At 34.6% G+C, this 72,089-nt stretch overlaps 9 protein-coding genes and 1 pseudogene across 9 annotated transcripts; 7 read left to right on the top strand and 3 right to left on the bottom strand.

The window, feature by feature from the left end:
• Nucleotides 1–1,479: 1,479 nt before the first annotated feature.
• On the bottom strand, nt 1,480–2,448 carry LOC150052703 (olfactory receptor 5T3-like). Its single transcript, XM_090348788.1, has one exon. The coding sequence runs from the start codon at nt 2,446–2,448 to the stop codon at nt 1,480–1,482; it is 969 nt and encodes a 322-aa protein (XP_090204914.1).
• Nucleotides 2,449–13,458: 11,010 nt separating this feature from the next.
• LOC150052702 (olfactory receptor 5T3-like) lies at nt 13,459–14,430 on the bottom strand. The gene has a single exon (XM_090348787.1). It carries the CDS (start codon nt 14,425–14,427, stop codon nt 13,459–13,461), a length of 969 nt encoding a protein of 322 aa, XP_090204913.1. The 5' UTR covers nt 14,428–14,430.
• An 8,606-nt stretch (nt 14,431–23,036) lies between these two features.
• LOC150052701 (olfactory receptor 5T1-like) lies at nt 23,037–24,037 on the bottom strand (annotated as a pseudogene).
• Nucleotides 24,038–34,267: 10,230 nt separating this feature from the next.
• On the top strand, nt 34,268–35,203 carry LOC150052700 (olfactory receptor 5T7-like). The gene has a single exon (XM_090348786.1). It carries the CDS (start codon nt 34,268–34,270, stop codon nt 35,201–35,203), a length of 936 nt encoding a protein of 311 aa, XP_090204912.1.
• Nucleotides 35,204–38,776: 3,573 nt separating this feature from the next.
• On the top strand, nt 38,777–39,730 carry LOC150052699 (olfactory receptor 8K3-like). Its single transcript, XM_090349198.1, has one exon. It carries the CDS (start codon nt 38,777–38,779, stop codon nt 39,728–39,730), a length of 954 nt encoding a protein of 317 aa, XP_090205324.1.
• Nucleotides 39,731–44,202: 4,472 nt separating this feature from the next.
• On the top strand, nt 44,203–45,144 carry LOC150052698 (olfactory receptor 8K3-like). The gene has a single exon (XM_090348785.1). The coding sequence runs from the start codon at nt 44,203–44,205 to the stop codon at nt 45,142–45,144; it is 942 nt and encodes a 313-aa protein (XP_090204911.1).
• A 3,062-nt stretch (nt 45,145–48,206) lies between these two features.
• LOC150052697 (olfactory receptor 8K3-like) lies at nt 48,207–49,148 on the top strand. The gene has a single exon (XM_090348784.1). The coding sequence runs from the start codon at nt 48,207–48,209 to the stop codon at nt 49,146–49,148; it is 942 nt and encodes a 313-aa protein (XP_090204910.1).
• A 5,972-nt stretch (nt 49,149–55,120) lies between these two features.
• LOC150052696 (olfactory receptor 8K3-like) lies at nt 55,121–56,062 on the top strand. The gene has a single exon (XM_090348783.1). The coding sequence runs from the start codon at nt 55,121–55,123 to the stop codon at nt 56,060–56,062; it is 942 nt and encodes a 313-aa protein (XP_090204909.1).
• A 5,988-nt stretch (nt 56,063–62,050) lies between these two features.
• On the top strand, nt 62,051–62,992 carry LOC150052695 (olfactory receptor 8K3-like). Its single transcript, XM_090348782.1, has one exon. It carries the CDS (start codon nt 62,051–62,053, stop codon nt 62,990–62,992), a length of 942 nt encoding a protein of 313 aa, XP_090204908.1.
• Nucleotides 62,993–69,706: 6,714 nt separating this feature from the next.
• Nucleotides 69,707–70,669, top strand: LOC150052694 (olfactory receptor 8K3-like). Its single transcript, XM_090349197.1, has one exon. The coding sequence runs from the start codon at nt 69,707–69,709 to the stop codon at nt 70,667–70,669; it is 963 nt and encodes a 320-aa protein (XP_090205323.1).
• Nucleotides 70,670–72,089: the final 1,420 nt, after the last annotated feature.

The following is a 72,089-nucleotide window of genomic DNA, read 5'->3' as shown; positions in this document are numbered from 1 at the left end:
AATGATTAGACATACCAAAGAAATAATTTCATAATTGGAGAATGAATTTTATAATGTCATGTCCAGTTCTAGGGTGGTCTCAGTACGTGAGGAAATGTTGAGGGGAAAATATTCATATATGGAAGTTCTTCCAAGAAGATTTCAAAACAGGAAATTGACTTCATGCTGAGGAATTGCTGTGAGCAATGTGCTCATAGCAAAGGATCCAAAAAGTGTGTTTAGGCTGGGCAGTGGATCACGACTGTAATCCTAGCTACTCAGGAGGCTGAGATCTGAGGATCAAGGTTCAAAGCCAAAGTTCAAAAGGATCCGATGGCGGAACTGTAAGCAAGTTCAACCACACTGAAAAGCAGTGTGGAGGTTTCTTAAAGAACTGAAAATTGACCTTCCCTATGATTCCGCCATACCACTTCTTGGCATCTACCCTGAACATCATAAGCCAAGATATTGTAATGACACCTGCTCAGCTATGTTTATCTCTGCACTATTCACAATAGCCAGGCAATAGAAACAATCCAGATGCCCTACTGCAGATGGATACAGAAAATGTGAAATATATATAGATAGATATATAGATGGATGGATAGATAGATAGATAGATAGATAGATAGATAGATAGATAGATAGATAGAATGGAATTCTACATAGCCAACAGACAAAATAAAATAATGGCATTTGCAGGGAAGTGGATGAATCTAGAGCGAATCATGTTGAGTAAGACAATCCTGACCAAAGGAACAAAAGTTGCATGGTATCCTTAATATGTGGCTATTAGATCCAAACAGTACAAGAGAGAGGACTCAATATTTGCATGCCCAATGCAATGGACAGGGTATTGGAAATACAAACATAACTACATAGTCATAAAAACCTATGACTCTATAGACATAATGTTTTATTTCATAAATTAATATGGATCTATGACATACAAATCCTTAGCCTAATTTTGATTATGTTCTAAAAACTACTTGCCAGTGATTGTATATAGAGATTCCCATCCTGAACACTTGTTTGTTAAACATGTCATTTGAAATATGATATAAAAATCAATGTTAATAAATTCTTTAATAAAAAATGAAAAAAGTAAAAAAAAAAGGACATCAGACTCTTATCTTCAATTAACCTCTAGAAATCGGAAAGTGGGGCTTGGCTTAAGGGTAGGGCAGTATCCTTGAACTGAAGAGCTCAGGGACAGCTCTCAGGCCAAGTTCAATCCCCATGACCCACCTGAAAAAAGTGTGTTTAGGTTAAGTGAAAAGAAATCCTATAAAAACTAACAACAATAACACTGATGCCCAGCGATGTTTACTATGTATTTTTGTACCATGTACTTGACATACAAGAGATACAGTTTTCTTAAACTGGAACAATGTTACACTCAAACAAGACTCCTGATAATTTGCTAGTTTCAGACCATAGAGAATTAGAAGAGCATCGGTTTTATTCTCGTCTAGTTTTCCTGTATTCTTAAAACAGGCTTCAATTACAAGCTTCTTTTAATAATTTTTTCATTGCCTCCTTCACATCCTTGTTTCTCAGACTGTAGATGATAGGATTCAGCATGGGGATCACGATGGTGTAAAATATTGACACGATCATGTCATGGTTCGAGTCAAAGCTGGAATTCGGTCTCATGTAACTGAAGAGGATGGTCCCATGATAAATGGTCACCCCAGTTAGGTGAGAGCCACACGTGGAGAACACCTTTCTCCTCCCTTCAGCTGAACGCATCTTCAGAATGGCCAACAGAATGAAACCATAAGAGACCAGGACAATCAAAATAGTAACCATCTCAATGGATCCCACTAAGTAGAAGAGGAGAAGCTGATTTATTTCAGTGTCAGAACAAGAAATGGCTAGAAGTGGGGGAATATCACAGAAGACATGCCTGATTTCATTGGATCCACAGAAGGACAGGCCAAAAGTTGCCACTGTGTGTATTGTGGCATGGATAAATCCAGCGATATAGGAGGCAACGATGAGAGGGACATAGACCCCGGGTGACATGCTCACTGAATACAGAAGAGGGTTGTAGATGGCGACATAGCGATCATAAGCCATGACAGCCAACAGGAAGCATTCTGTGGTCCCTAAAGTCACAAAGAGAAGCATCTGGGTTGCACATCCAATAAGTGAAATGGATTTATCTTCTGCTAAGAAATTGATCAACATTTTGGGGGTCACCACGGTAGAATAACAGGCATCTAAAAATGACAAGACACTGAGGAAATAGTACATGGGGTTGTGGAGGCGGGCATCGGCAGTGACCAGCACAACCAGACCCAGATTTCCTATCAGCGTGAAGAGATAGATTGCAAGAAAGAGTAAAAATAAGACAACCTGCAGGTCAAAATCATCTGTGAAGCCCATCAGTATAAACATGGTGACCTCGGTTATGTTTCTCCAATGACTCTTATGTGTATCTACGCCTGATGGCAGTCTGTACATGGCACCTTTGAGTTCTTGATCCCAAACAATGCATCCCAGGGGAACAGAGTCTGTCTCTATCCTTGTTGAATGTATCTTTGCTAAAACACCATATCTGTAGCAATGAAATAGTCTGTAATGAAGAATTTGACAAAAGCACATCAATTTTACCTCATGAGGTGAAGAAGATAGAATTTTCATTCACAGTTGTTCGCTAATGTTATTCTTTAGGACAATTAATAATAATTGCAAATTAATATGATTTTATATATTTCAGTGAATATGCTAATTTTTTATATCTCTTCATAACTATTACATAATCAAAATTCACTAGGATTCATACCTTTAAGCATACTTGAATAAAAATATATATTAGTAATAATTACATGCCCAGATAGCAATCCCAGTTTATTTTATCTTCTTTATTATACTGCTCATTATATCTTCAATATTTCAGGCCTCTTAAAATAAGAGAAACAACATTTACCTCACAGATAAACAGAATTGGGAAATATAATTGTGCTTACTCTAAAATATTAACATACAACTTGAAAGCAGGTTGCATCAGATTTAAGTTTTAGCTTGATGAGTGAATGGCCTTTCCAAGCAAAACTCACTTTATAAATACTCTTTTAGCAACTGGCTTATTTTATTTAGAAGAATAAGTTTTATTTTGGAGATAGATATGTTTTATGTATTCCTTATTCTGATACACAGTGAACTTACCCCAAGTATTTTCTTTGACATGAACATTCCTTCCAAATGCACTTTAGATAGGATTTCTGAGATCAGGATGTTCAAAGATGTTTACAGAATTATTCTATTATCAAGGAAGAAAGAATGCTTGAATTCACCATTCAGCTTCACAATCAGATCAAAGATTAGGCTCTTGCAGTATCTCAGCTGATCCTGGACACTATTTTATTTCCCAGAATCCATTCCAGCTCATCGTGACCCCACTTTGATGTCTCTTCCCCTCTTAAATCAAGTCCATCCTGTGATACTCAGCCCTAGGAGGTTTACTGAATTGTAGGAGATAAATTCAGCTGAAAAACTCAAACCAGTATGTCAGTATGCTCATTGAGTCATTCAAACAATAAAACCAGTGCAGAGAGAAACAAAGCCTCAAGATGGAGAGACTTGGATCCTGGTGACAACAATTTCTGTGCTGACCCGAGCCTTGTCTGAAGGTGGTATACACAGAGTGCAACTTTTGGAAGATCATAATGAATTAGATCAAGTTTCTTGGTTACCACATTTGTGATTTTGTTTTTTTGTTTGCCTGTGTGCTGGTTTCCTATCTCTATTCAAACTTTTAAAAACAATGTATTTGTTTATATGATATAGCTTTAATTATTATTATAAAGGGTGTGAGAACAAATACATTTGAATACTTACCTTTATTAAAAATATCAACTTATGAGTTGAATCATATTTCACTCTAAATTATGTTTCATCAGAGTGTTTGTCTATTTTTTATGGGAAATATAGATTGATATGGCAGAGAAAAGCTATTTAGTCAATTAATCAAGATGCACATCAAACAGCTATTTATATTAACATATTTAAGGATATCAGAAACATTTGTGTCTATGATTAGCTAGTTTTACTTAGCTATTAAGTTAAAGGAAAAGATATGCATTCTAAAATTTTAATGAAATATGATAAAATAGAAAAATTAAATGGAAATCCAGTTTATCAGGTCTTATGGTCAAATTCTGACAATATTTAAAAAAACTAAAGTTGAGGTGATAAATTATGTCACTAAATGCTATGCCATTAAAATAGGGTAGCAATTTGACTTTGGTTAAATTATATATCTAGCTGGGACATAGTTATATATATAAAGATGACATGCAGCTGGGAGTTTGGCCCAGTGGTAGAGTGCTTGTCTAGCATACACAAGGACCTGTGTTCAATTCCTAGGTACCACATTCATAGAAAAAAGTCAGAAATGGTGCTGTTGCTCAAGTGGTAGAGCTCTAGCTTTGAGAAAGCACAAAGACAATGCCCAGGCCTTGAGTTCAAGGCCCAGGACTGGCAAAAGAAGAAAAAGATGACATGTTGTTTAATTGTTCTAGATCTTATGTACATTAACTAGCTAAGATATGGGACAATCCAAGATGCCCCTTATTGGATTAATGGATCAAGAAAATATGATATAGAATTCTACTCTTCCATGAGAAAGAATGGCATTGTACCATTCATAAGGTAATGGAAAGACTTGGAAAAATACATTAAATGAATTAAGCCAGACCTTAAGAAAGATACATTGAATGGGTTCCCTCATTAGTCGGAACTAGAATGTGCTTATATATCTACACTGGGTGTTCAAAAAATACACTGGGACATGATAAATTATACAATAAGGTCCCTAGGCATTCACACAGTGTGAGACCAAGGCAGAATATTGTTAGGAGAGGATTACAATGGTGTAATAGCTCTGTGCATCTGACCACATGAAATATCATTAATCAAAATGAACTCCAGGAAATTGGAAAAAGAGTTTGTTTTGTTAACATTTTTATTTTCTTTTTCTTTGTTGTGTTGTTTTTCATCTGTCCTTGATAGGGCAAGAGAGACACAGAAATGGTGAAACAAAGGAAAGACAAAGGCAGAACAGACACTCACTAGACACTATGTTGAAAATGAACTATAGTTCATTCACTTGTGAATGGGGGTAAAAGAAAAAAAAACAGGAGAGAAAAAGAAGGGGTGATATTCTTTAAATAGTGAATGCACTTTTTATCTGACTTATGAAACTGCTACAACTCCGTACAACACCTTTACAGAAACAATAAAATGAAAAACATGGGAAAATATTTCTATTTAATAGGAACAGAAATCTCTCATGGCTTACAAAAATTTCTAGCAATTTCTGCTTGTCTGTATCATAACCCCATCATGATATGCTAGAACTGTGGCTATATTATTTCTGAGATGATAGTAGATAGCATCTCTCTTAATGTATTGAAAGATACAAAGAATGTATCAAGTGCAAAATGTAAAATAATTTTTGTTGCTATTAACTTATTTAATCTTTAAAATAAAATTTCAATATTTGAAAAGTACAAAATTTAAAATAATTTTGTTGCTATTAACTTATTCAATTTTTTAAAAATTCAATATTTGAATTGCTATTTCAGAAAAGCAAAAGTGAGTAAAAATTGAATCTATATTAAAATATCTCCCTGAGCTTATTGAAATCTATCATTATTTCCCTTACCACTGATGATTAACTTTATTTTTCAAAGAAAAAAAATAGATCCAATTGCTAAGTTATAGCTCTAGCTATTAAGTGAAGTATGTACCAAAATCTTTATCTTTTCTATTGTCGTGGAATACACTTCATTCAACTTGCAGTGTAAAACTTCAAGCAAAAATTCATTGTAAGATTTAAATATTCACATTTACAGTCCAGTTTTAAAATCAATATGATTATCAAAATAATTTAAATGGAGAAAGTATCTTCTTACCCATTAAATAGAGTTGCTCACTCAGCTTCAATATACTATGGGCCCTGTGCATTTAGACTCTTATACCAGCATCTCAACTACTTGAGGTCCATAGGGAGCTTGCAATGAGATCATTTTATTTGTTGCAGGAAATACAGCCATTTATATGATTTTTTTTTTAGTCTCTGGGCTCAGATTCTAGGTCCGGGTGCTTTCCCTGAGTTCCTCAGCTCAAGCTATCACTCTACTCCTTAAGCCAGAGTGCCACTTCCAGTTTTCTAATGGCTAATTGGAGATAAGAGTCTCATGGTCTTTAGGATCTTTAGTGCTCAGGCTGGATTTGAACTGCAATCCTCAGGTCTCAGCCTCCTGAGTAGCTAGTATTACAGGCATGAGACACTGTGACCAGCCATTTACATGATTTTTTTAGGAAGCAAAAAATAATGTAAGGCTATGGTTCCAGAATAACCAACAATGGAGATATGGTTACGCAAAGGAACTTGAAAATTTACTTTAGAAAGGATTCCTTTCTGGGAAAATGTAGTTTTATAAAACAGCCTGCACTGTGACATTAATTAGTAATGTCACACTGAGTTGGTAATTCAGTGTTTGACATTCAAGGTCTTTGATATAATGTGTGGAAATTTATATAACCTGTAGCCATGTACATTATAATAGAACACACAACATATAATAAAGCAGAGTTAGTTAACCTAAATGTTATATGAAGTATGTAAAATAGACTTGCATTCCTTGAGAATTTAATAATTAACACAAGGTATATGATATAGATGTCTTGACAGAACAGATGTAAAAGTGTATACATGACAGTATACTGTTGACATAAGAGTAGACATAAGAGTTTGAGGGCTCTTTCAAACATAAAGTTGAAATGTTTTGAGATTTTTCATATTTAATTGCTCCTCTGAATTATATTTTGGATACATCTGGGGGATCCCATAGTAGTCTAGAACAATTTAGCATACTCAAAAATATTTAAATACTTAAATAATAAAGACAGAAAAGTATTGGAATAAAATGCATTCATCAGTGAGGAGAACAAAAGAAATAACTTCACAAAGTTTATTTTGACCAAATAGCTTCTGCCAATTTTTTTGACCAAGATAGCACATAAAATCCATCAAGGGAAGATATTCTTTTCTAAAAAGATTAGATAAGAACTTCATATCTAAAATATACTTAGAGCTCAAGAATAACGCCCCCAAAAGAACCCGAACCCTCAAAGTCACAACAACCCAATTAATAAATTGGTTAATGACTTAAAGAGTTCAAAACAATATTGAGATTCTACTTTACCCCAATTAGAATGGCTATTATCAAGAACATTAACAAAAACATATGCTAGTGAGGATGTGGCCAAAAGTGAACACTACTACACTGTTGGTGGAATTGTAAACTTGTTCACTCCAGAAAGCAATATGGAGGTTCCTCAAAAGATTAAATTTAGAGCTTTCTTATGACTCAGCAATTCCACTTTTGGTCATTTATCCAAAACACCACAAACCAGGACATACTAAAGCTACCAGCACAACCATATTCATTGCAATTTTGTGTACCATAGCCAAGATAAGGAATCAACTCAGATACCTCTCCTTGGATGAATGGATTAATAAAACATGATATAGACACACATGAAAACTCTATGCTTCCATCAGAAAGAATACTATTGCACATTTCATAAGGAAATGGAAAGATTTGGAAATATTTTATTAAGTGAAGTAAGCCAGACCCAAAGAAACGAGAAGCATTATTTCCCTCCTATTTTAATGTTAACATCTTTCCCAATGAACAAACCTCACCCGTCTCCTTCCCTTCTAACTTCTTTCTCACCAGCGTACCAGCAATCATTCAGTAATCACTTATGCACCTTTAAAATGTAATGCAATTTCATGATTATACAAAATATAATCACAGGATATTTCTAGTGTTATTGCTTTTTTCCGCCTTTTGTCCTCCTTTCTCCTCCTTTCTCCTCCTCCTCCTCCTCCTCCTCCTCCTCCTGCTCCTCCTCCTCTTTTTCCTCCTTCTCCTCCTCCTTTTCCATATTCCTCTTCATAGCATTCTCTTAGTAATCACTCAGACTCACAAATATGGAAATTTTCCCATTTCCTACTTAATGAATTTTCATGTACAGCTCAAATAACTTCTCCAATAATACTTAAACTTATTCCTTTCTCTATATATTTTCTTTCAGTCATTGACTGAATGGTGCCTTCACTGTTTTATAAAATCTTGTGGAGAAGCAGAAGTTGACAATGTCATATTTACTCCATATATTATAGGGCTTAAAAGCCAGATCCTATAGCTAAGATAATTCAATTATAACCTGTTATTGTGCTTAAGAATATGTATCCTTGAATAAATTACTTACATACCTGCATGTTTTCTCATTTGTGATAATACTGGGACATCCTATAATTAAAACATGTACATATTTTCAACACTTAATTAGCAGTGTTTAGTACTATTAATCATACATCACTTCTTGGCTTGTTAGTTGGTCAACAGATATTTTCTTAGTAAAACATATGCTTCAGATAATACTTTCCACCCCAGGGATACAATTACAATGACTGTTCTAATGCATTTACCAAAGGAATGTGGCAAGGAGTCATCCGGTAATCCAATGATAAGAGGATAATATGAATATCACATCATAAATGCCAAGTGTGTTAATCAATAAGAAAGACCTTGTAAGGGTAGGGACACATTTGTTTGAAAGAGAAAAGGTAATTAAGCTGAAGCAGGAAGACCAAAGGTTATTACTTCCTTGGTAATTACAGCAATTTTTCATTAACTGAACAATAATCTTATTTCGAGCATTTGGTTTCTACTTCACTGTAATGAAGTTGGAGATAGTGACATTGCCGTACAGGTCAGCTTGACAACAGTTCTTCATAAATCTGTGGAAAATATTGCCAAAGGGGATCCTTACACACCCATCACTGCATCTTCATTCCCGTGCCCACTTCCACTCTCCAATCCTGACTGAAGATTGTTTATCTTAAAGAAAGAACAAATGACATCAACAATCTTGACTAAAACTGTGTTAAGTTTTGGTACTCTGAATCTGGTAGTATGAAGAGAGAACAGATGTTAGATTGCTGAAAACATTTCATAAGAGAAAAACGACTGTTTAGAAACATATTGGGAATAGATTGTTCGTTCATTAAATAAAATTTTATTTTATTAGGGATGGAAAGAGGAAATACAGAAATGGGGCGAAAGGTGAAAGAATTTGTCAGTGTTGTTTCAAACCTTCACAGTATTTTTTCAAAGTTCTTCTACTAGCAGAGTTAGAGAGAGAAACAAAATATTTAGAGATAAGTTATATTTTGCCATGTTAACTATTTTCTATTTTTTAGTCAGTTTTTTTTATGTTTTGTTTTTTTTTTGCCAGTCGTAGGCTTGAGCTCAGGGCCTGAGCACTGTCCTTGGACTTTCTCAAGGCTAGAGCTCTACCACTTGAGCCTTAGCACCATTTCTGGCTTTTTTCTATGTATCTGGTACCAAGGAATTGAACCCAGGTCTTCGTGCATGCTAGACAAGCACTCTACCACTAGGCCAAACTCCCGGACCCAGTCAGGGTTTTTTTTTACGAACTGGTTTTTGGATTTGGTATTTTATGCTTCCTAGAAAGCTGTTCTATTGCTTGAACTATTCCAGAAGCCCAAAAAGACAAATTTTAAGATGTTGCTGTTCTGAATAGTCTATTTTTCTTTTTATTAAATAATTTATTAACATTGATTTTTAGATATTTCAAATATCAAGTTTAACAAATAAGTATTCAAGAAGGGAATCTCTATATACACTCATTGACATATAGATTTTAGAACATAATTAAAATTAAGCTATGATTGACAATACATGTGTTATACATGTGTTATAACATACTATTGCCCTATTGTATGGTAAGAATCCACATGCATCAATTACCTTATAAACATTAAAACTTATTCTTGTCTATGATATATAAAGAATGTACTTGCCTTTATCTGATTCCTTTAATTTTTAATACTCTCTATGAAGAAAATCTTCAATTAAATTCTGAATACACATTTTAATATACTTCATTGTATAAACTGCTCAGATAGCATGTTAAAATTTCTTTAATTCATACGTTTTTATTTACACATTCTTGTGTTGGAGGTGTCATTTTTCTCCATGGTTTAACAATTGTTGTATACATTCTCTGTATATTTTCTTTCTTCCTTATTTTTCCTTTCCCTTTTTTATTATCATTACTGTCCTTTATTTGTTGGTACTGTTTTTATTTACCAGACCTAGGTCTTTAAATCAGAGACCTTGCTCCAGCGAAGAAAACAACAAAGGCATTTAAACCACATCTCTAGCTTTTTCTTACACTAGTTTTTTTTATTTGTGATCTCCTATTTTTTCTATTCACTGCCATAGAGACAGAGTATTTCTATGTATGTTTACTGTGCAGCTGAGATTATAGGCATATATCATAATGCCTAACTTATTTTTTACATGTTTTTTCAGTAATGTCTTGCCTAAGATGTCTCAAACTTTTACTTCCCTAATACCTTGCATCCTGAGTAGAGTTACAGGTAGAGCCACCACATTTGGCCTTATGGTTTTAATTTCTATCTATTTGAAACTTTATTGCTGAAACTCATTTATCTTTATGATGCATTGTATTCATAAAATGAGAAGTGGAAGTTCTGTATTACAGCTATTAAATGATAATATAAATAACTAATTAATTACTGCATATCTTTGTGATATGATTTTACAATATATGTCTTTGATAAGTTAACCATTTAAGTAAAATTATATTTGAATATATTCCCCCAATACTTTGTCAGTGCTTGAAATAGAATAAAATTTTAGGAGTCCATAATTTAATGTTTGAAGGTTTATTGGAGGGAATAATTTTTTGCACTCTAAGTATATTTTAGATAAAGGCCTTTGATATATACCTAGTGTGGATTATCTCACATTCTGTGGGCTTTTTGCAACTATGTTCTTTACTACACAGAAAATTTTCAGTTTGATACATTTATCCCGTCTCTCTTTGATTTGTTGTAATTCTAGATCTTTAAGAAGTTTTGCTCCATGCTTAGAAGGATTAGGGTTTCCTTTACCACCTCCTACAATATTTGCAGTGTCTGGCCTTAAATTGACGCCTTTGTTCCATTTAGAGTTGATTCTGATACAAGGTGATACTTGGGTATGTAGCTTCACTTTTCTATACGTAGAGAGCCTATTTTGCCAGCACCAATTGTTGAAGAGCTTGTCTCTCTTCCAAACTGTGTTTTTGGCTCCCTTATCAGCTATCCCTTGGCTATATGCCTGGGGGCTTATTTTTAGGTCTTCTGTTCCTTCGTTCCTCAGGAAGACCTGTCCTACTATCAAGCTGTTTTTATTACTTATGGCTTTAACAGACAGAGGCCTAAGGAGAATAAAGAGGAGTGAAGGTCAAAGGCTAAATAACTATGGACAGAAGATCACATAAAATATTACTCTATGAAATGAATTCCAAGAAGAAGAAACATGAGACATTTTAGTTTTTTTTTCCCCTTGTGTGTTGTATTAGCTGATTTGTATTTGGGAAGGCTATGAAGAACACATAAAAGTGTGAGCAAGGTTGAACAAATACAATAGTACTACTAACTAGACACTGTATGGAAAATGCTAAATATCTAGTGTGTGGGGATGGGAGGAAAAGACTGGGAGACAGCGAGGGAAGAGAAGTCATGGTGCACAAAGTGTTTTCATTGCTCACTACCAGATTCATGTAACTGTAACCCCTCCACATATCAACTCTACAATTACAATTTAAAAAATTAATGAACATTGCTGTAAAGTAGAAAATTTCTTTAGTAAATAAGCACTTAAATTAAAATCATTGAAAAGTACCAATTAATTTATTCAATTCATTTACATAAATACTTCAATCTTTATTCTTCTATTTCAATATTTTCTCTTAACCATGATGACTTGTTTTTCTTGAATATCTATGTCATGTAAAATTTGTATTTTTTTGTATTCTCATTTATTTTTTGCTGATTGCAATGCCTGGAAATTAGAAATGAGAAGAGAGTAATATGGAAATGAGAAGAGAGTAAATATCCTGTTCTGGCTCATCCTGACCTTGTAAAGACCTATGCCATTTCACAGACTAAGATTGTTTGACTTTCCTTGTGTTTTCTCTCTATTAGCTTCGGTAGGCAAATGATTAATGGAATCTGGAACTTTATGGTTTGTGTTTAGTCTATTTTCATCATTTAACAGAAGGATGCCTTTTTATATCACAAATTACATGAAAAGTGAAATGCATAACTTTGTATGTGTCCAATAACAGACAATATTATAAGTTTTGTTCCTTGAATCTACAGACTCATATCCATCAATTTCATGTAGATTTCACTGAATGGACTATTCAATGCTCTTTCTCATATTTCATTCTCAAGGAATTGTTATTTGTGTTATAAGAATTTGAAAGAAAACAAAAATTTAAATAGTAAAGATGAAAATTTCCTATCACAACTTTAAGATCTTCATTTAATTGATAGAAAAACACACGGGTAGGGGAAGGGAGACAGGAGAAAAAAATCTGTATAATCACTACTATTCTATACATTTGTTGCCTGGGTATAGATTTGAGCAATGATAACAATGAAAGATCATTATTTATATATTCAAGAATAGAGGGTATTCAGGGATCTAATGTAAAAGAAATCCCCCAAGTCTGGTTAGGTTTTGAGATATTATAAAATTATGCATATATGCATGTGTATACATAATAATACATGCCTACAAGCTTCTTCATAATCTAAAGATTTTTTAATTTAGACAAAATAAAATAATAAGTGTCAAATATTATGTTACTAATTTTGGGTTACTTCAAGAAGAGTCAAATCAATTTCTGTGATCAAAAATATCAAGGAAAGAATTTAATCATGGGGAAGTGAATTTAATAATGCCACGTTCACTTCTTGAATGGATCTCAGTGTGTGAGGACATGTTTAAAGTGAAAAATTCAGAGATAGGAATATTTCACAAGGATTTGGAAAATTAAATTAAATTTAAAAAGTATATACATACATGTATATTCTGATAGACATAAATGTTGAAATATATGTGCAAGTATATATTGAATATATTTGAGAATACATTGAAATATACATGAGAATATTTTCAAGACATGCATATTACCTCCATTTTTATTTTTACATTAAATTTGATTCATGAAAAAAGAGGAAACTGACTCTTAATACATTGTGAGGCATTGGTGGTGCCATGGGACCATTGCTTTACAGTAAAGGATTGAAAACAGGAACTGTGTTTAGATTAAGTGAAAAGAAATCCCACAACTACTAACAATAACACTTGTGCCCAACAATGTTTAATATGTGTTTTTGAATTGTGTATTTTGCATAAAAGAGACACAATTTAAACTGAAAACAATGTTGCATGATCACATTCAATTAAAACTCCTGAAGGTTTATTTTCTAGTTTCTGACCATACAGATCTAGAAGAGCACTGGTTTTATTCTCTTCTAGTTTTCCTCAATTCTTAAAACAGGCTTCAATTATTAGCTTCTTTTAATAATTTTTTCATTGCCTCCTTCACATCCTTGTTTCTCAGACTGTAGATGATAGGATTCAGCATGGGGATCACGATTGTGTAAAATATCGACACGATCATGTCATGGTTTGAGTCATAGCTGGAATTCGGTCTCACGTAAATGAAGAGGATGGTCCCATAATAAATGGTCACCCCAGTGAGGTGAGAGCCACACGTGGAGAACACCTTTCTCCTCCCTTCAGCTGAACGCATCTTCAGAATGGCCAACAGAATGAAACCATAAGAGACCAAGACAATCAAGATAGTGAACATCTCAATAGAGCCCACTGTGTAGAAGAGGAGAAGCTGGTTTATTTCAGTGTCAGAACAAGAAATAGCTAGTAGTGGGGGAATATCGCAGAAGACATGCCTGATTTCATTGGAGCTACAAAAAGACAGACTGAAAGTGGCCACTGTGTGTATAGTGCCTTCAGCAACACCGGCAACATAGGAGGCAACGATGAGAGGGACATAGACCCCGGGTGACATGCTCACTGAGTACAGAAGAGGGTTGTAGATGGCGACATAGCGATCATAAGCCATGGCAGCCAACAAGAAGCATTCTGTGGTTCCTAAAGTCACAAAGAGAAACATCTGGGTTGCACATCCAATAAGTGAAATGGATTTATCTTCTGCTAAGAAATTGATCAACATTTTGGGGGTCACCACGGTAGAATAACAGGCATCTAAAAATGACAAGACACTGAGGAAATAGTACATGGGGTTGTGGAGGCGGGCATCGGCAATGACCAGCACAACCAGACCCAGATTTCCTATCAGCGTGAAGAGATAGATTGAAAGAAAGAGTAAAAATAAGACAACCTGCAGGTCAAAATCATCTGTGAAGCCCATCAGTATAAACATGGTGACTTCAGTCCTGTTCTTTAATCCAGTCTTATTTAAGTCCAAGGCTGGTGACAGTCTAGTCATTGCAGTTTTGGACTTTTGTTTTTCCAAATGAGGTTTCTGGTAGGAGTAGATGCAATCGCAATCCTTGTTGTCTAAGACACCTTAAGTTTGGTGCTCCTGAGATGGGCTGTAATGGAGAAACTGACACAAACACATTATTTTTAGCTAATAAGGTAAAGGAAGATAGAATTTGGGTTACCAGTTGTTGTCTAATTTTAGCCTTTTTGACAATGTTGTAAATTAATGTGATTTTATATATTTCAATGAATATTGAAAGACAATTCTTGGCGTATTACATGAGCACAAAATTCTCCAGTATAAATGCACATAAGCTAACTTGAATAAAAAACATTTTATTAGAAAGTACATACCCAGGTAATAATCCCAATTTGCTTAAACAGTTCTTGACATAGCTTTCATATTTCATGCTTCTCAAAATTAGAGAACCCAAATTTACCTCACAGGTAAATTTAAATGTGAAATCCATATGTGCTGTAAAAAGCTTACATGGAAATTGGAAGTAGGTTGCATTGTTATTTTTTAGCTTTCTGAATAGATGGCGTTTTCAAGCAAAAATCATTTTTGGCTACTCTTTTAGCAAATGGCTAATTTTATTTACTTGAATAGATTTCACTTTGGAGACAGACATGCCTCATTATTCCTTGTTTACAATTTCTATTTTTAAGTATATATAATCCCTTTGCAAAATTTGAGTCTATTATTTATTTAGAGTTTATCAAATTTTAACTTAATTACATGAAACATGTTCCTCTTTCTCAACTGTTGCATTTTCGCAAAGTCCTCACAGGTAAATTTCTATTACAATTACTAACCTCTACATTTTATAAAATGTTAATACTTCTTCTTTTTTTTTTGCCAGGCCAGGGCCTTGAATTCAGGGCCTGAGTGCTGTCCTTGGGCTTTCTCAAGGCTTGAGCTGTACCACTTGAGCCACAGCACCACTTCCAGCTTTTTCTGTGTATGTGATAGGGAGTCTGTGCATGCTAGGCAAGCACTGTATCACTAGCCCCAATTCCCAGCTGAAAATGTTGGTATTTTTTTAAAAATATCTTAAGTTTTTAATATTCTATATATCCAGAAAGAGACATGAAAACAAAAAGGAGAAAAATAAGAAGCTCCAACAAAGAAACAGGCCAACAGCCCAAACATTATCCAGGTCATAATATTAAAGCTGGAACATTTATATAAATGTATGCAATCCTTAATATACAGGGAGGAAAAGAGGCAAGACAATATTTTCATGATTCCTTACAGAATTGTTTTAGACTTCCACATAAAGATACAATATATATTCATTAAAAGAAATATTTAACCTAATGTAGTAAAGAGACAAGCTCTGACTCTTTGTTCTGGTAAGTGGATAATTTATGTTCTCACATATTAGAAAAGATTCCATGTATGTATGTTGGTATTTTTATGGAGGTTTTAAAATTATTATAAAATCAAGATCGCTGAAACAGTGAACTAGTTTTGTCAAAAACTATTTTAAAAGGACAAATTATATATTTCCCACAAATATTTGATTCCTGGATATACTTTCTGATACTGTTTTTTTCCTAATCAATGAATACGAGGAGAAGGAAATGCATACCAAAAAATAGAAAAGTAAAAACAGAAGGTTCATAAACCTCAGCAATTCACCTGTATCTGGGTTGAAAGGCTGAGATAGTCAAATGTAATTTAACAAATCTGCTCAACTACTGTGAGGTGATTTCTTTTTTTTTATTTTATTTTTTTTATTTTATTTTTTTTTTGCCATTCCTGGGCTTGAGCTCAGGGCTTGAGTACTGTCCTTGGACTTTCTCAAGGCTAGCACTCTACCACTTGAGCCTCAGCACCACTTCTGGCTTTTTGCTATGTATGTGGGGTACCAAGGATCGAACCCGGGTCTTCGTGCATGCTAGGCAAGCACTCTACCACTAGGCCAAACTCCCAGCCCCTGTGAGGTGATTTCTACAGTGATTTCTTTGTATTCTCTACATTGTAAAGCTAAAGTTTAGCAAATGATTAAACCTTCAAACTAACATATTCTGTGAATGCAGTGATTATAAATGATTTACATTATTAAGAAAATGAATATTGTCTTGCTGTATTAATAAGGACACATACTAAAAGAGAATGAACAACTAAGATCAAACTATTTTAGAAAAGAAATCCACTGGGCTAGGACATCTCAGATGTGTTCTGAAAAGTCCGTGTTTTCTAATATATATGCTAGGTTTAACGGAAGAAATCACAGAAAAAAAAAAGAACAAAACACACACACAAATGCAGTCATTTCTTTCTTGGAAAATTCTAGAATAAAAAAATATAATTAGTGGTAAGTACAATTTCTTTCTACATACAGTTATTGTATATTTTATTCATAACTATATTAATATATAGTATTGTTTCAATTTTATTCCAGTAAAACAACAAAGCCATTAAAGAAGTGTATTTTAAGGATATATGAGGGGTTTAAAACATTTTTGTGGGCCGGGAGTTTGGCCTAGTGGTAGAGTGCTTGCCTAGCATGCACAAAGACTGAGGTTCAATTCCTTGGTACCACATACTTAGAAAGAAGCCAGAAGTGGTACTGAGGCTCAAGTGGTAGAGCTCTAGCCTTGAGAAAGTCCAAGAACAGTGCTCATGCCCGTGATTGGCATAAAAAACTGCATTAAACTGCAGAGCTTCTGTATGGCAAAAGGCATTGCTAGTAAATTAATTAGGAAGCCTACAGAATAGGAGAAGATCTTCACTAACCATACAATGGACAAAGGCCTCATATCTAAAACATATTAACAGCTCAAAAAATTGAATCACTCCAAAACTAATCTCCAAAGTAACAACCATCCCATTAAAAGATGGGGCAAAGACTTAAAGAGAATCTTCTCTGAAGAAGAAATAAAAATGGCCTATAGACACATGAAGAAATGTTCAACATCCCTGGCCATAAAAGAAATGCAAATCAAAACAACTCTAAGATTCCACCTCACTCCAGTTAGAATGGCCAGGATCAGGAAAACTAATAACAACAGATGCTGGAGGGGATGTGGCCAGGAGGAATCACTACTACATTGTTGATGGGAGTGCAAACTCATTCAACCACTATGGAAAGCAGTATGGCAGCGCCTCAAAAGACTAAACATAGAGTTCCCCTATGACCCAGCAATTCCACTACTTGGCATTTACCCAATTGTCCAGAAACAAGGACAGACTAAATCAACTAGCCCAATGAAGTTCATTTGCTATTTACCATAGCAAAGATATGGAACCAACCTAGATGTCCCTCAGTTGATGAGTGGATCAACAAGATGTGGTATTTATACACAATGGAATTCTCTGCTGCTATCAGAAAGAATGATATTGCCCCATTTGTAAGCAAATGGAAAGACTTAGAAAAAAATCATATTAAGTGAAGTAAGCCAGACTCAAAGGAACATAGGCTCAATGGTTTCCCTCATTTGTCATAATCAGTAGAAACTTTGGGCTCTCCTAGCAGAGATTGACAATAGAACAAAATCTAAACATAAGGCCAAATAGTATGACACTAAATGTAAGGACCTCCAGAAGAAGGAGACAAAATTGTCAGCTGTCTTCTCTTAGTATGTTCCTGCTCTTGCAGAAAGATACTTTTCTACATTCCCAACAATTCTCTCTGATCAGTGATCAACTTGAGAAGCTTAACAAGATGGAAATCCTAAAGATTCTAATGTGAGTGCGACATAACAATTGGTGAGTAGATGAAGAAAAATAAACAAACAAACAAACAAAAGCCTAAACAATGAGGTAAAATACCTAGGGACTAGCCATCTGCAGGCCTCAGATTTCATCTAAAGCTTTCATCCATGCCATTAAACCAGTCTGAGTTCTTGACTTGCTTGTAAAATGATTTTCAGAGATAGAATGAGTTACAGAAGATGAAGACTTGATTACCAAGGAAAGTATAGCCAACCTATTTTGCCCAGATATAAACTCCCATAGTCTGGTGAGCACACTGTCTTTATCTGAGACAGTTCTTGGATAGGTAAACAGGAAAATACAAACTTCTATTACTAGCCCTTTACAATCAGAAAATTATATCCAGGATAAGTCCTGTTTCTTAATTCTGGAGAACCCAAGATGAAAATTAATTTATAAAGCCTCATTATTATTAATCTACACATTTTCAGTTATAGCTCAGCTAGTGATATGGCTGTTTCCAGCTTGTGTCTTCATCTGAATCAGCTCTTAAATGCCTTTCTGACAAGTTGCTGCAATTTAACTGGCATTGGAAAGACTACAACTGATTTCAGCCTATCCTGTGCCCAGTTCCACGAAGGATTTCTGAACAGAACCAACACACAATTCACCTGAACAGAATAGTCACAACTGGAAAGACCTTGTTGTGTACTTTATAAGCAGTTTCATTTTAGGTTAAATAAAATATTTCCTGTTAAATTTAAATATCCAGGGGCTGGGAGTTTGGCCTGGTGGTAGAGTGCTTGCCTAGAATGCAAAATGACCCATGTTCAATTCCTTGGCTCCATATACATAGAAAAAACCTGGAATTGGGGCTGTGGCTCAGGTGGTAGAGCAGCACTCTCCTTGAGAAAGCCCAAGAATGGTGCTCAGACTCTGAATTCAAGCCCTAGGACTGGCAAAAAAAATTAAATATCCACACTTACATTCTAGTTTCAAGTTTCTATGCCTTTCAAAAGATTTTCAGTGAAGAAAATGTCCTCTTATCCATGAAATCCAGCTGTTTTCTCAGTTTTGAAATACTTTGAGTCCTGAACAATTGAACTCTTATACCATTTCTCACCTAGTTGAGGCCCACAGGGAGTTTGCAATGAGAGAATTCTCTTTGTTACAAGAAAAAAAGCTACCTAGATGATATTATTTAAAAGCAAAAGAAAAGAAAACAAGGGCATGGTTTCAAAATAATTGCCTATGCAAAGGTTCTTTGGAATTTACTTTAGAAAGCATTCCTTTGTGGGAAAAATGGGATTTTACCAAACATAGCCTTCCTGTGACATTAATTATTAATATCATGCTAAGGGGGAAAATTCGTGTTTTGAAATTCAATTTCTTCTTTGAAAATATAGTCTACGAATTTTTTTTAGAAGTTTTTTTCAGGATTGTGATATTTAACCATAATGTTCTATGAAGTATGTGAGATAGACTTGTATGGCTTTAGGTTTTAAGAGTGAAGATGAAAATAAGATATAGAAGTATTGACAGTCGAGATGCATTAATGTACATATTCTAATTCTATTCTAATTCTATTGAATAGATATCAGAGTTTGAGGGATCTTTCAAACATAAAGCTAAAATATTTTGAGGCCTGTCATATGTATTAATTTTAATAGAAATTTATCTGTAAGGACTTTGCAAAAATGCAAGAGATTAGAAAGAGAAACTTATTTCATGTTATTAAGATAAATTGGATCAAACCTATAAAAATAGTGGCGGGAATGTAAAATTATTCAACCATTCTGGAAAACAGTATGGAGGATATTCAAAAGACTACACTTAGACCTGCCCTATGACCCAGCAATCACAATCCTGAGGATTTATTCAAATGAACACCAACCAGGCTACACTAAATCCACCAGCACAATCATGCTCATTATTGTATTTTTTTTATCATAGCTAAGATATGGAATAAGCCCACATACCCTTCAATTGATGAATGAAACAAGAAAATGTGGTATATATTATATATATGTATGTGCATACATATGTATGCATACATATATGTGTACACACACACATATGCAATGGAATTCTATGCTTCCATGAGAAAGAATGATATTGTCTCTTTCAAAGGGAAATAGAAATTTTTAGGAAAAATTATATTACACAAACTAAGCCAGACCTAAAGAAATAGGTTGCACGGCTTCTCTCATTTGTGGTAACTTGAATATACCTATAAATCTGCAGATAAACACACTGGATGGAAAAAACCCCCCAAACATTACAATTGTACATGTCAAATTATACAAGAATCTAAACATTCATGCAATGAGACCAAAGGAGGATATTCCTAGGAGCAGATCACAAAAGCTAAATAGCTATGTGCATGAGATCAAGTAAGACAGATGTTTATCACAGTGAGCTCCAAGAAATGGAAACATGAGGTGTTTCTGTTGCTTTGCTGTCTGGGATTTTGTTTTGTTTTTATTTGTTTTAGTTTGTTTTTTTCTCTTTGTTGCTGTTTGTGTTTTCTGTGCCTTTGTGTTATGTTTTAGTTTAATCTGTTTGGGGAAGGTTAAGAGGAGCACAGAATCAGTAAGACAATGGGTGAAAAGTGCAGCAGTGATACTCTCTAGACACTATATTGAAAATCAGCTATACAACAGTTTAGAGAAGGAAACCAGAAGGGGAAAGCTGGGAGAAAATAAGGATGAAACTCTTCAAAAAGTTATATACTCATTATTTAAGTAATGTAACTAACATCTCTATATGTCACCTTTACAATAAAAATTATATTAAAAAATATTTATAGCCAATGACTAATGTCTGTAATAATAGCTACTCCAGGGTCAGACAGAAAGTCATTCTGGTGCAAGGCCAGAAATATTGGAAAAATCTGTGAGACTGACTTTCAAAAACAAAATCAGTAAAAATATAGCCTAGTCTGCACTACTTCCTGAATTCAAACTCCATTTTAATTATTAATAATAATTTTAACAATGATAGCAATAAAAATAATGATAATTAAATGAATGATGCCTAGTAATTTGAAAAAACTTAGTCTACCAAAAGGAGACACTGAAATTTTTAATGTAATATATAAACAAAAATGTTCTGAATGAATCTTAAATTTTAATGTAAAATCAAGTCCTATAGCATTTCTGTAACAAGTGTAGAAGAAATTATATTTACATAAAGAATTTTTTATTTATATAAAGTACAAAATATATTCAAACATATATAGAAATCATCATAATATGTTACTTTATCAAAATAGTGAATGAACAAATTAAATCCCTATTGATACTAAACATTTTCTTTTGTGTGTGTGTGTCTTGGAGTTTGTAACCCTCCCTACTCAGAAAGCTGAGATCTGAGGATCAAGGTTCAAAGCCAGGTGGGACACAAAAGGAACTGCGATTCTTATCTCTAATTAACCTCTATAAAACAGAAGTGGGGCTAGGCTCACGGGTAGGATGGTAGCCTTTAGTTGAAGAGCTCAGGGACAGCACCCAGGCCCAGTTCAAGACACATGACCTACAAAAAAAAAAGTGCTTAGTTGTTTTTATGCATATAGACTACATAAAGACTTTTTCCAGTCATTCTCAAAAATCAATAATATAGAAAAAGGAAAATAAAGCAGGGCACTGGTGAAGCACACCTATATTCCTAGCTACTCATGAGGCTGAGATCTGAGCATCGCGGTTTAAAACCAGCTGGGGCAAGAAAGTCTGTGAAATCCTTATCTCCAATCAATCACTGAAAAAAGCAAAAACCAATTCTGTGACTTAAAATTGAAGAGTACTATCCTTAAGAGACAAAGCTCAGGGACAATGCCCAGGCCCTGAGGTCAAGACTTGTTATTAACAAAAGATAAAAGGCTTAAACTTGGAGACACAGCATACTATTAAGATAAGAAATATTGTAAGAAAATGGGTACAAAAAATTTTCTGGATACAATTTGTTACAATTTGTTACCAGTACAGTTTTACTAAGTACAATTTTAATCCCATGTCAGTCTTTTATAACCCTGTCTCTAGTGTAATATCTAATTCAGTAATCACTTATGCACCTCAAAAATATAATGTAATCTCAGGATATATAAAGGCATAATTGTTTTTTCTACCTTTCATGTCTTTCTTTCCCCTCTTCTTACATAACTTTGCCTTAATTATCATTCAGACTTAAAAATCTGGACATTGTTCATTTTCTCCAGTATGTATTTTCATGTTCAGTTCAAATTATTTCTCATAGTTTTTAAACTTACTCCATTTGGTTATTTGAAGTCGGATAGGGAAGGGAGGAAACAATATGGGGGGATGGGGGGAGGGAAATGGGGACCAAGACATGAGAATGGGTATCAATGTATCTGTAGTAATGCACCTTCTATCTGGTGAGAATAATGTGACCCTTCTATTAATTACAATAAAAATATATGAAAAAATATTGTCAAAAAGTTCAGAAACATTTTTATTTTGTGTATTACAGGACTAAAAGCACTCTATAGCTAAGCTAATTAAGTTTAATCTTGATATCAATTTCAAAAGCAATGTAGCCTTGAATAGATTACTCACATAGCTGTGAATCTTTTGTAATCTATTGTAATACCAGAACATCCTATATTTAAACTATACACTCGTTTTCTCCACTTAATTAGAAATGTGTAGTGATATTAGTTGTAAGTTATTCATTGACTCATTAAAGAGCTATCAAAGAAGTGGAAATCAAAGTACACAGAGATTATTCTCATCAATAAATATTTCATATAAAAATTTAAGCAGAGCAGTCATGCTGTAAGAAATGTGCTTCTTGTGTATTTAAAACATTACACATTGCAGGATGAATCAATGTTTTACTGGCAATAATGTTGTGACATTGCAATTGTTATGAACTGAAACCAGACCATCTTGCTCAACAGGCACTGAACACTTCTTTATGGTTTTTAGTGTTCTTTATACTAAATGCAGTGCTTTAGTCATAAAGCCAAGTCTCTCCACCACTCTTTGAAAGGCTGCTTTCACGTCTTTGTTTCTCAGACTGTAGATGATAGGATTCAGCATGGGGATCACGATGGTGTAAAATATTGACACGATCATGTCATGGTTTGAGTCATAGCTGGAATTCGGTCTCACGTACATGAAGAGGATGGTCCCATGATAAATGGTCACCCCAGTGAGGTGAGAGCCACACGTGGAGAACACCTTTCTCCTCCCTTCAGCTGAACGCATCTTCAGAATGGCCAACAGAATGAACCATAGGAGACCAGAACAATCACAATAGTCACCATCTCAATGGATCCCACAAAGTAGAAGAGGAGAAGCTGGCTTAACTGAGTGTGAGAACAAGAAATAGCGAGCAGTGGAGGGATATCACAGAAGACATGCCTGATTTTGTTGGATCCACAGAATGACAGGCTAAAGGTAGCCGTTGTGTGTATGGTGGAATGGGCAAGACCACCAACATAGGAGGCCACGATGAGGGACACGTAGACTCTGGGTGACATGCGTGCTGAGTAGAGGAGAGGGTCGTAGATGGCTACATAGCGATCATAAGCCATTGCAGCCAACAGCAAAGATTCTGTACTCCCCAAAGTAACAAACAGGAGCATCTGCGTTGCACACCCAATAAATGAAATCGATTTATCTTCTGCTAAGAAATTCACCAACATTTTGGGGGTCACTACGGTAGAATAACAGGCATCTAAAAATGACAGTACACACAGAAAATAGTACATGGGCTTGTGGAGATGGGAATCTCCAATGACTAATGCAACCAGGCCCAAATTTCCTATTAGAGTAAAAAGATAGATTGCAAGAAAGAGTAAAAATAAGATAACTTGCAGGTCAAAATCATCTGTGAAGCCCATCAGTATAAACATCGTGACTTCAGTCACATTTATCCTGACAACTTCGTGTACATCCAAATTGCATTCAAGTCTTTCTATGTTGGCCATCATTTATGGGTTCTGATAGGTTACTTCCTGTGCTGAGATAGTCTACCCAGCTATTTTTCTTAGACAGTTATAATGATTCCTTCAGCAGTACTGAGTTAGGAGGTGACAGAAATCAGTTTGTGGCAAGTAGACGCATTTTGCTATAGAAGGAAAATCAGGACTCAATATAATACAGAAAGACTTCATTTACTATGTTAAAAAGCATGTCATAAATATTCATGGATACTATTTCAGTATAGTTTCTCTTAAATACTCTGACTCTGATTTTACATAACAATTCATTTCATCTTAAAGATGAAAAAGATAGGAATATTAAAATCTAAATATCACAATGAAAGCATAGATCTCTCCAAATGCTTTTTATGTGTGCTGGGACTGGGCCATGAACTCTGGGTTTCAGATGCCCATTTGGCTTTTTTTATACACTATTGTTACTCTTAGCCCACTAATTAGGCTATGTCTCCAATTCCAGCTTTTTGATGGTTACAAATAACATGCTCCAAAATTTATCTGTCTAGTTTTGTGGCAAACATCTGTCTCCTGAGTAGTTAGGATTACAGGCATGATCCAGCAGCATTCAACTTAATAGTAGTTGCATATTTGCTATATATTATATATCATCCCATGCTTCATATTTACAATTGTTGAAATGAAAGAAATCAAATTGACTGTTAATACCATGTCAAATAGAAATGTCAGAAAATTTTTACAAAATGATTTAATTTTGTTTTTCCAGATGCCTAGAAAGTAAGATGACTTCCATTCATGAGATTTTAACCAAAATTATTTTGTCTTCTCTTAGTGCTTTTTATTTACACTACAGGGAATATGATATACAATTATTGAAATAAATGCATTGTGCTGACAAAATTATGATTTTTTTTCCTTTTCTCAAAAAAATCTATCAAACAGTTACTTAACCTCAGTGAATACTTACTTGTTTTCCCATATTTGTTTGTTAAATTAAATTTAGCAGCTGTGTAAATTTTTTATCCTTTCCCTGCTTATTTTGCTAGCAATGACCATGAACTTAGCTTGAGTCACACCTGTATCAAAAATAAAACAATCATTTCTCATACATTTTTCACAAGGGTCTATCTAAGTAACTATGGGACATGTCTAACTTAAGGTAGGAAATAAAACTCATTATGAACCAACTGCAAAAATAATGAGCACACCATTTACAATCAAACAGTATTTTACTTTTGAGCTATTGTTATAAATCTTCTCATTTTTGTAACAATGAGTGAATACCTGGAGCCTGCACAACAGAAAGTAAGTAACTCAACTATACAAGTTAATGTAAAAGAAGGTATAGGTCCAATGTAGATGTCTTACCAACACAACTTTAGTTTTCCACCAGATATTTTGAATAAAGAGTTTTTAAACAGAATAAAAACTGGGATGTACTGTGCTCAGTCTAAATTCTTTGACACACCAAGTATTGAAACATGCTATTGTTTGGTGGTAAGGCAACACACTCCTTCATTGGGAAGACCCTCCCTGCCGAAGTTTATGTAACTAATGTTAGCAAGACAAGAAAACTATTTGCTTATATTATCCTGGATGTATCTTGATTAATCCACTTGAAAGAATATTTCAATACATAAACATATTATTTAAAATGTGACTACAGAAAAGCATAAAAAGTCTGCTCTTTAAATTCCTGAATAAAGTAGAAATATATTAGATCCTGATTTCTGCTTATATCTGGAAGCATATACCATATTCATAAGAAACACACAGATCCCTTATGTGAATATATTATGTACTTAAACTGTTGTGACAATATAATGGAATTTAAATTTTCTAGAAAATAATTAATGTGAGTATGAATTCATATATTATGTTGATGTAAGAATAAAGTAGCTCCATTTAATTTTTTGTCTCAAACACTCACACACACACACACACATGCACATAAAAAGAACAAATACCTACAAAAGAATTCAGCATAGAAATAAGGAACAAATGGAAATTAAGAAGAGTAAGAAGTTACACAATGAAAAGAAGAAAAATAGCAACAAAACTTTGAAAAATATATTAATAGGTATCTTAATAAAGAAAACCATGAAACCATCAAGCTATATTTAACTGATATACACAGGAAACATTTCACAGAAATGAAGACTCTAACCTCTACTTTTCTGATGTGAATTCTTTTTGGGATCTAAATTTTTATATTAAAGATTCAGAACTAATCAACTCTATGCTTAAAAATTAGTTATATTTTCTGGTTAGACAGTTCAAAATTTTCATGTACATCCTGTTAGACCATTTGAAGTTTTAATCACATGTGAATGGGAGAAAAACATGATATATGGCCTTTATCTTTTGCCCATATAACAAAATATATATAGTTTTATAAACTAAGGTTTAATAAAAGCATCAAGGAGTTAATATTCTCTAAACCAAAAGGAAATATTTCTTCCTTTAAGTTCTTGGTGAATACATATTGATGTAATATGTAGTATTATGATTGTAATATTTAACATGTGTTTAATAACTGCATATTAAATAATATCCTTTCAAATTCAACCAGGGACTCAACTGACTAGTGACTGTTCTGACAATGAAAGTTTTACAAATGAATCTTCCATTGAACTCTTTATGACAGAAAATAAAATGTTCACTGAAATCCGCATGCTCTGGTCCAACAACTATCTAGGGCCACTAGATTATCCCTTTTCTTTATGTACAATAAAAAGCAGTTTTCAAATGAAGAGATATTTCAAAATATGTCTCGTTAGAGCATTTATCTATTTCATCATGGGAAATGGAGCAATAATAGACAAAAAGAAGAAATTTCAACTACTTTAACCAAGGTAACTTTCTAAGGAGGTATTCTTATAACTAATATTTTAAGAAAGTATCCATTAATCATAATGTAGTTGATTTTTCTTTATTTTTTGTTTGTTTTTTGTTGGTTGTGGGGCTTGAACTTTGGGCCTAGGCGTTGTCCCTGAGCTCTTCAGCTCAAATCTACCATCCTACCCCTTGCGGGGTTTTCTGGTGGTTAATTGGAGAAAAGCATTTCAGTACTTTAGTGCCCAAGCTGGCTTTGAATCACAGTCCCCAGATCTCAGCCTCCTGAATAGCTAAGATGGTAGGCATGAGCCACCACGCCCCACCCTGTAATTGATTTTTAAAAAAGTAATAATGGTTGGAAAAACAAAAAATTATAATGTTGCATAATGAAACATGATCAGTCTGGGAAGCTAGGATAATATTTGTTCCTGGGGTCTGATGATTGAAATAGTAAAGTAACAGAAAACCATAAGAGTAGCAGTTCAGTCATATGCAAGGGTAAGGAGAATGACAAATGTAGTGTACACAATCTTACAGAAGAATCTGCATGCTCAGTAACCCAGTGTACTTCTCTGGATATGAAAATGGAAGGCTCAGCTAGGCACAATTTATCAGTTGCGTAGTTTGTTATCATTTCATGTCCAGTTGCTTCTGCCCTAACTTCAAGGTCTACACAACCACATTGCTGATATTGTGACCTGTCACCGCTCTGAAAATATTTACCCTTAGAAAAAGACCATATGCTTCTATATTTCATTTGCTTTTCAAAACTGATTTTTAAGAGACCATGGTTTCTTTTTCTAGGAATGTCATAATTAACTACTCAGTCAGTTACTTAAATCTATATCCTACTAGAGTAAATTTCAGTTTGGGAATAATGGATCATGGAATTGTTTCCTTGATCATGTACAATTTTTTCAGTTTGATGTAATTCCATTTATTGATTCTTATTTTTACGCAGATCCTCAACCTTTAAACCTGAGTGACAGGAATGAGAAACAAAACCTGTTCTATCATGGAAACCTGTGGATTGGGGGAAGAAAAAGAAAAGATTAAATGAGGCAAATATGTTTGAGGTATTTATACTCATGTAGGAAAATAAAATAAGCATGTCTGTGAAAAGATTTTGTAGGGGGACATGATGATAAGAAAGAGTAGAAACAGAGATTAATTTGACTAAGGTACACCAAATCTATATGTGATTGTTTACTTTTCTGCTTCCAGCTACAAAATATAATTCATTTAAGTAAATTAAAATATATATTTTATCCTTTATTAACATAACATTTTATGTTGTCCTCTTGCAATTTCCTAGTACTTGTTTTGTCTTATTATGGTTTCTTTGAGTATACAATTTAAAGTAATATTACAATGAAATTCTTTTGTATAATTAAATATGCTAAGATTTATCTATCCATCTATCTAATCAGTGTAAAACATGTGCTGTGTTTGGTTGAGTTATTTTTCTCACCATCTAAATATTGTATACTTACCTTTGTTCTCCTCTTCAGACATTTAACTCATCAATGATAATAGAGAAATTTTATACTTCATAGTTTTAATGACCATAATAGGGACATAATTCATCCTTATTCTTTTTAGCTAAGGTTACTCAAATCTGTGTTATTTTCAAAAATACATATTACAATTTTTTACTAGCCAGAACTTTCTCTGATAAAGTCTTAAGCATTCAATCTCAGGATCAAGATGAGAGACTCTAACCTATTTTTAAGTAATGAAAATCTTCCATCTTACCTATGAAAACGAACCTCTCATTCAATTATGGAATCCTGTGAGCATTATTCATTTGGATTTGTTTTTATATCAAAATCTTGATCTCTTTTTAAAATCTAAAGGAGATTCTTCAAGGAAAAATATCTACAGGTTGGTTTCTAAGATGGAAAAAGTATGCAGATGCATTTTATTTCCTAAGTAAGCAAGTTAAAGACACTAGAGTAATTAACTCATAAGAAAAGTCATTACATATAGGAACATTTTCCCCTCTGTGGAAAATCTTCCCAATATAGAGGCATAGATCTGGCTTTGATCCTAATAATTTGTATGGCATAGAGTTGAGAGTTGAATTTTCTTTAACACAATTTCTTCTTCCTGAGAATAATAGTTGGTAATTTGTAAAAATCTTTAATGCGCATTCATGAGAAAATACTATCAAAACATAACCTAAGTTAAAATGCTTATGTAATACCAATTACTAAGATATGATAAATTATGAAATACTACTCTGACAAAAATCAAGAGAAACAAGCTAATACTATTTTTTTGTAGTAAATAGAAGACAAGAGATGTAAACACATTGATAAGACATAGCACAAGATGTAACACATTTCCAATAACCATCTTATTTACTGTCAGAAAATACAATTGGTCAACAGGATCAGATTGGCTCTTGGGGTTTGTGACCCAAGCTGGGAAAGCATATTCATTGCCCAGGGTTGTGGACTCAGCAGAGAAAGCACAGGGGCAAACCAAGGCCCAACTCCAACTATATCTCTAGCTCAGGCTCATGTTCAAGCTCATGCTCCTAAAGTTCCCCAGCCTTTATGAAGGCACCATAAATAAGTGTTGCACCAAGTGTGAGGACAGTTGCCGTGGTGTGAGTCCTCTTCTCCCTGGTTGGGCAGATCTGAAAAAGAAAGGAAGAAAGAAATTTATGGCTGAGTGTATGGGTACATACCTGAAATTTCAGCTTCTTTGGAGTAAGGAATAGAGGATAGTGGTTGAAGATCACGATTTGACTCCAGCCTGGGCAGGAAAGGCCATGGGACCACCAAAAAATGGAATTAGAGCTGTGATACGGTGGTAGTGGGCTAGGCTTGAGCAAAAAAGCTCAGGAAAACAGCTACATCCAGCGTTAAAGCTCTTGGACAGCTTACACACCACACACACACACACACACACACACACACACACACTCACCAGCCAGTCTGAAGTGGAGGGCTGTCTATGACAATAACTTGTAGTTCTAAAATAAGAATTGTTCCAAAATTTCAAGTAACCAAATACAAATATATCCAATATATCAGATAACAAAGTGAGATTCTGTAACAATATGAGAGAACCAAGGGACAGCAAAAGAGATGAGAGATAACATAGTACCTTAAGGACAACAATCATTCATTATATGGCTTTTGTTTCAATATCCTAGAGGTCCATTCAATGAAATTGGATAGGGAAGGGGGAAAAAACAAGATGGGGGGTGGGGGGAAGGTAATGGGGACCAAGACATTTGAAAGGGTATCAATGTATGTGAATTAATGCACCTTCTATCTGACAAATATCATGTAACCCTTTTATTAATTACAATAAAAATATTTTTTAAAAAAGAATTGTTCCAAAATGAAATAGATTGGTAAGACTAAAAATATGTCACAAGAAGAATGTGGAAAGATTTGTAATGAGGTGCAGTAATAGACAACCCAATGCCATCTTGTTAAGTTTATGGAAAGTTCTGCACACACACAGAATATCAGTTTTCCAATGCCAGGGTAGATAAAAGTAATAATACATAGCCTATGTATTGTATATCTAGAAAGAGCATATATATATATATATGTGCATATATATATATATATATATATATATATATATATATATATATACACTTTGTAGGTCATGGAGCTTGACTTTGGGCCTGGGTGTTGTCCCTGAGCTTTTCAGCTCAAGGCTACCACCCTACCCCTTGATACACAACACCACTTCCCGTTTTTTAGTAGTTAATTGGAAATAAGAGTCTCATGGTCTTTAGAGCCTTTAGTGCCTGGGGTGGCTTTGAACCTCAAGCCTCCTGAGTAGCTAGAATTACAGTTGTAAGCCACCTTGCCTGCCATGGAGGCCGGGAGTTTGGTCTAGCGGTAGAATGGTTGCCTAGCATGCAGGAAGACCTGGGTTTTGATTCCTCAGTACTGCATACATAGAAAAAACTAAAAAGCTGGAAATGCTGCTGTGGCTTAAGTGATAGATTACTAGCCTTGAGAAAGCCGAAGGACAGTGCTCAGGCACTGAGCTCAAACCCCAGGATTGGCAAAAAAAAAAAAAAAAAGAAGGGAAGTAGGGCTGTGGCTAAAGGATACGGTGGTAACCCTGAGCTAAAGAGCACAGGTTCTGCTCCAAGACCAGAGTTCAAGCCCTATGACCAAATAAATAAATAAACAGGGCCAAAAGAGAAACACATACACACACACACACACACACACACACACACACACACACATACACATCAAATAAAACTTCTTGTTGTATTTCTTGGATCTTCTTTTTAAATTCTCAATAAGGTTCTATTGTATGGAAGAACACTTTTTCTCATTCATATGTCAATGAACATTAACTTTTTCATATTTGAATTTTTTGAAAAATACTACAATGAATATAGAAGTGCCAATAACTCTCTGAGATCCTCCTCTCAATTATCTGAATAGATAATCAAATGTCAGCTTGCTGCATGGTATGACACTTTTCTATTTAAACTTGTATACTGTTTTCCATAGTAACAGTGTTTGGAGTCTCCTATTGACAATGTAGAAGGCCACAATTTTAACATGTTTTAGGTTGTTTATATCTTGGAAACAGGCATGTTAATGATGTAATGTGTTTTCTGCATTGTAGTATTAATATATATTTTTAAGTCTCTATATTGCACAAAGTGGTCTTAAGAGTCATGGCAATCATTCTAAGATCCCAGAAGGAGAAAAGAATTCATGAAATCCATGGATAATTACAGAGAAATACCCACTTGAGAGCTAAAGCAATCTTGGGAGAGAACAAAACTAGAGGTGTCACATAGTCTTAGAAATCAATGGATCATATTAGAGAGCCTGGAGATCGTCTCACCTGAATGAGCATCTGACAGGAACACAGCTAGTGGGAATTCTGAAGAGGAAAAGGATGTTCTCTCCAAAATAGTGTGGAGCAAACTGTTTTAGTGAAAAATAAATTAGGCCTCCTCTCCCACATTATTTGAAGATGAACTCAACATAAAGATTTCAATCTAAGTACAGAAGTTAAAATTTCCTAGAAGAAATCATGAAGAATGACCTTCATTAAAGAGAACATTAGGAAATGGAAAGACATCCCATGCTCATGGATAGGGAGAACCAACGTAGTGAAAATGGCTATACTGCCAAAATTGGTATACAAATTCAATGCAATCCCTAACAAAATCCCGAAGACATTCTTTACTGAAATAGAAGATACAATCTAAACATTCATATGGAACAAGAAACGACCTAGAATAGCCAAAGCAATTCTAGGCAAAAAGAGCAATGCAGGAGGTATTACAATACCACACTTCAAATTCTACTATAGAGCACTAATAACAAAAACAGCATGGTACTGGCATAAAAATAGACCAGAAGATCAATGGAACAGAATAGAAGATCTAGAAATAGAACCACATAACTATAGTCAACTTGTGTTTGACAAAGGAGCCAAAGATATAAAGTGGAACAAACACAGTCTGGGCAAGAAAGTCTGTGAAACTCTTATTTCATATCAGAAAATCAGAAGTGGGACTGTGGTTTAAAGTGACAGAGCACTAGCCATGAACTCAGAGTTTCAGGGACAGCACCTAGGCTCTGAGTTCAAGCTCCACCACAGACAAAATAATAATAACAAAAAGAACAATAACAACAATAAAAACTCACTAAAAGAGGCCAATGACATTGTTCACTTTATAAAGAAGGGGAAAGCACCTTATTCCAATAGCACTTACACTTTCATTACAAATAAAATTATGTTGCTGCTAAGAACCAGGGGATAATTGGTATATATTCCCTTGATAGTCTCTCCTTTGAGATTTATCAACAGTTGAAGAAGTATATATAAACAGCCTGAATGAATAATATTCAAGGGCTAAGCTGGCATCTTCTATTTGTTGGGTAAGATAAGTTTTCAGATAACCTAAAGAATATTTGGCCAAACAAGAAAAATAACAGTTGAAGAACAACTATGTTATTTTGAATTGTACATGGTACCTGCTGATTACACATGCATTTTTACCTCTCTTAAGTGTTTAAATCACATATATTTGAAAGTATTTGTAGGAATTAAAATCACAACCTCATGGAAAGAAGACAAAAAGAGAAGCTGTTGAGTTCATATATATTTATGTAAGTGAGAATACTGCTTCAAAGCTATTGGTTTTGTTGTACTGATGCATGAAATTAGCAGCCATGAGTCTCTCAGTTGAAGGTAAGGAAAGGTAAGGAAATATTTGATTCATGCAAAAATTTATGATACTTTACCTTTATTTAATATAGAAAAATTTGAAAAACAATATCTTAGTTATATAACCTTTTTTTCTGTTTTTAGAGAACTAATACATTCAAGTACAGTCAGACAGGACTGAGGAGAGAAGAGCTGTCCAATAAAGCCATTGTCATTTGAGAGGTATGTTGTTGTTGTTTTGTTTTGTTTTTTAGGCAAAACATGCTGTACACTGTGAGTGAGATCCAGAATGATGTGGTGGTTTTAGCTAAGTTGCAGCAAGAGTTGTTACTGGGTGAAATCATATAAAATTCATAAAAGTTCATTCCTGTGACAGAGGCTTGTTAAATGTTATGAAGTCTGTCATCTTTGCACGCTTTGCATTTCATCATGGAGCTCGAGATATTTCCCAATGCTTCTATGGCACGCAAGTGGAATTTACAGAACTAAATTTATGTTGGTGTAAGTAAAAAATTCAACATTATTCAGTGGGCAAGAAAATTGATATTTTTCCAACCATTACTCCAGGTCTTTTGGGGATATACTTATATGAACTGAGTCAGACTAAGTGTAATTGGTTTAATGTCTTTCAGAAAGTGCAGTCTTAAGGAAACTTTAACCCAAGTAGCTATAATTGTCCAAAGTAAAACTAAGTTCATCATACTTTCTTTTCCCCTTTTTGTGCTTGAACTCAGGGCCTAGGCAGTGTCCCTGAATTCTTTCACTGAAGGAGAGGTTAGTAAGTTATAAGGAAAATTCGTCTACATTTCTTGAAAGATCTTAAATTCTACTTCTATTCCAAATTCTACCCTGATGTAATGTGTTGAAATGAAATAAGGTTATTAGTAAACCGCTAGTTTTTGTGTTTACATCTACAAACATGAAATTGCTAATTCAACTCGGCTATTAACAAACAGATTTGTAAGTTAATAACAGCAAGTGACCAATCCTGCTCTCAAATTTATCTCTTCTCTTACAATCAGTAGTGACTGCCATAAATACAGGGGAAAGCACTCCTGAATGCTACAGCGTTGATGGGAAATGACTGACAAAAATATTACGTATATATGCATATATACGTATGCACAAATATGGACACTAGCCAAGTTCTTTCACATAACAGGGCTGTTCATTCTTTCCTAGTCATCTAACTAGCTTCTTTGAATTTCTCTCTTCTAGGTGGTTTGATGAGATTCCAACATGAAGAATGTTACTGAAATAACCTTCTTTGTACTCAAGGGATTCACAGACAGCCCAGAACTGCAGATTGTCTTTGTCTTCCTGTTTCTCGCCATCTACCTTTTCACTCTCCTTGGAAATTTAGGACTGATTGTGTTGGTTATTGGCGATTCCCGACTTCACAGCCCCATGTACTATTTTCTGGGCGTCCTGTCTTCAGTAGATGCCTGCTACTCTTCTGTCATCACTCCAAATATGCTAGTAGACTTTATGTTAAGGAAGAAGGTCATTTCAGTCTCTGGGTGTGTAGTACAGATGTTTCTTGCTATTATGTTTGGGACCACAGAATGTTTTCTCTTGGCCGCCATGGCTTATGATCGCTATGTCGCCATCTACAACCCGCTTCTCTACACAGTGAGCATGGCACCCCGAGTGTACGTGTCCCTCATTATCACTTCTTATGCTGGTGGTTTTTCTCATGCCATGTTACACACTGTGGCCACTTTCAGACTGTCTTTCTGTGGGTCCAATGAAATTCGTCACATCTTTTGTGATGTTCCAGCTCTCTTGGCAATTTCTTGTTCAGACACTCAAATAAATCAACTTCTCCTCTTTTATTGCGTGGGGTCTATTGAGCTCGTCACCATTTTGATTGTCCTGGTTTCCTATGGCTTCATCCTGGCTGCTATCCTCAAGATGCGTTCTGCAGAAGGGAAACGCAAAGTCTTTTCTACCTGTGGCTCTCACCTGACTGCAGTGTCTATTTTTTATGGCACTATTCTTTTCATGTATGTGAGACCCAGCTCTAACTATGCCCTAGAGCATGACATGATTGTCTCAATATTTTATGCTATCATGATTCCCATGTTGAATCCCCTAATATACAGTTTGAGGAATAAAGATGTAAAGCAGGCAATGCAAAAGTTATTTAGAAGATATTTGTTCCTGTCAAAATAACACTGGGAATGTTGAAAATGGCACTATATGTGTCCATACAGGAGGATAGGATGATGATATTTGCCTGAACTTAATACTATTCTTATCTTCTTGAATACTTTAAAAATAAAGGTTATATCCTATCTTAGCTCCTGCTTTGTTTTGAATATAGAAGAATATGGTCTGGGACATGTGGGTTATAAAATGTTTATACATATATTCACATAATAATTTATGGATGCCAATGTTAGCATCATTTGAAATACACAAGTTTCCTAGAAGCTAATGCCATTGCCTGATGTCAGTCATCTGCTCCTGGGTTGTAAAGGCAGAAGGATGGTTTCAAATGGAACTTTCACCAAGAAATAGCATGATAAACGAATGATGTCTACCTGTGTGTATATGTAGGTTCTTATACTCTTCATTTACCTTCATAATCTATTATACTTAGAATTATGAATAATGGCCACGTTCTCTCTCTGACTGATGTGATTAAGGTACATGCAATAATTTAAAAAAGTGCTCTCAAACCAATACTAGTGCTCCCACAAGAGAATTTCCCAAATTACCCAGAGTCATTGCTCCCACGCCTGTCCCAAGCAATCTGCTTCACTTGCAGGTCCATGCAGCAATCTGTCCACATAGCTGAGGAAACAGAGAATGGAAAAACAAAAACAAACAAAAACATGCTCCTGGGAGATGTCACTGGTTTGATAATTATTTGGAGGGTCTTCTGTTTTAATTCCTACTTCAGTTTCTCACTGAACAAAGAGAACTGGCATCATTATCCAAAATTACAATGGAATTTTTAAACAATGAAAGAAAAGAATAATTTAGGAGGTAAGACAAAAATGGCTATCAGATTCTGGATCTTCCAAAGCGATTGCCTTCATCACTCATTTTGGGTGTCTTTTTCATTTCCTTGGAGTTAGTAGAACATTATCAAGATTCATTCATTCTGTAGAACATACTGGGAATTCTTTCTCTTATGTTTTCAGTTGCAAATGTGGACTTTCATATAGGATAAGGAACAATACAACTTATTGTTTTGAACTGTTTACATATTCACAAATATTGACATTTCCAGTAAAGAATATTAGATTTATTTACACACTGAGGAGTCTTCAAGGTATAATAAAAACCTTACTTTCATGTACAGTTCTTTACAGCAGACTTCTGGAACTAAATAATTTCATGTCTTTCCATGTGTATGTATTGCCATCCCGAGATCTTACAACCATCACTGCACTACCTGATTCCCGGTTTGAATATGTTCTGCTACTCAGGTAAGTGTGTGAATCATACAGTTGTCATTTTCTAACTGGTCTATTTCATCTAACATCTTTTTATCTAGGCTCATACATATTACCACACATTGAGACCTTTTGCTTTTTAAGCTAGGCAAGTATTCTATTACTTTCATGTTTCTGTGAGGTATTAATCAAGAGTGAATATTTAGGCTGGTCTGACATCTTGGCTCTTTTGGATTTTGCTGTAATGTACCAGAAGGTTTTGTCTGTCTTTGAGATCTCATTACAAATTCTTTTGGACAAAATCCAAAAGATGGCATATACAACTAATTAAAATAAAAAATAAATAAATTGACATATGAATAAGTATTGTCCTCGACAATTAGTAGATAATTTCCTGGAATTTCATTTAGCTCACAAATGCTTTAGGGATAGTGAACAAATTGCTCAGTGTATCCTCAAGGGAGAGTCACAAATGGTGAAAAGAAAATTACGAATTGGCCTTAACATGTGGTATTTAGGACTAGTGGATTCATTGAGAGTTTTCATGGCAGTTAACAAACCTGGAGTTTTTCATGTTGTGCTTTGTGCTATCAAATATATCCAATGATCTTATTTGCCCTGACTTTGCTGTTAAATGTAAGTGAACCTATCTGGGCCTTCTCCTACTCTGGGTTCCATGATGCCTCAGACGCTATAAGACATCTCTCTCTCTTTTTTGCTTCACATTAGTTAATATCTCCATTTAATATCTTCATTCATATCTTCAGTTAATATCTCTAAATATGTTGAGATGAATAAGCATCTGGGAAAAACGTGTGTGCTTGGGAAAGAAAACCATATAGTGTCTATTGGAAGCAAACACAAGAAAAAATAATGTATGGGCTCTCTCTCTGAGCTTTTTTGTTCAAAGCTAGTGCTGCATGCCTTGAGCCACAGTTCTACTCCTGGGTTTTTGGTGAGTGATTGGAAATACAAGTCTCAAGGATATTTCTGTCCTTGCTTTAAATGTAATTCTCAGTCTCATCTTTCTACATAGCTACCATTACAGGTCTGAGCCACCAGCTCCCAGCTTATGTGTAGTTTTTTTTTTAATGGCAGAACTTGAAAGCTGAATGTCGGTCTTTAATTTTGATGGTTTAAAGATATTTAATTACATTAGATTATTGTCATTTTTTGAAAAATATAAAAATAATGATTATGCAAACAAATTATATACAAACGATTTATTCCTTATGTTTCAGTGTAAAATAATGAAATCACTGCTTTACAGTGAAATGTGTAAAACACCATTAGACAATAGGACAATTTTATTTATTAACAATATCGTTCTCACCTCTAAGCTATACATTGTATTTGTCAGGCTGAGATATTCCACATATTTTGCTTTGTGCCACCCATGTTTTTGTGCATGATATGCTGTTCAAGAAAGAAGTTCTTAGGGCAGCAATGAAGGAAGCATTTTGGATCTTTGCCATGAACCTTTAGGGTATTGTATTTTGTCTGCATGGTTGCTTGAACAACAGTAGAATTTTATACACTATAAAATAAATATAAACTTGGAGCCGGGAGTTTGGCCTAGTGGTTAAAGTGCTTGCCTAGCATGCATGGAGACCTGGGCTCGATTCCTCGGTACCACATATAGAAAAAAGCCAAAAGTGGTGCTGAGGCTCAAATGGTAGAGCTCTAGCCTTGAGAAAGTCCAAGGACAGTGCTCAGGCCCTGAGCTCAAGCCCAGGACTGGCAAATAAATAAATAAATAAATACATAAATAAATAAATAAATAAATAAAAACTTGTATCAAATTTTATACTAAACTTATATTTAATTTTAGTATTAATTTTAAATATAAAATACAATTTTATTAAACATATTAAAACATCTATCAATATATTTCTTTGCAAATATATTACTCATTGATATTAGTAATACAGGATGTTACTCAGCAGAAATGAAGACCACTGTCTGATGCTAGGCTTTTTATAATCCATTGTGGCAGAAGACCTATAGAAGACTTATTGAAAAATATTCTTCTGTGAGTGAAATTACTCTGCCTGAGAACAAGTAAAATAATTCTATACCATCCTATACTCTATTTTATACTTGAAAAGTTATGTTTATTTTCCAACATTGTATAATTCACAAACTGAGATAATTGGTTTGCCTGTCCTGCTTGAAATGTATTCACTTTGTTACAGTTTTTTCAGAACAGGTTTATTTTTAATAAATCTTGCTGGGAAAAAAAAAACACCATCTCTCAGTGGTGAAAGAATTCAGCCGCTCATGCTTGAAATGTCCTGATTCTGTTACTCTCTTCCTAGAACAGGTTTTCTAAGAAATTTGAATGGAAAAACATAATCTCTCAGTGGTGAAAGAGTTCATTCTGATGGGAATCACAGCACGCCCTGAACTGCAGGCGCCATTCTTTTTGATGTTCCTCATCATCTACTTAAGTTCAACATTGGGCAACTTGGGCATGATTATTCTCACCACGGTGGACTCCAGACTGAAAACCCCAATGTATTTTTTTCTCAGACACCTGGCTCTCACCGATCTTGGTTATTCTACAGCTGTGGGACCCAAAATGTTGGTAAACTTTGTTGTGGATAAAAACACCATCTCCTATTATCTGTGTGCCATGCAACTCTCTTTCTTTCTTGTGTTTATCATCAGTGAACTATTTATTCTGTCTGCCATGTCTTATGACCGCTATGTGGCCATCTGTAAGCCACTTCTTTATGCAGTCATCATGTCACAAAGGGTATGTTGGGTTCTGGTGGCAATCCCTTATCTCTACTGCACATTTGTGTCTCTTCTAGTCACCACAAAGATTTTCACTTTATCCTTCTGTGGCTACAACATTATCAGTCATTTCTACTGTGACAGCCTTCCGTTGTTATCTTTGATCTGCTCTAATACTCAGGAAATTGAACTGATCATTCTAATCTTAGCAGCTTTTAATCTACTTTCATCTCTTCTGGTTGTCCTGGTGTCTTATCTTCTGATTCTTGTGGCCATTCTGAGGATGAAGTCTGCTGAGGGCAGGCGCAAGGCTTTCTCCACCTGTGCATCCCACCTCATCGTCGTCACAGTTTTCTATGGGACTTTGATATTTATGTATGTGCAACCCAAATCCAGCCATTCCTTTGATACTGATAAACTGGCATCTGTCTTTTACACCATGGTCATCCCTATGTTAAATCCACTGATCTATAGCTTGAGGAACAAGGACGTAAAATATGCCCTCCAGAGGACTTGGAGAAAGATACATAACATTTGTTCCCTAAAGCTTGCATGAGATATGAATCTTATCAGTCAGAGTTAAATGTGAATTTTCCGTGGCTTTGGCTTTAGAACATTTTTGGAACATGAATGAGGTTAATGTATATTTCCCACTTCACCTTATTGGTAGCAGATAAACATTAAAATATGATACATACATCTAGAGTAAAAGTGTTACTGAATCTTCCATTCTTGCAAGTAAACTGTAGTACAATAATAATTCAGAAAATATTTGAATACATTGAAATAGATATACAATGCAGACTAACGTGACATGTAGAGGACTGGAAATATGGAATGGTTATAGATACTGATAGTGAGTTAGTATGCTCTTATGATAGTTCCTTTATAGCAAACTTTCCAGTGATGCCTTTGTTTGTGTATTTGTTTCTCCCTTTAGGAGGTATAGTATTTACATTTAATTTTTTAATTGAGATATGTTAATAAAATGCATAAAATATCTATAATCAAGCTGAGTTGTTGATTTATCATTGTGTGGCTGACTTTCCTCCTATTTTCTTCATGTGTCAGCACTCCAATCTTTTTTAATAAGATTAAGATTTGTGTATGGTAACATTGATTTGGCTACTCAAATAAGAAGAACTAAACACAGATAATGCTGTGGTTTGACTTATGTTGTAAATTTAATGAGAATATAGTGTTATATGTCAAGCATCAACAAATCCAAACATCAAATATCATGAGAAAAATATATGGACAAAAATTAAAATCTCAAGCAATATCAATTCAGTGAAGGAGCCTATCTCTAAGGTGAATAGCAGAGACAGAAATGAACAAACATGACCTGATTCAACCAGAAAGAAATATTCCCAGGAAACTACCAGATTATAATATTCCATTCAATAATATTCATAACTGTAAATAGCCCAAACTTGTCAGTAAAATAGTGTAGATTACCAGCATGTATTCAAAAAGCAATATCTAGAAATTTTCTCCTTGTGAGAAACATGTCCCTGGAAAAGACATAGCCATATTAAAGGTGAAAAAATATTCTAAATAAATTTATTTGAAATCAAATTGAATTGGCTAAAATCCAGTCTGAACGAAGAGTTATAATCAGAAATATTCAAAAGAGACAATTTCATTGTGGCTCAAAGGGATAGAGCACTAGCTTTAAGAGGAAAAGCTCAAGGCTAGTGCTCTCTCTTTTTGAACCACAATACACATACATATGTGGAGCTAAAGTAAAAATCTCAAACTCCATAGGAAATGAGAGAAAATATATGTACAAAAAGTTCACAGCAGCGATTCCTTGGATTTCTTGTATTAATGATACATGTAGTTCTGTTTTATAGTGATGTAGAAACAGCACATCATAACACAAAATCATAAAGCTGATAATCAAAAGTTGATAATTCCAAAATGAAATCTAAGAAATGGTCACATGCAAAAAATTGTAAACAGTGTGAATGCAGTACAAAAGGAGGAATAAAATAAAAGTTTCATACCAGTTGACCTTGACAATTACTGGACTCTCCAGGCAGTTTAGATAGTATTAAAATGCATTAGGGATATTCAAGAAATTGCTTGGCTATCCCTCAGGGAGTGTCTCTAAAGTTAAAAGAAAATCATAAATTGTTCTTAAGTAATGAAGGAAATGCATGGGAGAATCAACAGTTCCTATTACAGGTAAGAAGAACAGAAGTTTACACTCAGTATCTTAAGGCATGACTAGTTGTTGAATCTCTCTCTTTTTACCTCATTATTTTTCAAATATTTTCTCCTCAGTAGACAGACTAAGATCTTATGAATACCTTTAAAGTACTAATTGGGTTTTGTGCATAGAAATTATTCATATGACTTTAATATCTGAAAGGTAAAATGAGTGAAGTTAAAGGAATATGGATAAGTGATTAGAAGCCCTAATTCAAACAGGAGAAATTTGGTTCCTAATATCTATACACTAACTAAGCAGAATATCAGAGCCATTTTCATGACTCTAACAAGTTTTGAAAATAAATGTTTGTGAGATTAATTCCTGGTGTTTAATAAAGCAAAAACATTTCCATTTCTCATTTATTTAGATAGTGAAAAATCATTTTTGTAAGTGCCAACTTTAGAATGATGGTTAAATGTTTTTATTTTGCTTTTTTTGTGGTAGAATCTAAATTTTCTAGAGTACAAAAGTAAATAACAGATATTCAATGATTGTATTAAAGTAGAAAAGCAATTTTCTTATTTCCATTAAATCACACAAATGGTGATAGGAAGCACCTTCACCTTTCTTTACCTTACAGAAATACTGGTACTAATTTACCATGTGTGCTATATTTTTTAGTCCCCTCCTCTTTTTTTTGCTCCTGTTCTGTTGGTGTTAATACTATGGTTAGAACTCAGGGCCATGTGTTCTCATTTGTCTTGCTTTTCATTCAAGACTGCCCTATACCACTTGAGCCACAGCTATACTCCAGCCTTTTTCTGGTTAATTGGAGAGAAGAGTGTCACAGACTTTCCTGATAGAGATGACTTCACACTGTGATTCTCAGATCTGTCCTTCCCAGTGTCTTCTGTTTATTTTATGTGCCGTGGTAACTGGTTGCTATTGTGTGTCATACTAAATGCTTTGTACAATTTAGGATTATTCCATGTATTATAAAAATCATCCATCTTTTCTCTTTCAAATCAGGATCTTCTCCCCTCTTTTTTTGTTGGTGGCCAGTCCTAGTCTTGAATTCAGAGCCCAGGCATTGTCTCTGAACAGCTTTGCACAAGCTACCACTCTACCAGTTATGCCATTCTCCACTTCCAGCTTTTTGGTGGTTAAGTAAAGATAAGACTCTCACAGACTTTCCTACCTGGTGTGTTTTCAAACCTTAATCCTCAGATCTCAGCTTTCAGGTAGCTAGAATTACAAGTATGAGCCACCAAGGTCTAGTTAGTATCTCTTTGTTAAAGGAATTTTTTTAAACCAATTTTCACTTGTTAGAGGGCCTCTGATTTTGCTGTATTCCAATTAAAACCAAGGAGCATGAGCAAGGAGAATACTATTTAAAATAAATTCAAACTACAGTACTTACTAAAATGTATTAAATACTTATTCAGGATGGAATTTGTGATATATAACAATACCATATTGATTGTGTGATTGTAGTCTTGGGTGTGGGGACACTGTAAGATTGAGAGCATAGCATTGTTTCTGATGAATAGAATTTTATATGTCTTTGCCTGATCTTCCACTTAGAACTGAAAATGGAGTCACATGTAGAAGAATGTGTGTGTACATATGTCAACAAAGCTTCTTTTAGGTATTTTTTTGTCACTACTAGCAAACACAAACCAAAATAAATAAATGTGAGCATACACCCTAAAAATTACTTCCAGATACTATAAACACTGAATGATTGAATCATCCTTTATCTTTGCCAACATTGATATGTTTGTTATACATATGAAATTACAAACAAATTATTCATCACAAGAAAATGTGTACGCCTATCCAAGTGACTCATCCAGGTAGTGATAATCCTAGCTACTGAGGAGCTTGAGATTAAAGTATTAGGGACTGAAGCCAGCCTCAAAAGGAAAGTCAATGAAAAAATTCACCAAAAAGCCAGACATGGGGATATAGCTTCAGTGATAGATTTTTATTTTGAGCAAAAAACTTAAGGATAGCACACAGGATCAGAGTTCAAGTGCCAGGATCAGCATGCACATAAATAAAAAGTAAGTATATAGTCTTTAAATTCATGCATAACATAAACTGTATCTGCATATATACCTACAGTTTGTTTCTTCATATAAACATAAATTCCATTGAAACAAATTAGATATGTACATTTTTATTCATACAGGTATGAATAAAATTGCATCAACTTTAGGAATTTTACCATCTTAAGGAATTAAACTTTAGGAAATTTTCCTTAAAATTATTTACTTAAATTTTTCCCTTAAAGATTGTTGGATTTGCGTATTTATTATACAATTATATTAAATAAATCTGACATATACCACCAAGTTGTTGAAGGTGTATGAATGATGAACAGGAAACCTACATAACATAATTATAATGGTGATTATCCAGTTATGTAATAGAAAAGTAACAAAAGCTTGAGTATTTTTGTTTGTACACCTATATATCTGCATATATCCATAAATTTGCCTGTCTTTATCTAGCTGGATATCTCAATCTTGGAAGTTGATATCTTTCCTGAATGTTTTCTAAGAGGGTGCTGGGCATTTTCATAGGTCTGTGACCATTAAACTGCAGTGAAAAACAAAAACATCACTTTGCTTTCAATAATATGAGTAAAGTTACCTTAGTTTAGAATCACTGCATTGATATCATTCTCTATGCCTATAGAGGCAGATATTCAAAAGGTACATTTGTTCTCACATTGTCAGTTCTGATAACTTTGGATGTATCTGATTAAAATAGAATTCCATAGGAAATTTCTGCAGGTGAAAATATCTGAAACCAATTCACTGTGACAATGCCTTTATTCCATACAGGTTTTCTGTGAATGCAGGATGGAGACACATAACCTCACAGTGTTGAGTGAATTCATCCTCATGGGCATCACAGATCGTCCTGAGCTTCAGGCTCCCTTGTTTGTATTGTTTCTCACCATCTATATGGTCTCTGTGGTGGGCAACTTGGGAATCATCATCCTTACCAATGTGGACTCCAGGCTACAGACTCCAATGTACTTCTTCCTAAGACATTTGGCTCTCACTGATCTTGGCTATTCTACAGCTGTGGGACCCAAAATGTTGGTCAATTTTGTTGCAGAGCAAAATACAATCTCCTATTGTCTTTGCGCTACACAGCTAGCATTCTTTCTGGTGTTTATTGGTAGCGAACTGTTTATCCTATCTGCCATGTCCTATGACCGCTACGTGGCCATCTGTAACCCCCTGCTCTACACCGTTATCATGTCACAAAGGGTGTGTTGGGTCCTGGTGGCAATTCCCTATCTCTACTGCACATTTGTGTCTCTTCTAGTCACCATAAAGATCTTCACTCTGTCCTTCTGTGGCTATAATGTTATTAACCATTTCTTCTGTGATTGTATTCCCTTAATATCTTTGCTCTGCTCAAATACTAAGGGAATTGAATTTATAATCATGATATTTGCAGCTTTTGATTTGCTTATCTCCCTTCTCATCGTCCTTGTGTCCTACCTGCTCATTCTTATAGCCATTCTGAAGATGAATTCTGCTGAGGGAAGGCGCAAGGCTTTCTCTACGTGCGGGTCCCACCTGACTGTGGTCATTGTCTTCTATGGGACTTTGATATTTATGTATGTGCAGCCTGAATCTAGTCATTCCATTGATACTGATAAAGTGTCTTCTGTATTTTATACCTTGATCATTCCAATGTTAAATCCCTTGATATATAGTTTGAGGAACAAAGATGTAAAATATTCCCTACAAAGGACAAGGGAATCTATATGCAAATTTTTTTCTTAAAGGATATACTTTAGATAAAGGCCCACAAATCAGGAAGGGAGGTATACTTGGTTTATTAGACTGTAGAGCACCACAGATAAAAAAGAAAAATTCAACCCATATGTAATGATTCACCTTCATTTTCCTAGTCAAAGTACAAAACGCCATGAATGACTATGTGAACAAAACAGGAAGCTATTTGCCTTCATTCAGAGGAAACAATGATACAATAATTGAGCAAGTAAATTACAAAAAAAAAGGGTCTAAGTGTAAAGATCATTAGTGCTGTTGGGTATGATAAATAGTTGGTATCAAAGAGGAGTTAATAATATAATGATGTTTTCAGAGACAGTAAAAAAGCTGTCTAGCCCCCAGGTTTATCATATACATGTCTATGTGCAGCTTCATGCATTTTTGTAAGCTGAAAAAATTAATCTTCATTGCGGGAAAAGAAGTCCAGTGCATCATGATGGGAAAATAAATCAGTCCTATTAAAGTATTCAAGAGCTCCTGTTCAAGCTTGGGATCTTACCGTCCTTCCTGTGGCTCATAGGTGTTTTCACTTTATGAAGCCAAGAGCCTCTACTCATGTGGCTAATCAGCATTGTGAGGTTTCAGTGCATTATCAAGTTTTGCTCAATTCAGTCATTAGGTGAATGAAAGTAGCATATCAGTTAGCATTTGCTACAGATGTTTCCAGGGTTTTGCATTTTATTTGTTTTATTGGTTGGTTTAGATACTTTTTTAAAATGTGTTTGTATTCCTGCTTTTGTCAAATCTCTAAATACGTAATTCTTGCTAAAAGTTGTAGTTTGTTTCTATATGATTATATATAGTCATATATGTATAGTATATATGCATATATAAGTATATACACATCTATAGTATGTATATATATGTAGATACATACATACATTTTGCTCATATTGTAGTTTATAGATTTTGTTTAGTATCCATTCTATTCATAGAACTGAGTGTCTAAATTGGAGAAAATAAACGTGTGCACTCTCATGAGTCTAACTGTGTCTTTTCCCCCAGAAGAGCTCGAGTTGTGTGAATTAATGGGTCATGAGTGTACTTTGGCAACAAACAGCAGGGATAACACAGTCCTTGGTCCCTGCTCCAGGCTGGGTGTTGGGTTCAGAATGTAGCATTCATTGCTGACTTCCACAGGCATGGTACTGACATGGTTCCATCAGGAAGATAGTAAATGCATTTAAAATAAATCACCCAAAACAAGATTTCCCAACCCTGAATTTTCCAATTTGACATATGTAAATACAATATTATCACTGTTGTCTCTCCCTCTTCTGAATGGAATCAGATTAACTTGACTGGATGGGTGGGGTTGGGAAGAGGGGAGAAAATGATGGAAGAGGAGCCATGGGTCAAGATGCATGCATGTACTCCAAAACTGACAGTAAATTGAAATACCTATGAGTAACTCTTTAAAGATCATTTCAAGTAAACATACTCTTAAACATTTTTCAGCATTATGTCATACTTCTCAGCAGACTCCTTACAAATGAAGGGTATTAATAACTTTTTAAACAATTGAAATGCCATAAATATTTTTAGCAGTTCCTTATTTCAACTACTTCCCAGATCTTGGCAGTCTACTTTCACATTATATAGATTTGACTATGTCTTATACTTCTGGAAAGTCGATTTGTGCCCTTTTATTTTTTTCTTTATGTGACTATTTTATTTAGTATCATGACTTCCATTTTAATTCATTTCATTCAACATTGTAAGATATTGTTTTAATGTGGTCGATTATACCTACTATGTTTTATTTTTCCATTCATTCTTGAATGGACAATTAAGTTCTTATGAAATCTCGATCATTTCAAATTATACTACAGATGAGCCTTCCTTCTAAAAATCTGAAATCCTTTCAATTATAAACCACAGAAGTTGGACGGTGTGCTCATACAATCAGTTAACAAAGCCACAGGTGAATATAAATTGTCTCTGACAATTAGTGGTCATTCTCCAGGCATTTCATTAAGCATTGAAATATTTTTTAGGATAACAATAAATTGCTTGGCAACTCATTGGGGAGTTTTTCTGGGGAAAAAGTCCATAAATTGCTCTCAAAAATCTATGTCAAAAAATAAATAAGAGAACTGATCTAGAGACATGTCGTTGCAGGTAGTAAAGTTTCAATGGGTCTCCTAGGTTAATTGTATCTTATTCCATGCCTGCATTGGTTCTGGTTTGGCCATTTCATGTAAGTAAACATTTAAGATTCATTTTCTGTGATTTCTATTACTTCAGGCTTTCAGGATGTAATAAGATGTCTCTTCCAAATTGTGATTAAATGTTTAGAAAATACTAGGTAATCTTCAAGACAAATTTTGTTCCATACTTTAGACCTGGGAAGGGTAAGACAGAAGTATCCCTAGTTCTGCAGCCTGGAATGAGAGATATTCCCCTTCCAAAAATAAATAGTTCTGGGCAGGAGCATTGTCTAGCAGTTTGAGTGCTTGCCTAACATGTATGAAGCCTGGGTTTCATTCCTTGGTATCACACACAGAGAAAAAGCTGGAACTGGCACTGTGGCTCAAGTGGCAGAGGGCTAATCTTGAGCAAAATGTATCCAAGGACAATGTTCAGGCCTTGAGTTCACTCCCCCAGGACTTGGCAGAAAAAAAATGTATTTCTGTACGCATTTACTTGCATGCATATAAAAAATCCACAGACATGTAATGATCAGCTGAAGACAAAAGTAAAAAAAGAACAATCAAAAAGGAAAAGATGTGGGCGGGGAGTTTGGCCTAGTGGTAAGAGTGCTTGCCTAGCATGCACGCAGACCTGGATTCAATTTTCTCAGTACCACACACACAGAAAAAAGCCGCAAGTTGCTGTGGCTCTAACCTTGAGAAAAATAAGCCCAAGGACTTTGCGTATGTGTATATAAACAAAGCTATAAGGGGGAGGGTCATTGTCACCTCTTGAAAAGTGAAAGCAAAAAGCTCAATTGCTCTAGTATTATACAGGTAACGTGTCATATGAAAAATGTTGAAATCTGTTTGCTTTGCTCTTGTGCTTCCTCAAAACAGGTTTTCTAATAATCCTGCATGGAGAGAGACAATCTCACAGTGGTGACTGAATTCATCTTGATGGGCGTCACGGATCGGCCTGAGCTGCAGGCACCATTGTTTGTACTCTTCCTCATCATCTACCTAAACTCTACAGTGGGCAACCTGGGCATGGTTATTGTCACCAAGCTGGATTCCAGGCTTCAGACTCCGATGTACTTTTTTCTCAGACACCTGGCTATTACAGATCTCGGTTATTCTACAGTTGTGGGACCCAAACTGTTAGCAAATTTTCTTGTAGATCAAAACAGAATATCCTATAATTTGTGTGCCTCACAGCTAGCATTCTTTCTAGTGTTCATTGCCTGTGAACTCTTCATTCTTTCCGCCATGTCCTATGACCGTTATGTAGCCATATGTAACCCACTTCTCTACACTGTTGTCATGTCTCCAAGGATATGTCAGGTGCTGGTGGCTACCCCTTACCTCTATAGTACATTTGTTTCTTTGCTTGTCACCACGAAAATATTCACTTTGTCCTTCTGTGGCCACAACGTCATCAACCACTTCTTCTGTGACAGTATGCCCTTGCTTCCATTAATCTGCTCAAATACTCATGAGATTGAAGCAATCATTTTAATCTTAGCGGCTCTTAACTTACTTTCATCTCTCCTGATAGTCCTTGTATCCTACCTGCTCATCCTCAGAGCCATTCTAAGAATGAAATCTGCTGAGGGCAAACGCAAGGCATTCTCCACCTGTGGTTCTCATCTGACCGTGGTCATAGTCTTCTATGGAACCTTGATATTTATGTATGTGCAGCCCAAGTCCAGTCACTCCTTTGACACTGATAAAGTGGCTTCCACCTTTTACACCCTGGTCATCCCCATGCTGAATCCTTTGATCTATAGCCTCAGGAACAAAGATGTTAAATCTGCCCTACAAAGAACATGGAAAAAGTTATGCAATTTGATTTCTTAAAGCTCACATAAAATAGGAGTCCAGTAAAACCAGAATTAGCTCTCATAATTTGTGTTATTCTTCAAAAATATATTTCCAAGATTAGCCTTCTTGATAGTAGTAGTAGTCAGGGAATAAATGTTCTGAGTATTTCCTTGAGGTGCAGAAATGAATTACTGTCAAATAACTGAAGATTTTTCTGTGGTATATAGTAAAGGTGTGGAGAGAAGTTAGATGCTGGCTTTAAGATTATTGGTTAGTACAGTAAACTCTCAGTAGTCATCTATGTTTCTGTAGATATTGTCTGAGTAATGATGATCTTACTATTTTAGGCTTCCCATGTTTTTAGTGTTTGCAGTAAAATCATACTTGATAGGGATATGATTCTAGTACATGTGCCACAAGGATTTAACAAAACCAGTCCTTGAAAAGCTGCTGATGTCTTAGTTTCTATTGCAATCCCCCTCCTTTCTCACCTGCATCCTCACCTTTATATGAGCTCAAAGTAGTGTGCTACTCAGAAACATATAGCTTCTGTGCAGCATCTTAACTTTTCTAATCAAGTGCCTATGCGTGTACAAATATAGAACATAAGGTGAGTTTATTCACTTCTGAGAGGAAAGCTTCCAGGAATTTATTGTCTTTCCCCAGTGCTTCTTATTTTGTATTCTTTACTGTACTTTTCTAATTAAATTAACAATCCTTGTTTAAATGTCTCAGTTTTATATTCTTAAAAATATAGTGGAATGTAGACAAGATAGTGGACTAGGGACAATTTTGGACAAGCAAATGGATCAGCAGAGAGGAAATAGGTAATAAAATGATGAGTGGTATGCAAATGTTGGAGTAAAATTTATTTTTGTGTGATAAATTGAAACCACCAAAAATGAATTGAAATATTGTTCAAAAAGTCACAGTAGATTTTGTTGCATGGAAATAATATTTTGTCACTCTTCTTTCCTTTTTAAGAAAAATATGTTATTTTTTATTGTTGCGATAATGCATAGAAGGGTTACAGTTATATTATCCAGATAATAGGTGCATTACTTCTCACACAATGATACCCTTTCTCATGTTATTTTCCCCATTTCCACCTGTTCTTCTTTCTTCTTCTGAATGTCCTCACATTTTTGTACCTTATGACAACATAGTAATTTTTCATCTATTTTTATTGTAATTAATAGAAAGGTTACATTATATTCACCAGATAGAAGGTATATTACTTCACAAATATTGATACCCTTTCTCATGTCATGGTCCCCATTTCCCTCACTCCCTCCCCCCACACAACTTGACTTCCCCCCATCCTCTCCTATTTCAAATAACCAATTAAGCATATATAAAATATATCAGATAATAAGGTGAAACATTGTAACAATATGAGATAACCAAGGGACAGTAAAAGAGATGAGAGATATCATAGTACCTTAAGGACAACAATCACTCATTATATGGCTTTTGTTTCCTTATCCTGGAGATCCTTACATTTAGGGTCATACTATATGGCCTTATTTATCTAGATTTTGTTCTATTGTGAATCTCTGCTAGGAGAGCCCAAGGTTTCTACTGATTATGTTAGACAAGGGAAACCATTGAGCCTACAACATAGTAATTTTTTATTACCATTTGTTATTTGTATCAACTTCACAATTCAACTTGTTGGAAACACAGACAGTGTCATGGTTTGAACCAGGAAATATTTCTAGGATATATAGTATGACTTGAGTGTTTATAAATATTATATCTTCTTGATATATTCCTCTTTTATTTACTCCTTTTATCTAATGTTTATTGGTTAGCATTTGTGAAATTCTTTGTATGTTGTGAAAAAACTTAGATATCCCCTTGCATCATTACAAAATCAAATGTGCTGTGTAGCCAGTCGAGTGAGAAAAAACTATTTCATTTGACTAAGTGAATGCAGTTGCTCAAATCTGTAGAATCATTGTTCAAAGAGAGCCTATGCAGAAGAGTCCTTCTCCAAATAACTAGCCACAGAGTGGGCCAGAGCAATGACTAAAGTGGTAGAGGACCAGTTGAGCAAGCAATTTGATTGTGCACACATACAGACACAAAATATATCAAAGACACAATTATTGTGCTTAATATTAAACCTCCCCTTCTAATATTTCAAATATGGAAAATTTTACCATGTTCTATAGGTACAATGTCTTGTGACAGGATGCTGGAATTCATTTATTTGTATATAGACACTGCATCTATTTATTAGAATAACTTCTCATTCTACTCAATCTCTAATTTTTGTATACATAACTTCAATATCCATTTGATTCTAGGACAGTAATATCATGATAATAATATTTGTCCTTGTTTGACTGATCTAGTTAATCTAGCCCAACATTTTCCAGTGCTTGTCAAGAATACCATGCAATTCCATAGTCTAGGATATCATTTTGAAACCTGAATAATGTTCCATTATTTATATTTAGCCATTCTATTTACCCATTCATCTTCTGAATGGATGTTTAAGCTTGCTTCTATGCTTTTTCTATTTCCTTTTCTGCTTCTAGTTATTTGAATCTACTTCCTTTTATATTTATCTTTATTATGGAAGAACTGGAGTTGGAACTCAGAATGTTGTCCTTTGTAAGCAGTTGATTTTCATAACTAGGCTATTTATACCTCTACCTGACTGACTTAGAAATCTGAATATCAGTATTTTAAAATCAAAACCTCAACTGCTTTGCTGGTTCCTATACTAAATTAATAAATTCACCAAGTTAATAGAAATTGTCCTTGAGAATTAGTGCACAACCTCCAGGCATTTCATTAAGCATTACACTGCTACTGCTGTTGAGTTAATAAACACTATTACTTGTCACTTCCTCTGGGAATCTCTAATGTTAAAAAAGTATAATATAAATTGTCCTGAAATATCAGATACTTAAGAATCACATTGGAGAATCAAAATAAAGGTTTCATTACAGGTAACTGATTCCTATTTTATCATAATGCATGGGTTGTTGTACAACGTCTCCCTCTTCTGTTTTATAGTAATCTTCAAACATTTTTCCCAAATTGAGTAAATAAACATAGGCATCTTTGAAACACTACATCATTTTTGTGCATAGAGAACATTTAATTTTTAAATTTTATATATAACATGTCAAACATAATCAAAGAGGAAACAAAGTATCTTTGTATTTTGAGAGAAATAAATGAAAGGAATTTAATTCACTCTCATTTCCACATGCTTCGAAAAATTTAGGTATACAGAGAATTCATGCATTTTTGTGGCTTTTTCATTCATTCATTCATACTATAAGTGGATGCACAATAGAAATTCATTCTTATCTCTTGATATTGAAAAGGGAAAAAGGAAGCTTCTACTTAACTGAAAGCTTTGTTCTTTTCAGTGTTAATTTTGTGATGATGGCAAAATGATCATTTTACAGTGGAATCTAATTTCTTCTAGAGTATACCTTTAAAAAATAAAGCATTTAGTAAAGATCAGTTCAACCCACAAAATTGCTGGTAGAAAATACTTTCATCTTTCTTTGCATTACATGATTATTGATAATTTCTTACCTATATATTCATTAGTATTTCATGATCACAGAAAAATAAAAGAAAAAAAGAATCATAATTTGCAGTGTTCCTTATTCAATTTAAGTGAGTTCAATGTAATTTATATGTAATCACCTATAAATATAGTATAATAGTGCACATATATAACAATGATATTTACTTGCAGATGATTTTGTCTCTGTTACAACAATTTTTAACATTATTTATATATTTTCTCTTACAAAAATTGGTGTTCTTAGTTTTGCATGCCAGTAATAGTCATCTAATCTGAAGTTTCTGTTCACCTGCTTCTGTATAATGGTTGTTAATGCATGAGTTATTATAAATATTTAGCTTTACTTTTTGTTGTACTTGATCACATTTGTGCCATCTGTTGTGTATAGGATATATGAAAGAATTCCACGTGGTGTAGTCAACAGGAGACTCTAAAATATGTCCAAGTATCCCTGGATTCATTATTGACATTTCTCTGTATGGTGTGATGGAGAGTAATGATGATTTTATGTATCTTACACCATAATAAAATGCATTATGAATTTAAAAACTTTATTCTCTCAAAAAACATAGCATCCTTTTATCAGAAGAAAATTCAATGATTTCAATCACTCAAACCAATGTTAATTATCTGTCTTGATTTGTTCAGATTTTGTCACAGTCTCCTCGGTTCTCAATCAAAATAACTTACATTGGACACATAATGTTAAGTAAGTATATTTCAGTTATGGTGAATATGCCAATCTAGACAGAGAATTATCTTTGATGGCAGATTGATGTAATATAACTTGCATTTATAACAAAATTTTAAATAGTTCATAAGTAGTAAAAAATAGGCAATGATTTTTAAATTTTTTATTATAGAATTGGAGATGAGGTGGAATGAAGCAGACAATTGGAAATATTTCATATGAACACTGTAATTCTTGTTTTAAAATATGTTATTATCACAAAGTATATATGCAAAGGACTTGCAATTCAACAAAGCAGGTTATGAATATCTTTTGAATACTATTACCCCTTTAAACATTCTCACACAATTCTTTATCTGTTTAGTATTTTAGCTCTGTCCAAGAAGTGCAGTCTCTGGGCAAGAGAATGTACATACACCTTTTAAAAGAAAGCTCTTCAAGGTAGGTTATGGTTACCACATCAAATGCAAAGATATCAAAGTAGGAAGAGGATGCAGGGTTTGTGATTTTCCCCAAGGCCTTGGCCACAGAGTGAGTTCAAAGCCAGGCCCAGACACCTATTAAGACAAAAGCATGTGATACAACTCAGAATGCCTGTCAAGCATGTGCCCAGCCCATCATTTGATCCCAGGATTTGATCTTCCAAACCCAAACCACTAGATACACTAAATACAAATATTCTTCACCTTCCTAAACAGTTCTAAAAGGATGGTTTTTGTTTGGTACATGGAAATGGATTTTCAGATGAATTATTTGTCAGAACTAGTATTTGTACAGCATCTGTTCATATCTTAGCACTTTCAGCTACCACGCCTATAATTGTAAGGGATTTGTAGATTTATGTTTTCAGTAAGGTCTTTAGATGCATTTTTGTTAAATTTATTAGAAAATCTGAGATTGGAATGTTTATTATGTGATAATATTTAATAATATTCAGTAATGTAACAATCTGTTGAAGTTATTCATATAATGAGTATAACAATTACTTGAAATAATTTGAAACAGAGGAAAGGATTCAATAATCATCCATGTGATACAACTCAGAAGTGCAGTGCTTACCAAGCACATACACAGCCCTGGACTCAACCCCAACTATCCTCCATCCTCAAATCACCTTTGTGCATACCCATTTCCATGGATAATCAACAATTACTTAGCATCAGAATATTTAGAGTGTTTAAACCATTTCTCCTTTCTCTGGCATATATCTGTATCAGTGTATCTGTTACTGTAGATCTATCATCTACCAATCATTTATCTTTCATTTAGCAATCATCAGTCTATCATCTATGTAGATCTTCTTATCTTCTATCATTTGTCTTTCAGCTTATCAATCATCTCTCCAGCAATCATCAATCAATTGGTCTATGTGCATTTATTTAACAGGATTGTGTAGCCTTGAGAAAGTTATTGGTATAGATACACTTGGGGATGGCAAGATGTTTAACTGTGTAAGTGATGTCACTACTATTTGATATTATTAGCAATTCAACTAAAAAATAAAGTGCAGAATAGATATGGAATGATGTGCTTATATAAGTAAAGCCACCTTAAATAACAAAATATCCTATTCTATCTCTACTTTTAATTACATTTATACTTGCCAACCTGTAATTATTTTCAGATTCTATGGTGAAAAGTTTGAATTTATTTCACTTACAATAATTTTTACATATGTAAAAGTTTCTGGAGATACTACTGTGACGCTGTTGACTATGGTGAGGTTTCTATTCAGAATAGCTCATCTCAGAAACCAGGATGGAGACACACAACCTCACAGTGGTGAGAGAATTCATTCTGATGGGCATCACGGATCGTCCTGAGCTGCAGGCTCCCCTGTTCACGCTCTTCCTCCTCATCTATGGGGTCTCCATGGTGGGCAACTTGGGCATGGTCATTCTCACCACGGTGGACTCCAGGCTCCAGACCCCCATGTACTTTCTCCTCAGACACCTGGCTCTCACGGACCTTGGATATTCCACCGCTGTGGGACCCAAAATGTTGGTCAATTTTGTTGTAGATCAAAACACAATCTCCTATAACTTTTGTGCTACTCAATTAGGTTTCTTTCTTTTATTCATTGGTAGCGAACTTTTTATTCTATCAGCCATGTCCTATGACCGCTATGTGGCCATCTGTAACCCACTGCTCTACACAGTTATCATGTCACAAAGGGTGTGTTGGGTACTGGTGGCAGTCCCTTATCTCTACTGCACCTTTATGTCTCTTCTAGTCACCATAAAGATTTTCACTTTATCCTTCTGTGGCTATAATGTCGTCAATCATTTCTTCTGTGACTGCATCCCTTTGTTGTCTTTGATCTGTTCGGACACTCATGAAGTTGAATTGATCATTATGATGTTTGCAGCTTTTGATTTGATTTCTTCTCTTCTGTTCGTCCTGGTGTCCTACCTGCTCATCCTGACAGCCATTCTCAAGATGAACTCTGCAGAAGGCAGGCGCAAGGCTTTCTCCACTTGTGGTTCCCATCTGACAGTAGTTACAGTTTTTTATGGCACATTGATTTTCATGTACGTGCAGCCTAAATCCAGCCATTCCATTGACACTGATAAATTGCCCTCTATATTTTATACCTTGATTATTCCAATGTTGAATCCATTGATCTATAGCCTGAGGAACAAAGATGTAAAATGTGCCTTACAAAGGACATGGAAAAAAGTAGGCAATGTCTTTCCTTGAAAGTGACATCTAGTATGAGCCCTGTGCATTTGTCTTGAATGAACTCTGCTCTGTTTCCCTGCTGTATGGAAGCAGGCCAAAGTAGCAGCAACATACTAGAGTGTTCTTAGTACTAATCAAACCTTTACTAGTATATTACATTATTGTAAGAATGAGTAAGGACTGCTTTCCTTGAAGAGAAGTATTAAGCTCTATGTACACTTAATAACTTTAAATATTTGTATAAGTAATGGAGTGTCTTTAGACCACAAGAGCAGTTGAAGAGTTGCCCACTATAAAGAACTGAGAAAGAATGCTATGTTTAAAAGAGGACTGCAGGCCGGAAGTTTGGCCTAGTGGTAAAGTGCTTGCCTAGCATGTACAAAGACCAGGGTTCAACTTCTTGGTACCATATACATAGAGAAAAGCTAGAAGTGGTGCTGTGGCTCTAATGCTAGAGCACTAACCTTGAGAAAGCCAAAGGAGAGTGCTCAGGCCCTGAGCTCAAGCCCAGGACTGCAATGTTACTCCTGGCACTCTATGACAGTGTAACAAATTTTTCAGTTTCATGTGGATTTTTGTAAATGTGCTTCCTTATTGAATACATAGAGGTTGTTTTAGACTTCGTACAGTTTTATGACGTGTATTAAATTAAACCTGGATTGGGATCTGCAGACTCATTGCAACATGATATCCTTCATGGCCTAGCTAGTAATTTCTGAGATTATTTTGTTTATTATTCCATTTTACCCTAGGTGAGCTGTAGCATAGTTTTCCTACTTATATTCTCATGTGACTGAGATAACAGCCATGTACCATTGTTCCCAGCTATGGTTTTAGAATGGATTCTACAAACTTTTAACAAGACTAGCCTTGAACTCCATTCCTGGTCTATGTCCTGAATAGCTAGAATGATGGCATGAGATAATGCTATATAGATTTGTAAAGACCATTTAGGATGAAGCAAGACAGGTACCAGGGGATCTTGCATATAATCTAACTACTCAGAAATGGTGAGACCTGAAGGATCAGAGTTCCAAACGATCTTACCAAGAAAACTCCAAGAACCTGAAACTAAATTGGAGGATGAATATATTTTCTTATTTTTAAACTATCAATTTAATATCATTAATATCTTATGGTTTTTGCTATGAAGATTTTTTTCCTTGATGGTGAAAATTATTATAAATGGGATAACTTTTAATTTTATACCTTCACATTTGAGGTGTTTTACTATTTGTGTTGATATATATATGAGTGTATATATATGTATATATACAATAACGTATGCTATTTTGTGCATGTGCTAATGCTGGGGCTTGAATTCAGAACCTAGACTCTGCCCCTGCACTTTTACACTCAGGACTGATGTACTATCACTTGAGGCACAGCACCATTTCTAAGAATTTCATGGGCTTTCCTACTCACAGCCTACTTTGAATTACAATTTTTACATCTTACCTTCTTGAGTAGTTAGTAATGCAACTATGAGCCACTGGCACTCTGCAAAAGCCATGTTTTTCTGTATCCCCAAACTTCTCATTATATATTTATCTGTTAGAATAATTATTTGCTGGAATATTCAGGATTTTCTATATAGAAGATAATGCTTTATACCAGCAATGAAAATGTGGTTTCCTCTTCCAATTTAGATTTCACTTGCCTTTGTAATCTAGCTAGAACTTCCAGAACAATGCAGAATATAATCCTTTTCCATATTTGGGAGGCAAATTTTAAACTTTTCTACTTTAATACACTAGCTTTTAATTTATCATGAATGACCTTAGGCATATTGAGGCATAACCTTTACATATGTAATTTGTCAAGTTCTGTGCTAGAAAAGAATGGAAAATGTTATTATATTAATTTGAGGCTTCAGTTGAAAATTGTTTATGGCCTTCTAGTCTGTGGAAAAGTTCCCAAATTGCATCATGATGTCTGTAGGTTGAATCACATTTTATTAAAGAAATAATCTTTTAATATGCTGTTGATTTTTTATTTCCTAGAATATTTAAGCATTTTTTACACCAATGACAGATGAGGACATTGGCCAGCAGTTATCCTTTTATTTAGTGTCCCTGTGTAGTGTTGGTGCCACATAATGCTGGCTTCAGAAAATAATGGGTCAGCAATTTCCTTCTCTTTTATTTTCAGGGCAGGAGGAAACAAGGAATTCATGAATCATTCTTGCTTCATAGGCATATTTAACTCAGCAGAAAACCATTTTGTCTTGGATTGTTGGTTGATTGGAGATTTTTAAAAAATATTAATTCAAACTTGTTCATTTGCTAGTGTTTGGTTTAGTTTGCGACTGCATTTTCAAAAGAGTGTACAGCCAGCCATTTGTTCAGTTTCTCAAGATTAAAAGTTTTGCATAGTGTAGGGTTGTTTATGATCATCTGTAAAGATAACTATAATAATCTCATTACTGCATTTTCAGCAGCACTATCTGCCCCCTTTTCTTCAGGTCATTTGAGATAACAGGGCATCCATTTCACTTATTAGCTTATCACCAATTCTCTTCTCATACCTCCTTTTATCTTGGTTTTATCTAATAAGTGAAATGGGTGCCCTGTTATCTTGGTTTTTCTTCCTAACAATTTGTCAATTTTATCTTTTCTAAGCATCCAAACTTTTTTATATTTGGAATTTTCATGTACTCTGTTATATCTATTTCAGATATACGATTTATTCTTCTCTTCCTTATTCTATTTTTTCTCTTTTTTTCTACTTTCTTGAGATTGCACCCTTCTCTATTACCCATGCCTACAACTCAACATACAGAAAAGAACCTCTGCTCTGTACATGTCTCATTGTCCTAATACAATGAGACTAATACATATTGTCCTAATACACTTTCACTACAAGGCCTATCTTCTTTAAATATCAGTTCAAGTGTTAACATTTTCCTCTTTCTCTCTTTATTTTATCTTATTAATTTATGTATTGATTTTTGAACTCACAACAATATTGCCTCTCATATTTCCTTTCATTGATCAATTGTAATAGTAAAAAATCTTCATAATCAAAAAATATCTTTTTCTAAGAATGCAAATCATAAATTTAATACCCCAAACCATACCACAAATATATAGTACTTCATAGAAGAATATATGCTTAGTTAATAACATCAGATTTGTTAGTTCTGGAAGTGTTTTATTTCTTTCATTTAAGTAAAAACTAAGTAATGGATATTGATATCCATTATTTGTCCATATGCACATAATTAAATTTGAAATTTCACTTTGCATGCTCATATGTTTATGTATGTGCATATGTTTGTGTATTATTGAGAATGGATAGCATCCATAAGTACACTGTAAAATCATTACCATTTAATAGAATATGAAAGTTAGTAGGAGCTGCACAGTGGTGGCCTATGCCTATAATTCTGGCTTTTTAGGTGGCTGAGATCTGAGGATTATTTATGATCCAAAGCCAGTTAATCTGAGCAGGAAAGTCCATGACACTCTTATCTCCAATTAAGCATGAGAAGAATTGGAAGTGGGCCTGTGGTTCAAAGTGGGAGAGCACAAACCTAGAGCTTTGCTCTAGAGCTCAGTGATAGCCCCTAGGTTCTGAGTATAAGCCCCAAGACAGAAAAACAACAACAAACATTTAGTAGGATCCTATTAGACCATTATTATAAAATCATATGCAAGGCTCATTTAGAAATAATCCACAAAGTTTGCATACAACAGATAAGGGGGATAATTTCAAAGAATACTACGTCGTAGTCATAATCAGCAAGCTCACAATAAATCAGCGTTCACTGCAATTCGTCCTCCCCATAATTAGTGGGAAATCTCCAAACATTTCATTAGTTCTCAAATGCTTTGGGGACATTCAATAAATTGTCTAGCATCTCCACAGGGAGAATTTCAAAAGTTCAAAAAAAAAAAGAAGAAGAAGGAAAGAAAAAATATATAAATTGATCTCTAAAACCCCATCTTAAGAAGCACATGGGGGAATGGAAATCATAGTTTCCTTACAGGTAACAAAGAAAGATGGTTTTTCATGATCTTCACAGCTCATATCTTCCTCTTGGCATTCATTGTAATAACTGTTACTGATTTCGTTTCCTTGCTTTGTATTATCTCCATGGTGCCTGGGTAGACAGAGAACCTTTCTTTCTTCCTTTATGTGAAGTTGTGAGCCTTTCTACCCAGGGATAGAAGATAAGTGCTCACAAACATACTTAAAAAACTAGATGTCTTTTCTTATGCAGCATTCAAAACAGTGTTAATGTATATAGGTGTACTTACATATACACATTTTATATATCTTTGAAGCCAAAATTGAGAGGATGTGAAGCATAAATAAGCATGATATTTTAAAGAAAGAGTTCTGAACGAAGAGTAATTCAACCTCTCATTCTAATGTACTTCTAATCTTCAGTGGTTTTGAATTCTAGGCTCAGTTTGTGACCCTCATAAGAAAATTAAGGTGCAGTGAGTAAGTAAATAAATACAGAAGTATGATTCATTCCTAAATTAGGGATAAAACTCCTGAATTCCTCATTTGATGTGTGCAATGTACACTTATCAGGAAACATTTAATAAAAAGAGTAGTATCTGACTAAAGTTTTCTGAACAGACTTCTCAAAAATAAAATCTAGGTGTTCAGTAAAAATATTAAACTACGAAAAGATGATTTGTTTAATTCCATTCAATTCCTAAGTTTTTGATAGAAATCACTTTTGTTTTTCTTCTAATAAATGATATTTCCCTGTGTTTAAGTATCATAATTCTTTATGATTTCAAACTGAACCAAGAAAAGATAAAATAAAGGTAATAAGATTTGATAACTTCCTATTGTATTAATTGAACATGTCTCTATTACTATCATCTTATTTATTCTAATATTTAGTATTAAAAGGAGACTACAAAGAGTGGGAGCAATATTTTTGTGAATGCTGTACAAAACACTTTCACATATGATCTTGTAAAAGCTCTGTGGTATTATTTGTTTATTTGTAGTTTATTGGAGAATAGTAGCTCCACTATTTTTTTTACAACAAATGGGATCATCTCTGTTCATATATGTATTCGGTAAAGGTTTTTGCTTAGAATTGTTTTAGAATACTTTTTAAAATTTTGTTATTAATTTTGTTTATGTGGTACTGAGGAACTGAACCCAGGGCCTCAAACATGCTATGCAAACACTCCACCTCTAAACCACATTCCCAGGCAATGCTCAGAGTTTAGAGAGAGAGAGGGAGGGAGAGAGAGAGAGAGAGAGAGAAAGAGAGAGAGAGAGAGAGAGAGAGAGAGAGAGAGAGAGAGAGAGAGGTTGTACTTACTGTTTTTAATTCTTCAAATGAAGAGAAATTATTTTATGTTCCAGATGTTATGTCTGTTAAGTTAATTAGAACATTATATCAATTTAAATGTATCATTTGACACTTGTAATTGGGTAAAGCATTATGATTTATTATCAACGTTAGAGTGCTGAGGTATGATTAAAATTATATAACTCATGTAATAAAACTGAAATAGTACAATAATTATCCAAAGATATGGAACTCAAATTTCTATGATTTATATAAGTAGTAAAAATTCTAATTTTTTGATATGTATTGCTATGCCTGAATATCTAACTATCTGTCCAGAATTTCAGAAGATTAATATTTTATAATAGTATTTGAGACGAAGTATTTGTTGTACTAAGAAACAGGAAATACATAATGTCTCTGGGCATTGGAAAAATGTACCTTTGTAACAGAGACAACTGTAGTGGAGAATCAATGACCTTTCTCTGTCCTTCTCTCTTTCTGTTGCTCTGTCTGAACAGATAAATATTTAAGTCAATAGATACATGATAAAGAATCGTAACAATTAGACCATACAGATAGACATATACACATTGTTAAGATGGCTTTGTTTATAGATATTCCCTATAGAAATATTCATATGAGTTATTCAAGCAATTTACAAGAAAAGATGATACTGGAAATCTGTTGACTATTCCAATGTCCCTGTCCAAAATAGGTAATTGGTATCAAGCAAGATGGAGACACACAACCTCACCGTGGTGACTGAATTCATTCTGATGGGCATCACGGATCGTCCTGAGCTGCAGGCTCCCCTGTTCGCGCTCTTCCTCCTCATCTATGGGGTCTCCTTGGTGGGCAACTTGGGCATGGTCATTCTCACCAAGATGGACTCCAGGCTCCAGACCCCCATGTACTTTTTTCTCAGACACCTGGCTCTCACTGACCTTGGATATTCCACCGCTGTGGGACCCAAAATGCTGGCAAATTTCATTGTCTACAGAAATACAATTTCCTATCACTTCTGTGCTACTCAGCTAGCATTCTTCATTATGTTTATCGGTAGTGAACTTTTTCTTCTGTCTGCCATGTCCTATGATCGCTACGTGGCCATCTGTAACCCGCTGCTCTACACTGTCACAATGTCACAAAGATTATGTTGGATGCTGGTGGCAATCCCCTATCTTTACTGTACATTCATGTCCCTTTTTGTCACCATAAAGATTTTCACTTCATCTTTCTGTGGCTATAACGTCATCAGTCATTTCTACTGTGAGAGTCTCCCTTTGTTATCTTTGCTCTGCTCAGATACACATGAAATCCAAATGATTATTTTGATCTTCTCAGTCATTAATTTGATCTCCTCTCTTCTGATAGTCCTTGTGTCTTATCTGCTCCTTCTCACAACTATTCTGAGGATGAAGTCTGCAGAGGGCAGACGCAAGGCTTTCTCCACCTGTGGGTCTCACCTGACTGTGGTCGTAGTCTTCTATGGAACCTTGATATTTATGTATGTGCAGCCCAAGTCCAGTCACTCCTCTGACATTGATAAAGTGGCTTCCATCTTTTACACCCTGGTCATTCCCATGCTGAATCCCTTGATCTACAGCCTGAGGAACAAAGATGTCAAATCTGCCCTTCAGAGAACATGGACAAAATTATATAGTAAATTCTCTTAATAATTAAACAAAATATATGTTCTGAAAATATTGTTCGGTTGTGAACAGGATTCTCAAATGTCCATAAAATATAAATGGATTCTCTCTCTATACTTAACTACTGGATTTTCTTACAGTAGGCAAGCTTTGAAGTGTTCTCTAAATACCATTGGAAGAACATTGAAGTGGTTTGTTTTCTTTTGAAGACAATAGAATTACAACCACTCTAATTGAAGGTTTAATAAAATAATTAGTGGGATTGGCATCTCATAAGAACTGGACGCAGAGTTTTATGCTGTGAGTAAGAAATAATAACAGCTACTGAAGATACTTCATTGGCTATTGCAGTTTTCCATTATCCCAACATAGCTTCCAGTTCTTATAAATGCACTTCTGCTTTGGTTTTGTTTTAGGGTTTTATTTTATTTTATTTTTTGGTGTACAAACCTACTCTTAGGTTGAAGGATCATACAGTTCTATGGGGTATATTAAATTTATGTTTTATCATAGTATCAGGATCTGTTGTTTTTCTTCTCAGACCATCACATGATCATATCAGTCTCTTCTTTTTTTGTTATTGTAATTTTTATTGTAATTAATAAAAGGGTTACATGATATTTGCCAGATAGAAAGTGCATTAATTCACATATATTGATACCCTTTTACATGTCTTGGTCCCCATTACCCTCTCCCCACCCCCCATCTTGTTTTCCCCCCTTCCTTATCCAATTTCAAATAACCAAATACAAATATATCCAATATATCAGATAATAAAGTGAGATACTTACAGCATCATGATCTTCATGCTGAAATCTATCATTTTACTTTTGTGAAGCAGATATTTTAAAGAGGTACTGCAAAATATGCTTTAGAAAAAATATCTGTCTGCCAATGCATTTTAAACTAAAATTACACTGAAAAATGGAAAATTACATACACTATTAAGAAGTTCAAAAGAAAATGGATTTACTTATTGGAAGATTTATCTTCTTTATTTTATTATTACAGGATATGCATATTCTTATTTAAAAGAGATGTATTGTTCCTTTCTTAGCATTCTGTGTTCTGTATTTATTAAAAGTTTGCCAGTCCTGGGGCTTGAACTCAGGGCCTGGGCAATGTCCTTGAGTTTCTTTTGCTCAACGCTAGCACTCAGTACCCCTTCTGAATTTTTCTTTGTGTGGTACTGAGGAAATAAACAGAGCTTCATGCATACTTAGTAAACATTCTACCACTATAAGCCATAGTCCCATTCCAGTCTTGTTTTTTTAAATTGATATATACCACTGCAAAATGTAAAATTTCAAAATAATATATTAATTTATAAAAAGAAAAAATGAGACTGCTTTTCCAATGGCTAAGTAATTATTTATTATTATAAACCAGAAATGGTAGTAACTTGTGCTATATTTTGATTTTGATTATTAATTGAGGAACTAGGATTTATTTGAGAAGTAGTATTTTCTTATGTTTATTCACATCTTTTTAAATTTAGATATCAGAATTTTTAATTTGTATTTATTAGAAAAGTTATTGGCATTCACTTATTATGACAATATTACTAAAGTTTCTTAATATAATTTTATAATCATGTGGGAACAGAAAAACAATGTTAGCATAGCATACGTGTTGTACATATACTGAGAAAAATCTTAAAACAAATGCTACTTTTTTCTTTTAATTAACAGTTAGTAAAAACTAAAACTATTCATTCACACCAAAATGCCCCTTGATTAACATATGGCCAGTATTTGTTCCTTTGGCAATTGATACACTGATGTCCATCTATGTGAGCTATTTTTGCTGGACATTTCATGTAAAGAATTTATAGATATGGCCTCTGATACAGTTACCTCGTTGCCCATCTGCACTGAAAAACAACATCTTTCAAGAGTTATGCCCACACTATTTCATATATTGGAATTTCTCTTTTCATATTTGTACTGTACTTTGTATGATATATATACACACACATATATAAGATATGTACTTATTACTTTACTTATGTAACTGTAACCCCTCTATACATCAACTTTACAATAAGAAATTTAAAAAAAACATCAAAAACTCAATATAGTTATGGGCAAGATAAGCACAATATTTTTTATTTTATTTAAATTTTTGCTTAATTTTTAATCCTTTAATTAATTGTATTTATTTATTTATTTTGGGGGGCGGGTCATGGGTTTTGGACTCTGCCTGGGCTCTGTCCCTGAGCTTTTCAGCTCAAGGCTACCACCCTGTCCTTGAGTCACAGCCCCACTTTCCCACTTTCTGGAGGTTAATTATAGATAAAAGTCTCAGGTCCTTTTGTGCCCGGGCTGGCTTTGAACCTTGATCCTCAGATCTCAGCTACCTGAGTAGCTAGGATCACAGGCGTGAGCTACCACCCCAGCTTATCTTTTAATTTAATGTGATTGTCAGGGTGTACCACAATATTTTACTTCAGATTTCTTCATGTTTTAATTTTCTAAATTGCATGCAAATGTGTTTCCAGCCCCCAATTGGCCCAAACCTTAAGCTCTTTGGAGCAACAAATTAGTTTAATAAGAGCGAATATTTCAAATGCTTAACATCATTGGAATGATACCCTATTTATCCTATGTAATTGATTTTAGCATAATATTTTCAGGTTTGACTGTGTTATCAAATTTACATTTTAAATTTGAATAATCTACTGTTAATAATACAATATTTCACAAACTATTTTTATATCTGCCATCCAATAACAGATGCTTAGACAGTGTTCTAGCTCTCCTATTACCAATTATGTTACAATGAAGTTGAGAGGTCTAATATAATTCTGACACCTACACATACATGCTATTATATAAATGGAAAATACCTATAAATGTAATTGCTGAATTATTAACCAACAACTCACTAACCATATAACACTCAATATTCACAGCGGAAAGTAGAAATTGCCTGGCAATTAATAGGAAATCTCCAGACATTTTATTATTGGTCTCTAAAATGATTTAACAACCGCCAACAAATTATCTCCTAAGGGAGAGTCTTAAAAGTCCTAAAATAAATCACAACTTGATGTAAAGGACTTATTCTAACAAGCAAGTACAGGAGCAAATCAAGCTAGTGGATATGTTACAGGTAACAAAGGAAGACTGTCAGGATATTCCATGTTTACAACCTCTTCAAAAATTTCACAAATTTGCTGGCTTTTCCATTCAATGTAATGATCATTTCTGATTCTGTCTCCTTGCTTTCTACTATCCTCTGATGTTAGGAGAGCAAGAAGCCCCTTCTTTTCTTTCGTTCATATTATAGTTTCAATGTTTTCACTGAGGCTGGAAGATTTAAATTGTCATAGACTTACTAAAAAGATACCTTGATTGTGCTTGAGAAAGCACTTAATTTTATGAACATCTATCCGTTTGTATTATTCTAAAACATGGAAGCTAAAATTAAGAGGAGATGGGCATAAATGTAGAGATGAGTTTTTACAAAAACCACAAAATCTGAAATAGCAGTGATTCAATATTTATTCATTTACCTATTTTTATTTATTTATTTATCTAGTCTTTGGTTTGTAGAACATGAACTCAGGGGTTGAATACTGAGCCTGAGATTTCTGCTCAAAGCTAATGTCCTGTCACTTAATCAACAACTTTACTTCCTCAACATTTCATTTTGGTATGCTTCCAATTCTCATTTGGCTGTAGGCTCTTTCTTGTGGGATACAGTGAAAAATTTTAGTTGTCATAAATAGATGAATAAGTACGTAGATGTGATTAATTCTAGGATTTGTGTGTGTGCCTATAGTGGAGCTTGAGTCAAGGTTTCATAAACTAGCTGAGCCTTGTTTGCTCATGGCTGGTTTATCATAGGTAAATGTCATAGGTTGTGGCTGAACCAGGATAGTTAGACCAAAGCCTCTTGATTGGCTAGGATTACAGGTGTAAGTCACCAGCAAACAATTCCAGAATTCTTAAGGAGAAAATTGGAAATTACACATTGCCTTTTATTATGAGCTTCAAATGACTATAAGGAGAATATCAGGACACAGATAATTAGATTTGTAAATATTAGAAATATCTGGAGAATAGCAGGAGACATTTCATTACCTAGATTTTTGGTACTCACAATATGTCGATTTTGTTGTGAAAGTAATATTTTTATATAAGTATGAAAATTCAACTAATCAGCAAAGAATCTTTATTATGACAAAACACTAAGTACCTTTCCATTGAACTGAAAAGCTATCAATCAATTGCAAGTATTTTTATGTTTACTTACCTGCAGGAAAACCGATAATTTGTGTACTTCACATGTTAAATTTTCATGATTACAAACCAAACCAACCAATGCAAATGAAATGAGAGCTTGTAATTTATTATTGTGTTTGTTGGGGGAACATTTCTACTGTCAGAATCGGATGTACTTCTTTTTTTGGGGGGGAGGGGATCATGTGGCTTGAACTAGGCCTGGGCATTGTCCCTGAGCTCTTCAGCTCAAGCTATTGCTGTACCACTGGACCTGGGAATTGTCCCTGAGCTCTTCAGCTCAAGACTACCACCCTACCATTAAGCCAAGGCCCACTTCTCATTTACTAGGGTTAACTGGAGATAAGAGTCACAGGCCCTTTTGTGCCCAGGCTGGATAAGAACCTTCATCCTCAGATCTAAGCCTCCAGAGAAGGTAGGATTGCAGGCATGAGCCACCGTGCCCGGCTCAGAAGTACTTCCTTATATCAAGAAGAATATTGAAGTCTGTAGCGGACAGCAAAGTGTAGCAGGTAACCACAGCTTTTTAGCAGTATCTGAATGTACAGTGTGAAAACTGTGTGGTGTCAACATCATCAGTCATCTTGCAAATTTTCCTGGTATTCATTTTGTTGGATTGTGAGTTCATTTTTCTAAGGGATTACATCATGTGAATTATTTTCTGCAATAATTATACTTTCTGCAATAATTATACTTTGGTGAATATATTGTATATGCTTGTATACAGACCTACATGTATTTACTTAAAATATATATGAATTCCAACTTTTACATGTGAGGTATTTCCTCCAATACTATTGGTTCTTTCCATGTTTATCCTCACGAAAGAAATAATATTTCCTTAAACTACAATCTACCCTATAAAATTCTTGTACTGAATATCTTATATAACCAGAGTCATTAATTTTTGTCCTTAAAATATACCACAATTTAGGATTTCAATGTATGAATCAGTTCTAAAGACTTCTTTTCCTACTTTTTTATATCAAATGTATATTTGATATGAACAAGAAAATGCTTATAGATTATAATGAAAATATTTCTCCTCAGTAATAAAGTTTTAAGTAAATTGACATAAAGATAAGATGCCTTTTAATCTTTCTTGAAATAGTTATGGAAAGAGGAGAAAAATAATCAAAATTATGTATTTCAATTCATAATTTGGGACACTAATTTTATTCTTAGAGAACTGAGGTGAGTATTGGGATTATTTTCTACTATATTTACTTTACATATTCCACATTTCTTCATTATTTCAGACTTGACAAAGAAGTCACTATCCAGTAGTGTGTACATAAACCTTTGTAAAGGGGACACATTTCAGGTAACACTCCATGTCAGCAAAAAATAAAATGAATACAATTATAAGCTATTTGAGAACTATTTACAGGGACCATCGGCCCAATGAATCACGTAATTCTTCAATTCTTCCCCCAAACCAGGCATGACACCGTGCTTTTATAAATATGTGAACAGAGTTTCATAGACCTAATATGATTTTTCCTAACGTAATATTTGTAAGACTATACTAAAGCAAAGGAATGATATGAAGATATATATATATAATTTCATTTTTCCCTAAGGGCAATTCCATACATAATCTGGTAGGTAGTCTTATTCATCTATGTGCCTAAGTCATTCAAGTATTTCAATACTGCCAGCATCTTTATGCATAAATATAAGAATATAGATGGTTATGTTTGAAGCTCAGAGATATATATAGTTTGGAAATTTATTATTGGATACTTGGAAAATTCCAGTAGTATGTGTTTAAATTGAATGTAATTACTAGTTGACTGCTTATAATTATATAAGTGAATCATGGACAATTTGAAGTAATGAAATAGCTACCCAAATACCTGTGATCAAGAGTTTATATAATTTTGAAATCTTCATCTCTTTGAATATACATGTCCATATTTATCTATGTCTACTTATCAATCTATTCATCTAGATCTATAACAAGTATGGCATTTGAAGCTTAAAATGATTGATATTAGGAAGTATAATATTTTGGGGAACTAAGTATTGAATATAGTAGAAATTTTATCAGCTAAGATTGTTTAGCTTTCTAATATACTTCACTTCCCATATGCGGAAAGCTGAATAGCCTTAGATACTAAACAACTTTATTTTCTGGGCCAACACATTCCTAGATGAGAACCATTGATCACTACTTCTCAATTGAATTTCTAAATTAATATCCGATAGCTTAGACAGACAGATAGATAGATAGATAGATAGATAGATAGATGATAGATTTAATGCATAGATGAGATGATAGATGCTAGATAGGTGCATGTATATTTAAATATAGGCATATATACTATGAAGCTATGAATATTTTTTATTATAAATTGAATGTATTATAAATTGAAATATTTGCATGCTATTTATGCTAGTTTATTTTTTAGGTGCCAAGACTGACTTATTTAACACACATTGACTATTCTGATGTTTCTATCTAGCCTAGGCCTTCTACTCAAACAGGATGAAGGTACATAACCTCTCCACGGTCACTGAATTCATCCTGATGGGCATCACGGATCGTCCTGAGCTGCAGGCTCCCCTGTTTGCGCTGTTCCTCCTCATCTATGTGGTCTCTCTAGTGGGCAACTTGGGCATGGTCTTTCTCACCTCGGTGGACTCCAGGCTCCAGACCCCCATGTACTTTCTCCTCAGACACCTGGCTCTCACTGACCTTGGATATTCCACTGCTGTGGGACCCAAAATGTTGGAAAATTTTCTTGTAGATGAAAATAGAATCTCCTACTACAGCTGTGCCACACAGTTGGCCTTTTTTCTTGTGTTCATTGCTTGTGAATTATTTGTTCTGTCTGCCATGTCCTATGACCGCTACGTGGCCATCTGTAACCCACTGCTCTACACCATCACCATGTCACCAAGGGTGTGTCACATACTGGTGGCAATCCCCTATGTCTACTGCATAGCTGTGTCTCTTCTAATCACCATTAAGATTTTCACTTCTTACTTCTGTGGCTACAACGTCATCAGTCATTTCTACTGTGACAGCCTGCCTTTGTTATCTTTGCTCTGCTCAGATACACAGGAAATCCAAGTGATAATGTTGCTTTTGGCAGCCTTTAATTTACTCTCATCTCTTCTGATTGTCCTTGTGTCCTACCTGCTCATTCTTGTCACCATTCTCAAGATGAACTCAGCTGAAGGCAGACATAAGGCTTTCTCCACCTGTGCATCACACCTGACTGTGGTCGTAGTCTTCTATGGGACATTGATATTTATGTACGTGCAGCCCAAATCCTGTCACTCCTTTGACACTGATAAAGTGGCTTCCATCTTTTATACCCTGGTCATTCCCATGCTGAATCCCTTAATCTACAGCCTGAGGAACAAAGATGTCAAATCTGCCCTGCAAAGGGCATGGTCGACATATGTATCTTTTCTCAAAGCTTGTATACAATGTGAATTCTAAAAGCATATCCTGAATATAAAATATATTTTCCCCCAGAATTCATAAGAGTTAATTGTAGGCTATACATATATTTAAAGATTAGCCTTCTTTTTAACTTCATACCACTCTTTTCACTTTTTTTTCTGTGAGTCATGGGGTTTGGACTCTGGGCCCAGGCATTGTCTTTGAGATGAAGAACTCAAGTGACACTGGTTCACCCTTTGTCACATCATCTTGCTTGTTCTCTTCCCTTCCTTGATTCACATAAACAAATAGATGTGTATACAGTAAGCCAGGTACCAAAATCAGATACAACAACAGAGGATAAAGCATAAGGAAAAAATATGAATAATGAAATAACTTTACATAGCATGTTGAAAACAGCCACCACAAAAATAACTCTCTTGTTTCCCTATCCTTTAGTTCATTTCGCTTACTCTTATCTCACATGGCCATAGGCACATCGTTTTGGAGGTATAGAGTGGTTGTGATTTATCTATGTGAGGGTAATAGTCAATACAAAAATTTTTTTTTACTTTTTTCCCCCAGTCTGGGAGCTTGAATCAGGCCTGAATGCTCTCCCTGATTTTGCTCAAGGCTAGCACTCTACCACATGAATCACAGCACCACATTCAGCTTTTTCTGTTTTTATGGTACTGAGGAACTGAACTCAGGTGTTTCTGCCTGGTAGGCAGGCCCTCTACCAAAAAGTCAAATTCCCAGCCACTTGTTTTGTTTATGGCGCAGACACTGAGGCTTGAACTGATGGCCTATCCATTGTTGTTGATCTTCAATTTTCTCAAGGTTAGAACTCTACCATGCAAAAATACCATTTCTACGTTTTTCATGTTTGCTTGAAGATCAGAGTCTCCCAGTCCTCTGACTGTGGCTGGCCTCCAAGCACCTTTCCTACATTTGGAATGCAAACAGGTATGTACCACCAGTACTCAAGAAAAAAAGTAATGGTTATGGTAGAATTCTATTTCCAGTGTCCATGTAGTGTGTACTGTTACTTCATTTCCCATGCTAATAGGTTGTTAAGGTTTAAAGATTCTACAGTTCTATGAATTCTCTTAAAAGCAAACATGATTATAGTTATATCAGGTTTAAGTAGGGCTTTAATGTTAAGCAATCAATCATAGAGGTACTTAAATATGCTTATCCCACTTATGGACATGAGCTAGTTTGCCAATATTTTTTTCTTGAATTAAATGTCTGTCTTGTAGAATTCAGTGAATGTGGCTTTTCTTTGTTTTTGTTGTCGTTGTTTTCTGGCTGACTTCCTTCATATTCAGGTAATATGTTTCGCTAGGATCTGATGTTTCCATCAGTTTAGTAATCAAACTTGAAGGAAAGAGAAACAATGGCATGAGTTGAACTGTGAGATATTGGTGGAGGGGAGCGTATGACAGGAATCTGTGCTTATATCTGCCAAGCCTAT

Source organism: Megascapheus bottae, chromosome 16, assembly GCF_031878675.1.
Source record: "Megascapheus bottae isolate mThoBot1 chromosome 16, mThoBot2.hap1, whole genome shotgun sequence".
Classification (NCBI taxonomy): Eukaryota; Metazoa; Chordata; class Mammalia; order Rodentia; family Geomyidae; genus Megascapheus; species Megascapheus bottae.
Note: the sequence above shows the minus strand (reverse complement) of the source record. Positions and strands in the feature narration are given on the sequence as shown.

Bases quoted from the DNA above. Each gene is read 5' to 3' on its own strand.
- LOC150052703 (XM_090348788.1), bottom strand. From the start codon at position 2,448: ATGTACAGACTGCCATCAGGCGTAGATACACATAAGAGTCATTGGAGA.
- LOC150052702 (XM_090348787.1), bottom strand. From the start codon at position 14,427: ATGACTAGACTGTCACCAGCCTTGGACTTAAATAAGACTGGATTAAAG.
- LOC150052700 (XM_090348786.1), top strand. From the start codon at position 34,268: ATGAAGAATGTTACTGAAATAACCTTCTTTGTACTCAAGGGATTCACA.
- LOC150052699 (XM_090349198.1), top strand. From the start codon at position 38,777: ATGGAAAAACATAATCTCTCAGTGGTGAAAGAGTTCATTCTGATGGGA.
- LOC150052698 (XM_090348785.1), top strand. From the start codon at position 44,203: ATGGAGACACATAACCTCACAGTGTTGAGTGAATTCATCCTCATGGGC.
- LOC150052697 (XM_090348784.1), top strand. From the start codon at position 48,207: ATGGAGAGAGACAATCTCACAGTGGTGACTGAATTCATCTTGATGGGC.
- LOC150052696 (XM_090348783.1), top strand. From the start codon at position 55,121: ATGGAGACACACAACCTCACAGTGGTGAGAGAATTCATTCTGATGGGC.
- LOC150052695 (XM_090348782.1), top strand. From the start codon at position 62,051: ATGGAGACACACAACCTCACCGTGGTGACTGAATTCATTCTGATGGGC.
- LOC150052694 (XM_090349197.1), top strand. From the start codon at position 69,707: ATGAAGGTACATAACCTCTCCACGGTCACTGAATTCATCCTGATGGGC.